This window comes from Centroberyx affinis, unplaced genomic scaffold (genome assembly GCF_046629955.1).
Source record: "Centroberyx affinis isolate AG114_WGS23_722 - 3 ecotype Tasmania unplaced genomic scaffold, CSIRO-AGI_Caff_v1 ptg000857l_1, whole genome shotgun sequence".
NCBI classification, from domain to species: Eukaryota; Metazoa; Chordata; class Actinopteri; order Beryciformes; family Berycidae; genus Centroberyx; species Centroberyx affinis.
Genome location: NW_027279451.1, coordinates 405,827 through 477,915, shown reverse-complemented (window position 1 = coordinate 477,915; position 72,089 = coordinate 405,827). Strand labels below are relative to the sequence as shown.

General features: G+C 44.0%; 2 protein-coding genes across 2 annotated transcripts; both read left to right on the top strand.

Annotated features, from left to right (window-relative positions):
* The first annotated feature begins 6,309 nt into the window (after positions 1–6,309).
* LOC139645392 (transcription factor Sox-1a) lies at positions 6,310–8,092 on the top strand. The gene has a single exon (XM_071521082.1). It carries the CDS (start codon positions 6,488–6,490, stop codon positions 7,520–7,522), a length of 1,035 nt encoding a protein of 344 aa, XP_071377183.1. The 5' UTR covers positions 6,310–6,487; the 3' UTR covers positions 7,523–8,092.
* A 23,535-nt stretch (positions 8,093–31,627) lies between these two features.
* On the top strand, positions 31,628–57,342 carry LOC139645391 (phospholipid-transporting ATPase IH-like). The gene is given in 30 exon segments (XM_071521081.1): positions 31,628–31,666; positions 40,689–40,811; positions 41,131–41,220; positions 42,141–42,221; positions 42,873–42,980; positions 44,960–45,088; positions 46,019–46,122; positions 46,257–46,307; positions 46,450–46,514; positions 46,630–46,711; positions 46,823–46,973; positions 47,128–47,325; positions 47,445–47,618; positions 48,239–48,405; positions 48,793–48,864; positions 50,149–50,222; positions 50,338–50,441; positions 51,037–51,218; positions 51,673–51,906; positions 52,080–52,102; positions 52,105–52,256; positions 52,372–52,474; positions 52,587–52,732; positions 53,141–53,200; positions 53,363–53,490; positions 53,671–53,806; positions 55,451–55,516; positions 55,838–55,941; positions 56,345–56,510; positions 57,265–57,342. Coding segments are annotated over 30 exon segments (3,390 nt in total).
* The last annotated feature ends 14,747 nt before the right edge of the window (positions 57,343–72,089 follow it).

The following is a 72,089-nucleotide window of genomic DNA, read 5'->3' as shown; positions in this document are numbered from 1 at the left end:
TGTTGCGTGTGTGTGTGTGTGGTTTCCTCCTCCTGTTTTTGAAGTCTTTTTTTTTTTTGAGGGTCGGCTTATGGAGATTTGTGTTTGTCTCAGATAGACCATATGAACAGAGCCAAGACCCTCTATGCTTTCAGCAGATTGGCTCACTCTTCCCTCGATGCTTTTAGGCCTGACCCTGACCCGATCTCTCTCTCTCTCTGCCTCTCTCTTTCTTGATTTCTTTCCCAATAGTTTCAACTTTCCTTTTACCATAGTTTACCACTTCCTGTCAATGTCCCGGTTTATGTGTATGTCCACTCTGCGTTATTCAAATTTTGACTTCTTCAAAACTTAGGCAACCGCCGACTTGATCCAGTATCAACATTTCACAAAGTGACAAAGGATATACTCAGAACTTGCAAATCAGTGAAGATGACACAACTCATGAGATGTTTTGATCTGCAGAGAGGCAGTATTTTCCTGGGTAGCAAGTAAATGAAAGGGCATAAAGGTTGTCTAAACACCCTGGCCTAATGAATCAGAAAAGAAATACCATTGAGGAGTATCATGACATTGCATGCAGGGGGCAAATTACGGTGAGTTGATGGAGCGATGACATCCCCCTTATTAGGGCACATTAATGAAATGTATCCCCCTCATAAAACTAGAGATTTTAGGGGAAATATGGGAGGGGGACAACGCAATGCTTGCCCACTGTCTGTCTTGTTAAACTCACCTAGTCATTATACAGCAATGACATTATACACACAGACAAGGAGAACTGTCATTTTTTTTGCAGTGAAGCAACACTGCACCCCAAAGATAATGACAGATTGTATATCTTTGTCCTGTTACTCCTACCAATTGTGTGATCCAAAACTATACCAATCCCTGTTGCCATATAATAGGAGACCAAGCTATTACTTTTATTTGTACTGGCAAACAGATTAATGCCTTTAACAGACACCTGCCAGCTACAGCAGCCACAAGTCACAGCGCCTGTCTCTGGAAACCCTGTGGCCAGGACAGGCTGTGGCTAGCCGGGAGACTGTAATAGGCGAGGAGGGAATCAACATTCAGGGCTTCAGCCAGCCGCTGAATGATTCATTTATAGTATAGGAACTGTTCAACCCTGTTAGGAAAACAAATGAGAGGAGTGAGGGTTAGAGAGAGAAATTAATCTCTGTAACACAGGTGAATCCATCTGAGTTTTGGTGATCAATGGAGGGGAGCAGGGACTCAGTGGATCTGAGTCAGGGGGTTAATTCTATCTGAAACAGACAGTGACACTGCTGTGTCTCTCTGACCTCTTATTCAAACTTAACCTGTGTGTATGTGTATGTGTGTGTATGTGAGTGAGAGAGAGAGAGAGGGGGGGGGGGGGGGCAAAGTGTTTCTCCCACAGAGGAAACCAATATATTAATGAGCTTAGCGTAGTCTTTTGTATACTGTGCTGTATGTGTGTGTGTGTGCGTGCGCTCGTGTGTGTGTGTGCATGCCTGTGTGTGTGTGTGTTTGTGTGTGGGTGCACATGTGTTTGTCCATCCTGAAGCTGTCAGAACCATATGCTGGCAAGCTGTGCAGGTTCATATAGCCTAAACTAAACCTGACTGGACTCTGTGATACTGCGGGCTTTACAGTAAATAATAGTGCAACGTTTGATGGTTTGACTGTAGGCAAACCTGTGAGGCATTATGGGAAACAGAGTATGTCCAGAGTAAAGCAGCCTCCAAAGTCAACCTCCCCCCCCCCCTTTCCCCTCTCTTTCCGTATTCTTCTGTTCCAGGATCAGTAATGGGAGTCAGTATCCAGGAGGGGGGAGGAGAGAGGGGGTTGTGTGGGGGGGGGGGGGGATGTTGGACGCGGACGGGGCTCCTCGCCAAGTCCCCGCCCCTCCTCCCCGAATGCGGCACAGCTGCCTTTCAGAGCCCCGCCGCTCCAGCCCATTCATCCTGGAGAGCCAACAAAAAAGTGGCTATTTATTAGAATACTTGTTTTGTATTGTTCCGTGCCACACAAAAGACGCTTCATTATGTTAGAAGCAAACCCCTTTCGCCGAGAGAAACAATAACTTGGAATTGTCTTTTTAGAGTGTATAATAAATGTCATTTCTTCTTGTCTCTCCCCCTCAGTGTGTGTTGAGTGGTGGGTTTGGGCACCGGGCATGGATGGCCTTGGCACTCAAGCGGCCAGATTTTAGTGGGAGTAGCGGTCTTACATGAAGCTTTGGAGGGTTTAGGACGGCTTTAGGAGTATGGAGGGAGAAATCTTCCCACATGGTCTGCAGTAGAGGGAGCGAGGGGAACATGCGTAAGTTTGCACAACTGAGCCGACACTTCTGTACGCAAAAAGGACCTTTTGATAAATCTTTATCTTATATGCACCGCCGGTTAGCCAATCTGTTGTGCGTAAAATCCTTATTTTTTCGTGTAAAATCTGAAGTGAAATTGCGGATGAAATGAGTAGTAAATGAAACTTGAGTGCATATGATATCTATGCGCAATGGCTGCGTACTGAAATAAATCAGTCGCTAAGGGCTTTATAATTGGCAACCTTTATTTCGGAATGTCTGTGCTCTGTTGTGTATAATTCAGTGCAGATAATATGTGTTTATAGCTTCAGGCTGTCGTTTTATTTTGGGAGAAGTGAGCTCCCTTGGGTTTGGCTGCACAGCGCGCACAGTGATAGCCTCACAGTGCTACCAGTTGCTCTCTACCCGACGCAGTTTGTTTCTCTGACAGAGAAAGTGGCTGATGGATATTTATACTGATCTAGTTGGGAGTGAACGGCCGTCATCTCTGTAAACTACCTCTCTCATCCCTTTTTGCCGAATTCTCGAGAAACATGCAATACAATTATTTTGTTTAAAATTTTGTTTGAATCATCCAGATGTTTATTTATTAAAACCTTAATTGTTTTTAAGCATGTTAGTGGCTGTCAATAGTAAGGTGACACGATTCTCTCGCGGTGAGTGCATGGTTTTCACTTCGCGGTGGGGAAAGGTGTGTGTGTGTGTGTGTGTGTGTGTGTGTGTGTGTGTGTGTGTGTGTGTGTGTGTGTGTGTCTCGCGGGGCGCGGGGGGGGGGGGTTACTGATCAACAGATCTCTGTGTACGTTGGAGCTCGTTGGATCTCTGAAACAGGTGTTTTTCTCGATAGCAGGGTCAAATAGGCCTATAATTAACCCATGTGACCTTTTATACCGCAGTCTTATACTATGTGTAGGTGATCAGACCTCTCTTCCCCTACACCCCCCCCCCCCTTTCCTCGTACGCGCACGCACTCACGCACGCACACAAACACGTGGTGGAAATTGTGCATGAGCTAGGCTATTTTAGGAGAAAAGATTAGAGCGTCTTGGTGTCATAGAGTAAGATACAATTGGCTAACTTCTGTATTTGGGGGCGGAGAGGGGATGATGGTTAGGTATTTAGCTTTGTGAAGGATGGAGTTTGCAAATTCATGATTAGAAACGGCTTATGTTGAAACAGGTAGCAGCCTAACCATTGAGCGTCACTTAAATTCACCATCACCGCAGCTCGAACTAAAACCTGCGAGTGCGGATGAAACGCAGCCGCTGGCCGCTCGCTGTATCACTCGGGAGGCTCGCAGTTGAGTTTATTCATAACCTTTCCCTTGTTAGCCAACCTTTGATTTGAACAACACGCACATAAAGTACCCATTGCTCTTGTTTTCTTTTGGGGGCTGAATAACCGCCGTGACCCCTGGCCCCCGCCGTGCACCGCTGCAGCAGCGCGCACGGCCCATTGCAGAGGGCGCACAAAGAAACGAGGAGGATTGTAAAAAGAGACGCGGCTGATGGGGAATGACAGCGAGAGTAAATACGGGCCACCAGGGTCCCAATGTCACTCTAAAGGCTAATCCCTTCTGTAGCGTGCAACACTAAGGCCACTCAGAGTTTTGGCTCAACAATGACAAGAATAACACCTAATAATAATAATGATAATAATGCTAACAATAATGATAATAATATTAACAATAATAATAACAATAATACATTGTTAGTGTAGAGCATTATTAATATTATTATTATTATTATTATTATTTATATCATATATATTATATTATGAGGTTTTATTATTTGCTGTTCTTATTCGGGTCCAGTCTTCAGGCTGCACCATGATTGATGTGTTATTGTTTTTTTTTTTTAATGGGCTAGATATTCGACGTGCTCAGGTTGTTTGAGGCTAATAACACCTGGTGTACGCAGCTGTCTTCGTGCACGATGCATTGTGATATCAGTTAAAATTAGCTTGTAGTTTGGTTGAAATTAGAAATAGGATATTTGTCCTAATCTGTGTCTGAAAACTGTGTCAGTTTACATTTGTTAGTATCATTTTGGGTTACCAGTACATCCAGTTTGGTCAATCAAAATCTTAATTGCTGCCTTTTAATTGTTAAAAAATAAAACGTTTGATTTTTAAATCTTTATCTTGATTAGACTAACGTGTATTATTATTATTATTATTATTATATTAGTATTATTAGTATTATTATTATTATCATTATTATTATTATCATTATAATTATTAGGCCTATAGTGTTACTATCCTGTTATTATAAGACTATACGGTGACAAGCTCAGGATATTGTTACGGCAGTATTGCGGCTTAATGGATTGTGTTGCATTCTTATTGGGTAAACTTTTTGTCGTTTTTGTCGTTGCCGTTTTTTTGTCGTATTGGACAAAAAAGTTAAAAGGCTCAATTTCTTGGGATGTGTGATATCCCGCCTCGGAATATTTTCACATGGCACACACCGCCCAGCTCGCTGGGTGTCATCATCATAATGTGATCTTTCTCGGGCCATAAGCCACATGGCCTGGATCACTGGAAATGTTTATTGACCATTGTGAGATCCAGTTAACCCTATTACCAAACGGGCACGGATCCGTCTGAATGATCCCGCTCCCGCAGGCCCTAAACTGAGCGCTATATCAGGCTAAGCTCTAATTAAAAACAGCAAAGTATGATAGAATGATTAAATCGTTAGTCTCGCCGCAGGGAAGGGGTATTTTGTTTTCCCTTTCAATTAGAGGTTGATTGGGCTTTTCAGGGGAGGTCAGCTGTGAAATTTGGATTATGTATGTGCGGACCCGAAGATACACGGACCCTTCCCTCTCCTGATTTAGGAATATTTGACTGGATATTAACTACATAAAATGTATTAACCATATACAATGTCTACAAAAAAATTACAACGCCAAACAGATGCAAACACACAGTTGCTGAAGTTGCTGCAGAAGCTGAATTGATTCACCATCACCAGTAGACGGCGATAACGGCGCTTTGCCCCGGCAATTTCACCTAGGCGTATAGGTTATCCGAATGGGCTTCTTTATTAGACCAACAGTTTGCCAAATCTCTTTCACATCATGTTGTGCGTCGAGTGTGCAGGCTTGCTTTCTCTGACAGCTGATAAAGCAGAGAGCAGAGAGGGAAAGAGACAGAGAGAGAGAGAGAGAGAGAGAGAGAGAGAGAGAGAGAGAGAGAGAGATGCTCTGCAAAATGGCATTTAAGGTGGGATGTGCATCAAGATGTTTGGATTTGAATTGGGCCTAAGTGGCGGGAAAGTACAAATAAAAATAGAATTGGGCCCCGGTGAAATTTTGAAATTAAATTCCAATAACAGACGAGTGCATTTTCTTATGTCTGTAAAAGATACAAGATTGCAAGCATAATTTGCTGACTTACAAACAAGTATGCAGTGGAGGGTAAGCACCTAAATCAGTTCACCCACCTTTTTATTAGAGGAATAATTCACCCACCTTTTTAGCCTGTGATTTACATATAGCCTATATATCATATTAAGTAGTCTCAAAGTTTTATGAGGATGGTGTATTTTAAGGGGAATAGTAAAAATGTATGATTTTCCGAAAACATAATTTTGTTTATGTTTGTATGGTGGATGTTTGACTTATGATCATCACCGATTGGACCCACCTTCTTATCGTCACATCATTGCTTCCAAGTCTTTGTTAGTTACTTTTTTTTTTTTAGTTTAAGTCTTTAAGAGTGTGTGTTTGGAGATTTCATATGCCTCGTGCTATTTGTGGGGGTGACCCTCCTTTCAACCCCCCTCCTCCTCCAGTGTGTTCTTCCTCTACGGTCTGAGAGTCACCTGACCAAGCGCCATGCAAATCATCCTGCTGCTAGAGCCTCATTGGCCGCTTGTGGCTCATTTAACCGCTGTCAGTGCGCATCATATGGCCGCCGCTTTAACTAACTTCTCAACTCCGACAGGGAAAGTGGCTCAAATGCGCATTCTATCACAGTGGATGTGAACCAACCCCAGCGAAGAGAGGGTAAAATACTGACGCTGGAGAACATTTATATTCCTTTTTCGGATTATTTGTCATCTCGCATTTGATTCATTTGGGGGTAGAATAGTAGCTTTGTAACCTAGTCATCCTGTGCGCGCACCTGCCCTATCGTACCTTCAAATAGACTTTTTTTCTCTGTTGGTGGCGAAGTTTGAAAACCAGGTGAATGTATAGCATGATGATGGAAACTGACCTCCATTCCCCTGGTCCCCAAACGAACACGACCACGGGGCAAACGGGGCCGAACGGCGGGTCTAAAGCGAATCAGGACCGGGTGAAGAGACCGATGAACGCGTTCATGGTGTGGTCCCGCGGGCAGCGGAGAAAGATGGCACAGGAGAACCCTAAAATGCACAACTCTGAGATCAGCAAGCGACTGGGCGCCGAGTGGAAGGTGATGTCCGAGGCTGAGAAGCGCCCTTTCATCGACGAGGCGAAACGGTTGCGAGCCATGCACATGAAGGAGCATCCGGATTACAAGTACCGGCCAAGACGGAAGACCAAGACGCTGCTGAAAAAGGACAAGTATTCCCTGGCTGGTGGACTGCTTTCTGGGGCCGGTGGGGGCGGTGGAGTTGGTTTAGGGGTCGGCATGAGTTCATCCGGGGTCGGGCAGAGGTTAGAGAGCCCCGGAGGTCACGGGGGCTCCGCCGGCTCCGGCTACGCGCACATGAACGGCTGGGCGAACGGTGCGTACTCGGGGCAGGTGGCTGCAGCCGCGGCGGCCGCAGCGATGATGCAGGAGGCTCAGTTAGCCTACAGCCAGCACCCGGGAAGCGGGGCGCACCACCACCACCACTCACACCACCACCATTCACACAACCCCCAGCCCATGCACCGCTACGACATGACAACCCTGCAGTACAGCCCCATCTCGAACTCTCAGAGCTACATGAGCGCCTCTCCATCCGGTTACGCCGGGATCACCTACACACAGCACCAGGGCTCCGGCGTCTCCTCCTCAGCTGCCATGGGGACGTTAGGGTCGCTGGTGAAGTCGGAGCCGAGTGTAAGCCCTCCCGTCAGCAGCACACACTCACGGGGTCCTTGCCCCGGAGACTTGAGAGAGATGATAAGCATGTATTTACCGACCGGAGAGCCGGGGGACCCGTCAGTGCAAAGTAGACTCCACGCCTTGCCGCAGCATTACCAGAGCGCCACGGCTGGAGTGAACGGGACGGTCCCTCTAACACACATTTAGAGCTCACAGAATAATTGAAAACTGCAAACCAACACATAACCAAATATTTACCTCTTTTCTAAATTATCCCGGTCCCAGAACTACCTGCATTTTGTACAGAATGTTTATGATATTGTAAATGAAGGGTAAATAGCATATTCATCTCGGCTTTTTTCAATAGCCAACAGTGGAATTATATAACGAAAATGATGTTGAATTATTGGTTATTGTGCTATCATTTTTTGTCCATTACTTAACACAGTCTTAGTTCAGGGCTACGCCAAGTTCACAAGGATATTTGGTTAAATTGTCTCATAATTTTGGGGTTCTTGTAAGTTATTGAAAATGAGATAAGATGTGTCATAATCATAAAAAAAAGTGCTTTAAAATATATATGGAAAAAATCGCATTCCTTAAACATTTGTGTTCATTTGCAGAAGCCTGTGTCTTAATTCTCGAAATCATCTCTTTTTATTGTAATAACCTAATTATTGTAAATTGTGAATAATTTTAATATTTCAAAGACTGACGGGCAACTGCTGTTGTAATTTAAGTGCTTTTCTGCAAGTGAAAAGCCCTGATATTGCATTGAAGAAGAATTGAATAAATTTCACATATGTTGCTTTGATTCTTAAAAGAGCGGTCTTAGATTGATTATTTTCACTATTCTATGTCAACAAGAGTGTTTCATGTTTGAGCCTATGAGAATATCATCAAGCAGAGTCTCGGGCCATATCCACCTATTTAAATTGTCAGTTTGTTGCCAGCCATAGATCACACAAGCTCTTAAATAGCCTAATTGTTTGTGCGTAATTGTGCATAAAAGCTACGGTCTCTAGGCCTACGTAAACCGATTTCTTGGTAGGATTAAATTGTTTGGGCTGTTTATAAAGCTAAACTTTTATGAGGGGTCATTAGGATTAACACATAAACTAAATGGCTTCATTCTGTTTCTATGGGCGTGTAGGCCAAACAATATTATAGAACAATTTTCAATATTTTACATCTCCTTTCATGCTATATCAGTATGATTCCTCACATCATGCTTTCTTGTGAATTATTTGAACATTCTGATCATATTGATTGAAGAGGAATTTTGTGCGCAACATGCGTAGGCCTATGACAAACCACCTGTTATTAGGATATTATTAAGGCAACATCCTCATTTCTTACGCCGTATAGAAGGTATGACTTTAATTATTCTACTAGAAAAAATGACTTGTTTCTTCTAGATGCTTATATTTGCAGAGAAATTACTTTGTTCTTCGAGCCTGCTGAACGGCAGCAAGAATTCCCCATCATATTTTGCTTTTCATCTTATCATTTTAGTCATTCTCAGCTAACTTAATGATCAATCACTGTATTGGCCTGTAAAAAAGTTTTATTTTGCTAACAATTGAGAGTCGTGTCAAACGACATAGCTGCCATATGCAATTCAAATTCCTGATCAAATCACACAAGGATTATAAATTGCAATATGCTTTACTACAAAAACAAAAACAACACAACATAAGCTGGGCTCCTTGGTTGTGATGCGCTTTTGACTTTTCAAATAATGTTTTAAATTCATCACGTGCAGAGCTGATCTAACATACATAACATCAACTTGTACACAATGCACATATAGCTTCATAATAGGTTGAAATCTTTTTGATACACTCAGAGAGATTTTGTGAACTTCACTGTTACTAATACTGCAGGGTCTCTGCCTTGAGCCCCTGATAAAACCTAAAGGAAACAGTAAAGAACAACAATACATAATACAACAATACACTGATGAGAGGAACATTTATTTTAATTAATGGAGAGAGTCGATTTTCAATCAACTTTCACTTGAACTGCAACCCCGTTGCATTGCAAATCCACTGGCCCTCAGGACATCGAGTGTTAGATCATCCACTATATAGGATTTTACCATTCAGTATTCAGGAGAATAGATTTAGGCTATATGAACTGAGAGATAATCAGGTTAATTCATATATTTATATATGATAACCACGCCTACAGCAGACCTAGGTAAATATATGATTTAGTCTCAAATATTTGAACTTCTTTAGGTGCGTTTAATTTATCTTGCCAGACACATGAACAGTGTCGTGAGTGGAAGCTTCAAGTGGAAGATAACCTAAATCAAGTGTTCAACACCGGATTTAAAATATTATTGATATATTCAACGATTATTTTGCCCAGGTCTGCTCAGACCCTTATTGGTCATGCTCTGACACAGTGGGATATTTGATATTTTCTGTTCTTTTAAACATGACACTTGATAGATACAGGGAGGGGAACTGGGAAAAGTGAAAGAGAGTTTTGTTTGGGTGAGGAAGGAGTGAGTTGCATTAAGCAAAATGAGGATTTGAGCAGTAAATTCAAGTCGATTGGTCACCGATACAGCCGCTGGAATCGAGCTCTTTAGGAAATAATTCATCTAAGGCTCATTCTGAAGGAAGAAAAAACTTAATGCCACTTTTTAAAGATATAAGACACAGCAGTGCACTCTGGAAACAGACTAGGCCTCCACTTTACACACAGCAGTGCATGGAGTCATTTTGGATGTACCAAAGCCAAAACTGTTGCACACTGGGATAGGCACAAACGGGACTGAAGCTTCCCATGGGCCGATTAAGCCGAGCCCAATCATGACTGTGCGTTTTTATGTGGGGTTATTGATGACTCATCAGAATCTCATAGTTCCAAAGCTGCATCATCTCCAGATGTGTAATTTTAGATGACGGGGAGTTTTGGGACCTTTGGCAAAGTCACCTTCATAATTAGCTTGGACTGAATGTTTAACAGAAAGGCTCGTGCACTCTGTCATGCAGACTAATAATCATTTTCAAATAATGAAAAAAAAAACACATGCTGGTTGTGACATCTTTTGACAGGTCATAGCTAGTTTTGACATTTAGGTTAATTTTGTATTGTCTTTAGGCCTCATATTTAGATATAGGCTAATAGCCATACACATGCAAATGAAGGAAATTTATGTCTACTTAGGCATTTTAAAAGAATCAATTAATCTCAAATACATAGTTAAAGGGCCTATTTCACACTGATGAAGACTTGCATGGCATGTCAATTAAACCTGTTAGGCCTCATAGTGAGCGTGTAACGTATGGCTGTGCCTTAATCTATTCAATAAAACAAAATCTGGAGAACAATGTCTGGAAATGAGTTTGAATTCCAAAACCCATCTGAAACGGCATCTATGCAGACATCTCCCCACTACACCGCGCAGCGTATGGGATGGGATGGCCCCCTCTGTGTTTTGCACCTATTTCTATCTTATCTGCTGATGTAAAGAGACGCGGATTAACGCTGAAAGCCCAGAGAGGCGGAGCACGTCACGGCACATCGCCAGGCTAAAAGAGGAGCGTTCTGGCAAATTTAACCAGAATAAATTACACCTTGAGGTGGAAGAGGGGTGAGTGGAGGGCGCGACGTGGGCTATAGGTGTGGTGGCGGCGATGGATGCTGCTGTCTCTGTGTGTGTGTGTGTGTGTGTGTGTGTGTGTGTGTGTGTGTGTGCGCGCGCGCGCGCGCGCGTGTTTGTGTGTGTGTGTGTGTGTGTGTGTGTGTGTGCGTGTGTGTGTGTTTAGGGGGTGCTGACCGACCAATAAATCTCTCCACCATGCGATACTCTTATCTTGTAGCCACCGATATATTCCGCACTAGGAGGCCATCAGCTCCAGCGCACACTCGGTTGCTCGTAAAGCCCCGATCCCTTGCACTCCCTGTCCTAAATGGGGATAATTAGCGTCACTTTATCACGCTTCTGCATATTTTCTCCGTTCTCCCCCCCCTAAAAAAAATTACCAAGCAGCCTGCTCTCGTCGCCCGCTCTGTCACAGAAGATTATGGAGACAGATTGCACAGAACGAATGTGCCGGGCGAGATTAGCGCGGAATAGAGAAAGCAACTGGGCCAATGAATTCCTCGGAAGGGCCTTATCGTGCAATTACACGTTGACATGTTTAACAATCTTGCTGCCTCTTAATCCTGCAGTGCTGCTCTATCTACCCACAGCTACCCCGCTATATGCCGGCACACAGACCTAATGCACCGAAACGCAGCTCAAATGCACTGAAAGTTAGGAAAAAAATGCTTTATTTTCAAACTTTGTCCGGCATACACAATAGTTATTTTTTAATTTTCAGATTTCTCCATAGTCCTTGTATAGTCAAATAGCCTAGCCTCCTTTCCACTGGAACGTTTAGATGAGCCAATTTACAAAAGTTAAGCAATATTTTGAGATTCAAACATTATCATTAATATCTGGCCTGCTGTTACCCTACATCACCAATTCAAATCAAGAACCGAAGGAAAAGTGTCAAAAAAGTGTCACTTTGGGGATGTGGCCGCCATGTCCATCCCAGAGTGATGATATAAAACTGGCCGTGTTGTTTAGAGTTCATTTTAGACTTTCCCCATCTCTCCTTCTCTTCTTTCTTCTGCCCTCCACTCCCCCCCCCCCCCCCCCCATCCCTTCTGCCTGGCGGTATAGCGGGGCCTGTGTGGGAGTGATTGTGGAGCGCCACTGTAGGAATTTGGCAGCGGCCGTGGTTTGGAGAGCCGCCCCACGCTGAGCCCCATTCAGCGGCCAGCGCGCTGTGAGGTTGGGAAGTTTCAGTCAGCCGTACAACTCAATGGCCCCCACAAAGGCGATTACAAGCCCCAGCGCATTCCTGAAGGGACCTGGGAGCGACGCAGGTGCGAGGGGGACCGGGGTAACCCGTCAGAGGAGTGATAAAAACGGGACAGTGCTGGGACCACACAAAACCAGGCGCTCCACAGGAACCGGGGATTTTTGAGGGAGAAGGAGAAAGGAAAGAATGAGTTTGAAGAAGATGGAAGCTTTGGGGGTGTTTTACCCCGTGGCCTCCCTGTCCATCAGTGAATGAAAGGACGAGACGCCTTCCAATATGGACGGAAAAAGTGTCCTAATTGAAAATATAGCTGCTGCAAATTTAGAGCAGACGTTTACAGCCTCATCTTTGTCTGTGTCAGGTTAAATCAGGCTACTCTGTTCAGCGGATTTAAAACATGGATTTTGTCTTCTTGTGCACAAGAAAAAAAACTCTTCTAATTCCTACTCAACTGAAATAACTGGTTCACAGGGTTAACCGCTTTGCTTAAATCGAAAATACCCCTCATTGCACCAAAGCGTGCTTTTTGCCGGCCATAGGTCTCTATCATGGAGACAGACGGTATATTTGATTAGAGCTGCGCCTAACTATCAATTACCGGGGAAAAACAGAGGGTCCCCGAGGACTAGTAATCAGTGCGCCAGCAGCAAGCGGACCTCTCATTTCCCACCAGTGTATCATAATGAAGGCGCGACGGATCGCATGAGAATGAGCCCCACTCATAAACGTAGCTGTTCCACTGTGAGTAGAGGCACAAGCAGAGATGTGCTGGAGGGTAAACCCACCTAAACTCGGCTTACCTGCCTTTCTATTTGCAGAAAAGGGTTCACCCAACTTTTTAGGATGACATCTTTATGCCATAATCATAGGCTACTAATATCAAACTCATACAAGTTGCATACAGGGTCTTTTAAGGGGGAAATGATAAAGTATGGGCTATTGCTTTTGAAAGTATGATTCATTTTTATATATTTGGAGGTTGTGTTGCCTCATGATGATCACCGATTAGAGGTCATAGTTTTACCCATCGTTTTTATTTTTTATTTTTTTTTTTTTTACCACTACAACACCGTTATACCGGTATACCAGTAAAGAAACAAAACGAGGAATATGGAGGCCACTCTCCTTTATTTCACTCCTGGGAGCCAGGAGTGAAATAACACGCACCAAAATTCATCCATGCAGCAGGCCCATAACTGGAGTGAAACCAGTCATTTGGAAAAGGACTAAGCTTATAAATCAGAAGAACAACCACAGGAGCCTGGACCTGTCAAGGTTAAGCAGTGGCTGTCCTGTTTGCTCTGGGTGTCCATGTGCCTCTTTCAGAATAAGCAAACAGTTTCCAAATGAATGTCCCAATCATCTGAAGCAAAAACCAAGAGGGGCAAAGAAGAGTCAAATGATCAGTTTGAAGACACTTCACAATTCTACTATTTTGCTAACTTCCAGAAAAGATTATTGTTACTTTGCTGTCTTCCAGGAAGGGTTATTGGCCCCAGTGTTCCTTGTTTGTTTCTTAAAAAAAAAAAAAAATTTTCAACATAAGTGGCTACGCAAAAGCTTTCATACTTTATATAGGCTTGGAGAAACAAACCCAGCCCTCTTGGGAGCTGTGTGGAGGCCGAGGTGGGACACTGAAAGATGCTCTGGGAGCAGGAACATACACTGAAAATATAATGTTAGGGACAAGGTGAATGGTGAGTTATTTCTTTTTCTCACTGGACTGGGCTGTAGGGATGTAGGGATAGAGAGAGTCTCATTGATGTTGTCATAATCTGAATTATTATCAAGGTTATGGTAGGGAATAATCATATTTTATATTATGATATTGATATTGTGGAAAAATCATTAGTCATTCCAGCTAGAATCAACTAGTCATAAATTCGTTTTGAAAGCAATTAGGCCACACTCTGCAGGTTCAGACATGGTTATGCTGGGGAATATTGGATTTACTAAAACATTTTCTGTATTTTATCAACATCCTCTGAAGTTTTCTCTTTACATACACTTCTGTCTCATGGGCTGTTTAAAATTCTAATCTTAAAAAATCGACTAGATTTGTTTTACTGAATTAGAGCATAGTACTACTGCGTATACTGCCGATAGTAGTGTATTACAGCAATTGGTGCAGAGACTAGGCTTTAAGTTAAAAAAACGAATATGATACTGGAGTGAAGGTTTGCCCCTTCCCATTCACATTTGTTCCAAAGTCAGTCGTGGAAGGTGAAGACCTTGAATGAGACATGAATCTAAAATTTTAAAAAACAGATATCAGACATGAGATTCTTTCACCTATTCAATTTTTTTTCAAACTCATTCAACTTTGCATTGTTTCATTAGTAACTTTCAGTTCAAAATCTAAAATGCATTTATCATTTTGAGGTGACTTTTACTTTAATTTTCAAGAAGATATAAGATATGCATCTTTGTCCCTCACTCACGAGGCCACAAAATTCACAGCTGCTGTCCAGGTCCGAAATTATGTTAAATGATGTTGACTCATGCAACTCTGCTTTTATTTGTGTACGTAAGTGCTTGAGCCCTAAAATTGTACAGAAAAAAGAAAAATGGCACATTCACATTTAAGCAATAATCACTAAATCAGTAACCATTCAACAGAAGTTTTTCAGTTCTATTTTTAACCAACAATGAAGTGCATTCATCAGGTCCAACTTTTGATTCAGACATAAACAAACGTGTAGCAAAAGAAGCATGGGGTTTGATACATTTTTCCCTCTAAAATCAATTGATACAGTTGGTAATACAGGGTTAGGGAGAGCTACTATAGGCTATTCCACAACTGTATGTGACTTTGAAATGTAGAGTTATCCTTCGCTTTTTGAATGTTATTGGACTAAAAGGAAAAAAAAAAAAGATTGATGCATATGGATCGCACATTAATTGTGCTTGGTCGTTTGTTGCTGTTGTGGGGAACCGGCCAATTGTAAGTAGATAGGGGGGCCTGTGTGTGTGGGTGGGGGTGGAGGATGGTTAATGACAGTGGGCGCACGTAACGGTGTGCCCGCCGCCCTGATGGGTGGGAGTGGAGCTGGAATAGTTTGGAAGTAATGATGCCTCCTGCAGAGTATTATTACTTAAAGATGACAAGGCCTCGAAATAGGAGGAATGCTTCTTTCTTTCTTTCTTTCTTTCTTTTTTTTCTTTCTTTCTTTTTTTTTCTCTCTTATTTTTCACTCCATCATTCACTCATTCAGCAGGTTGAATGCTTTATTTCAGTGAAGAAAGAAGTTCTTGTCTTGAACAGCAGTACTAGGCACACTGCTGCTTGCTACCAGAGCAGCTAATCTCTTTAGCACATTGCTTGAAAATCTTTGGACATAGTCTCCCTGTCTCTCTCTGTCTCTCTCTGTCTCTCTGTTTCTCTGTCTCTCTCTCTCTCTCTCTCTCTCTCTCTCTCTCTCTCTCACTCTCTCTCACTGTTTCTCTCTCAGTGCCCCTTGCTTCTCTTTTTTTTCTCCTCCTATCTCTGCTGTGTACCTGCTAGCTTGCTAACTGACAGTCACTCGCTCTGTCACTCACTCGCTCATTCACTCAATAAAGTGTGGTGTGTACAACACACCCAGGTCTCTATCGCCGGCCCACACACATACAAACCCACCAGATGCTGTAAAGGATTTCTATACCTCTGTGGCAGGTGATAATTTTCAAAGTGGCAGAGATGGGGTTAATGGGGGGTCAAAGAGTTCAGATAAGAAACAGCAGTTTTATGGTGCCTGCTGCAACCCTGCAGCGCACTGATAGCTGTTTGTACTGGCTGACCTTTGACCTCTGCAGGGTCAAGTGATCAAAACCAGGTCACTTAGATAGGTCAGATTGGAACATGTGAAGGATGTGTATTTTGCAGCAATCTGTCCAAGAGGTACAGATAAATAACAGATAAATTGCCCTTAATTATTATGATAACACTACTCAATTTGTTTCCAGAGCCATTAGATTGTTGTCAACTATCAGACAGTTTAGCAAAGCAAGGAGCTATGGGATAAATTTGATCCATTTGTAATTGAACTGATAACCTATACTGGCTATTAAGCAAATTCAACTGATTGGGCCATGTGGACAATTGATAGTGTGTGTGTGTGTGTGTGTGTGTGTGTGTGTCTGCTTGTGTGTGTGCATGCCGTGTACAGTATGAATTTATAGTGATTAAAGTGGCCTTCCTCTTAAATTATGAACATGAATGTGAAACTTTACGGTTTGCTTGCAATCTGCAATCTGAGTCTAATATAAATTCTGTTCAACTGTATCTATCTTCACTGACTGTTAGCATTTTGATATCCCACTAAATCTCCCTCTTTCTTTCTCTCTCTCTCTCTCTCTCTCTCTCCTGCCAGGGTGTCCATCATGGCCACTGCTAGTGAAGGCTGGCCATGGATCACTGTGGGGACCTGTGATTGACAGATAACACCTTGTCTGATCTGCTGGCAAGCCATCATTATGGCGAGCGCTAGAAGATAGGCTGTATGGGCGAGAAGACCTTCTGGAAAATGTCAATGACAGTCAGAGCCCCAAATTTCCTCCATTCACTCTTCCCCCCCTAGTATGCAATTCTATTCTCCAGCCTTTCATCGCAACCCCCTTTCTCCCACTGGCCTAATGTTTTCTATCTAAGTGGAGTGTCTCATTTCAGAGCATCGCTTTAGTGGATGTTTCAGTTTTTCTTGTCTGCCTCACCCAAAGATCAAACACTACATAACCCATTTAACAATCCAGCAATCCACCCAACCCTGGCCCTAAATTTCACCCATCTCAGCAAAAACAACAAACAAAACCCAGCCGTGTGTACAACAGCTCCCCTCCCTCATTCCCTTTCACTTGAGCCAGCCCCACTGTCTTAATACTCTTAGTCCCTCAATTGGCATGTATTCCCAGAACCCTCTGCATATTCAGATTTGTAAAATCCGTCAAAATGCCTGTAATGAATATTTTGACAGCCTTGAGTGTATTTAACATGCAGTTTGACCAGCCAATTAGGAAATATGTACAGATCTGGCACTAGGACCAGAGTGTCAGTAGAATATTTATTGTCCCTCCCTATTTGGACAGAGGTGACGATCACTCAGTGTGAGACAGGCTAGTTGACATTATATACCTTTCAGATATGATGAAGAACCAATATGATCACTTACCTCTGACAGACTGTCGTTGTTCAAGAGGACCACGGTGGAAATAATTTAGCCACTTTTCTGTGTTTTTAGCATCATTAATTATTCATATGTTCTGTGGTTCTAATTAACTAACATCTTGCTTGTGCATGGATCTACATGTATATTTCTATTTTTAAATGTAAAATTTCAAAGAAACAACTACTATTATTGCTACAGTTATCTACATGGTTTAACTATTGTCTTGTGAGACAGCTCTTTGTTGTGCAGTAGGCACATTTTACAGTCTGTGTTTCTGTTGTCTTGGATTTGCTGAAAAAATGGGGATACATGCTTAATAAACTCAGTCAAGGTGATGTGATTTTGTCTCTCATTGCATGCTAGGGAGAAAGTGTACCATGTTGCAAATCCAATTTGGCAGGTAAATTAACTGTACAAAGTGAAAAGTTTAGGAAAAGTTTTTGTATTTAAGCTATCTATTAATTTCAAGGCCTGAATGTGCCCTCAATTATTATTATCATCGCCCCCAAGTAATTGATTTCAAAATAGAGAAAGGGAGGGTGGGGAAGGTGATATGTGGTGTCGTGTGAAAGCAAAAACAGCAACAAATGAAAAAAAGAGGCAGTTACAAATCCAATCCAATGTCTCAATTGTGATTCCACATAAATTACTTAATAGCATAAGTGCATTGTAGCCTTGCTTTATTGATTTTTGTGTCAAGGTATTTGGCTAAAACCAAAGTTGGGCCTGTAATATTCTTCCCTCTGCTGTCCTTTCTGTGACAATTTGGATTTTGTTCACTCACTCAAACACACAAGGACACACACTCAAATACATAAAGACACACTCTTGTGAAGTCCAGCAGTGTGGTGCGGAGTGAACTGAGGTGTCTCAGCGAAGACACACACACATGAAGTGCACAGGGACGGGATAATGAGCATCTCAGGTGACTACATGCAGTGATTACCAGGTTGCTGGTGTTATAGGAACTATATCACATAAACATACACTCCCACTCTGTGCACACACACACACACACACACACACACACACACACACACACACACACACACACACACACACACACTCCTGAGAGATGCCTGGTTATCACACCCCTCCAGATTGTTCTGAACTACTTATGGAAAACACACACACATCTCAAGATGTGGCCACTCTTGCCAATATGAGCCCAGTGTTAAGAACAGTTGTTGTCGTTGTCGTCGTTGTGTGTTTTTTTTTAGCATCTCTAAATTCCTAGCGTTGCTAAGGTGCTTTGGGAGGGGATTAACTGCGGCTGGCGCCGATGAGCAAGCCTTGCAGATTTCCAACCAGCAGGAAAAAGACAAAGAAAGAGGGGAAAGGAGGAGGAAAAACAGCAGAGGGTTAGACAACAGGGAAATGGCAGTAACAGCTTGTGTAAACATGATGACTTGAGAGAGGTAAAGAGGTAGAAACGAAGGAGGGCTAAGCAAGGGAAAGTGAGAGACAGCAAGCAGCGGCGGCAGGTAAATCTAAACAATAATTATCCTACAGAGGAGGCCTCAACTTTCACACTGACAAGAGAGAGGGGACTCTCTCTCTCTCTCTGTCTCTCTCTCTCACTGTTTCTCTCTCAGTGCCCCTTGCTTCTCTTTTTTTTCTCCTATCTCTGCTGTGTATATCTCCATCTCCTCTCTTTTCACTTTCCCTCTCTCTCTCGCACTCTCATCTCGTCTTTTTCCTTCCTCTCTTTATTCCTCCCGAGGGCAACAGTTTCAGATCCAGACACTTTTGTCTCTGTCTCTCTCTCTCTGTCACGACTTCAAACAGCGGTGGTGTTCAGGTCATACTGATGTGCCCGGAGCATCAGTGACTCTGCCGTCTCAGGTGTACGTCTCCCAGCGTGTCCTTGATGACACTCTCTCCCTTTCTCCTGTCTCGCTGCTTTTAATTAGCGTAGCGAGCGGTGGAGGCAGCAAAGACAGCTGAGCCACGTTTACCAATTATCGACCTGCTCAGAGGTACCTCTGGGACAGCTGCAGTGCTTTTAGTACTTTTGTAACTAAAAAACCAATTACACATGAAGTGACTCACAAGAATGGAGTACGTCTTGATTTTCACCAAATCCCCGGAGAGATGTTTCGGGTCTGATGTGGCAGAGAGGAAATCAGAATCTGTTTTCTTAGTATGAAATATATTTCAATCAGCCCAGGTAGGCGCACCGGAGGGAGGGAGGTCCACATGCTTTTCTTTGAATCCCCTCCTCGGGCTCGGCGTCTCAGGTAGAGTGTAACTGGATGCGGCCTGTTTGTGGAATACAAGGCACTTGACCGAGGGCCAGCGCTGCCCCTCCCTCCCCTCCCATCTCCTCCCACCCCTATCCTTCCCCTACCTGGGTCAGGTTACCCCTCCGCCCTCCCTCTCTCCCCTCCTTGAGTAGTGGCAGGCAGCTAAGAACAGTGCGTGCCCCTGCTGTGTCGGTGTCTATGCGTGTCTTTCTGAGTGCATGTGCAAAAAGCACGAGTCTCTGCGTGTACGTATGCGCTCTACCCAGACAGGTGTTTGTGACTCTGTTTGGGCTAGGCAGCTGGGCTCTTGTAACTGTGCCTGTCTTGGCCGTGCTGGCTAATGTGACTGGGTTGGCTGAGGTGTGGAGGCGGCTGTCTTTCAACCACCGATCCCTCAGAACTACTCATCTGATCAGCCTGGATGTGCGCTTCACGGCTGCCGGGGTCACACAACCCGAACCCCGGGGTCACCCAGATAATTACAGACCCCTGTATCCTCCCTCTCTGTCACCACCGGGGCTAAGGGGACAGCAGCGAGGACAGGGGAGGAGGTTGGGAGAAAGACAGAGAGAATATTCAGTTAGACGTCAAAAGGTCAACAGTGGCTATAGCCAAGGTGTGCATTTTGTTTCCTTTGCTTCTGTGGGCAGGAAAGTAGGAGTGGGCATAAGTAAGGGATGAAAAGAGGAAGAGTGTGCGGCTCTGGTTTCCAGAGTCCTGGTCACACCCTATCCAGCCCGCAGGCAGGGATATAAGTTTAGACCCATGGGACCAGCGCTCTGTCAGCGGATGTGGATTTATGTGTCAGCCTCCCACCAACATTATCCATCCATAGTAGGACCGCGCCAGTTTCTGTGTCTGCATCCACGTCTTTGTCTCTGAGATTTACAGTAGTGGTGGAAGCCAATAGTATATTGTCCCTGCCTCTCAAGATGCAGAGAGTCCAAGTTTTGAGTTGACATTTCCTCCAGGCTGACCTTTGCTGCGGCCATTGACTGAGTTGGGATTTGAAGGATGCTGCATACTGTGACATACAGTCCCAGAGAGAAGCAAATATTGTGTGTGCTTTGAAGATGGCGCGCGCACACACACTCTATGTACCAAAATACGTTACACTGCATGTTCATTAATCATAGATGCAAGGGCTTCACAGCCTGTAACGAAGGCGAACTTTGTTACCAATCCTTTGCACTATTTGCACATTTATATTGTACACTTGATTTATTGAATGGTCACAGCGTAATTTGCACAGCATTAATAATTGCACACAGTCATGATTTAAAGTATTTTATTGAATATATATTTTACTAAACATTTTAAGTTTGGTTGGGAGTTATTTTATCTTGTCCTGCTGGATCAGCTACTCAGCATGGGCAACAATAAGCTCCACCTGTAGAAACAAACAATGTTCAGTACTTAACCTCACATGAAATAGGTTTTCACTGTTTGGTTGAAACCTATGATTTGGTGCAATATAACTTAAGTGCAACATATACTTCTAAATGCAATACTACATTGGTGCAATGTAAGGGTTTTAATTGTTGGTTCACACAGTCACTTACCTGTGTTGTCTTGTCTGTGATCTAGGGTGTTCGGGCAAAAGAATTCCCTGGGGTGTCTGAGCACCTATATATAGTTCCGGGAGGGACCATGTGATGGGACAGCAGAGGGGGTTGTTGTGTGTGTGGGTTTGAACTAAAATGTATATTGTTTATGTTGCAATATTTATTGTTTGAGAGCAACATCTGTTAAACTGTACAGTATGTTATTCAATACGTAGAATGGTATTTTAAAGGGAAAGTGTAGAATATTGTTGAAGGTCATTAAGTACACCCCTATAGTTGGTAGCATCCAGGTTAATTACCTGAGGCAGAGTATAAAAAGCTGCCAGTGTTTATCTGACTCTGCTGTTGGTAGGACCCTGCTCATAGCCGTGCCTCTCATTTTTGTCAACCCGTTTCTTGCTGTCTTGTTATGTCATTTTTGTGGGTGAATAAACACCTTTGCTTGCACCGTACCACCGCCTTTTGCTGTGAATCCAGCCACTAATCTGGTCAAGCCTAATACAGCCAACATAGCATATTAATCAAAAATAGGCGACATTAATCACATGCATGAAATGGCAGTAGTTAACACCTGTGACAATGCCATCTGATTGAAACATGTTACTCCAGACTGTGTTAATGATGCCACCCAGGGCCAGGCAAATCAACCTCTCTGCTTTCACTGAAACAATAATGCGCTAAGCATGAAGCTATTTTCTTACATGTAGTCAAGGGGCGTGTTTTTCTGCTTTCCTGAAGGGTGTTACGTGGGGGTCAGTGGGTGTTGCAGCAATTAACACCTACAGCTTTTTCTTCACAGCTTGACCACTGGATTTTCAGTGTGACTGCATGTTGAAATTGCATTAGCCATAGTTGATTTTTTTTCAGCCGACCCCCCCTTACATACACCTCATCATCTGTTTTAAACAAAATGCTGTTGATGCCGGTAGGGTAGATTTACAATTTACATGTGGCGGATACAAATAGTAACATTATTCATGTGTGAGATAGAGACTGAAACAGGGGGAAGCGTCATGCAAACCCTGCATGTGTGGTTACACTGCCCTCTTTTGAATGCACTGCAGTGTGTCCCAGTCACATGCTGCAGCAATGGAAAAAGTAGAAATAGTAAAATTTAGATTTCGAAATATCACACCACTGATATTCATTTTTAGACGAGACTGTTTAATTCAGACAGAATCAATTACATTAATTACCCAAATCACCATTTGATGGCAAATGCTGTACAACACAATACATGCGGAATTCAATATGAATGACATTCATACTTAAATGCACTGCAATGTGTGCTCATATAAAAATACAATCTATAAATAGACACTCCTGCTTATGCACACACTGTGCTACTTGTTACCTTTATGGGTTCCTCTGTTTGGCTCTGCAGAGGAGAACCCTTATACAAGCAACAGTCTTTTTTTTAGTCTTTTTTTGTGATTCCACCCAAAACTCTCTGTGTAAAAGCAGAAAAGCACTTCAGAAGTAAGAAATCCATTTTGCCAGATGCAACTAATGACATCAAATGAAGTTGACTGATGTTCAGTGCTGACAGCCCAGGAGCTTGGAGCAATCACTATGGTACCAGTCATTGGTCTTGTACATGATGGTTTGCAATGGTGACAGACTATGCTATGAATCACTAACTCTGGTTTGAATTAGCTGAAAACAGCTCATATTCATGCAGGGAAATTGTTGATACTATTTTATACTATTACAAAAATTGAAATCACTTTAAGACCCAATTCTTAACTCAAACAGTATTGCAATAAAAGGGTGGCCCTGTCACATTGAGACAAAACAGGGAATTTAAGATACTGTGTCATTGTAATATTATGTGAAAGCCAATTCAGAATTTTGAAACTTTTTTGAAGCTCTAAAAAGGTTGTATGTAAAATATTGGTGTTAAGTAAACCTATATCTTGAGTTACCATTTGTTGTGAGAAACAATAAAAGCAAATCTTCCCAAAAGACATCTTTTCAGGGATCTATTTATATATAAATACATCTACATCTGAGACATCTGAGATCTGAGAATAAAACATACTAAAGTAAATAAAACAGAGAGAGAGGCTGGGTCAAACGATCAGATTCTCATCTTTTACTCACACTATCTTTCTGAAAATAGGGTTGGAAAAAAAACATTTTACTGTAGACTCACACAGAGCCCTTTTTTGAAAGACCAATTCTTCAGACACAAAACATTCTCAGCAGAACAATATCACCTACCTATGAACACCTGTGGAACCTTATTTTTTAGTGTCATGCCCAACTAGGCATGAGGTTAACTATGAGGCTAACTAAGTGTTGAAATTATAGTGGGCCTAATGGTACTGGTATAATAGTACAGTAGAAGTAATGACAAAACAATTACATACAGTTGAAACACACAACAGTGCCTGTAATAGTGGTGAGTGGTCCCTTAATGAACTCTTGTCTTCTGCTGAGCCTTTTATCAGCGTCTCTGAGCTGGAAACCCAAACGCCTGCGGCTCAGATAGCATCTCTTTTAGTTCTGATCCGTTGGCCAGTTACCTTCTCTCTAAGCCGAGTTTGTGCTCTGGCTCAGGCTGCAGCCTGGTTATTGGCCCAACACCGTTCCCTGACCTCTACAGCCTGACAGACAGCTCTGATAAACTCATATCACACATGACAGGGAAACTGTAGACCTGGCCTAATTAGCAGGCGGGACGAGACAGAGATGGAGAGAAGGAGAGAGAGGAGGGAAAGAAGATTGAAAATCAAAACGAGGAAGACTTTAATAACAGAGCTGGTGACCCTTGGTTATTTATTCATGGGATTACTAAAGAGGACTTTGGAACAGAATGCCCTGCCAAATTCTTAACAACCATGTTGTGCCTGTTTGCTGTTTTGTTCCTGATAGGTTGCTAAGCATCACATACTATCCTCTCTCTCTCTCTCTCTCTCTCTCTCTCTCTCTCCCCCCCCCCCCCTCCTCTCTCACACACACGCACACACACACACACATGCATACACGCACACAAAAACACACACACACACACACGCAAACACAAACACACGCATGCACTTGACACCTTCCTCCGTAGACTTACCTGTCCAGGTATTCCAGTAATCCAGGCCAAGCCCTGTCAGGTGGAAGAAAGTCTATCCCAGGGCAGGACAGGGAGGAGGGAGGAGGGAGGAGGGGGGAAGGAGGAGGAGAGGGGGGGCAGTAAGTCTAGCCGGTGGTGGGGCAGGGGAGGGAGGGAGAGGGCCAGAGACAGGGGGCAGGTAAGGGGGATCGTATTCAGGCTCCTGGGGACAGGAGGCTTGGCGTGGCACCATACTGCCCACCCAACATCAACACTCTCAGGTTCCCTGGCTCAGATGGGCCAGATAATCACCCTCTCTCCACAGGGACCATCTGGAGGCAGGGAGGAAGGGAGGAGGGGTGATATTTTATTTCCATAAAACATAAATTCACTCATCCACTGGCGACACGAAAAAACACAAACTCCCCTTTCTCTACCTGACAGCAGGTTAACATTCACACAAAACATCCATACATGTGCACAACAGATACTATCCAACTGAAGAAAACATTACACATGTGTTCACATGCACACACACACACACACACACACACACACACAGGTACAGCAGTGTTCCCTCTCATCTCCGAGAATCTCCAGTTTGATTGACACTCCTATCCCAGTGGAGATCAGAGGACAGCCACTGTGATTATCATCTCGCCATGGTAACTGAGACACCCCTAATCCCATAATAATCCTTTGCAGTCAGTCAACACAGGAGTATCCTGACCTCCTACAAGGAAAACACATATGTGCACACACACGCAGGCATGCACACACACACACACACTTGTACTCAAACACACCGGTTTTCGCAGGTACCATTACACATGCATTCAGATGAAGGGAGACAGGTGCACTTTCATTCGGATGACAAATGAATTCTCAATGAAAGTCTTGCTTAACAGTCTTCATTACAGACGCACAGAAGTGATGCGTTTTATGTTTCCGGCAGCAGCGACAGCGGTTTGTTTGGAACAAATAGAAGAACTGGGTAGTAGCATGAGCAGCGATAGCCACCATGGCAGATAAAGAAAAAAGACTAGGCCAGTAAAGGACTGGTAACAAAACCTCAAACTTCATCAACAGCAAATCCACAGTACTGGACACAAAGTTTGATTGGCAGGTGATCTCTGGGAAGTGCAGTGCAAAAACACCAAAGACACGAACACTTAGCACCAAAGATGATGACAAAATTTTTAGCAAATGAAAATCTTGCATATTACCATCTTAACATCATTGGGATAAAATGATTGAATGCTGAAATTCAGTGATCAATTTCAAATTAAGTAAGTTTGACAATGTTTATACTTGCCAGCAGGCCAAGCGTCTGTATCTAAATCCTTCTAGATTTTCTTAAGTAACTAAGTGACTGTAGGATTTTAATTAGGTCCTTGGTCTTTATTGAGACAAACAAGTAGGAGAGCCATAGTGGGTTTCAATTATAGGGACAGGTGGGTCCAGAAACAAGGATCTTAACCACTAATCCATCACGGGGCCTACTGTTCTTTCTTTTCTCTTTCTGTTGTCCCACTATTCTCTTCCTCTTTTAATGACATGCATTGTCCTGACCTGTGCACACAGTGCACATCCACCACTCCTACATTCATACACTCGGTGCATGCTCAGCGAGGCAGTTTGAGCCTGTCATTGTCTCTTGTTCAGCAGCTATGTGCCCTGCAGTAACCACAGCCTTTTCTGAAGAAGTGGAGTGATGGTTGGTTCCCTCCTCTGAATCCCTAAACTGCAGTGAGACGTGCCCAGCAGGGGGTCCGGGAGTCAATGGATGTCACTGTGTAACAAGCTGTTTCAGCACAGTTCTATAGACAAGAAAAACTACAGACTACAGGGAGAACAAAGAAAGGCCCCTGCAACTGTGTGTATATGTGTGTGTGTGTGTGTGTGTGTGTGTGTGTGTGTGTGTGTGTGTGTGTGTGGATATGGTAATGACACATGACTATGGTTAGCAAGTTGAGGGGGCCCACATGTCAGCCTATGGGGGGTCCAAATTGGGTCGTCACTTCACCTCCAAAGAAGAAATTGGTTGCTTTGCTTTAAATTTCTTCTTTTTTGAATGCCATGCACTGCCCTATAAAAGTGGAATAAAGTAATGGTTCTGTGCTGCAGTGGCACTTAAGGTGAGAGGAACGTTTGTAAGATCTCTAATACCAAGAACCACTATTAATATCCAATGTAAAATCACCTTGCAATTATTTTTGACAGATGGGATTTGGCAATGATATGCACAAATTTCCATTCTCTAAAATTATTATTTTTTTCTTTCTTTTTTTCGGCATATTTACACTCATAGTATTATATCACTTTAGATATAATTTGTAGGTTTTTATTTTATTACCGATGTACAAAAAACAGTAGCAAGACATGTTCTTCATCATTCTGGTTTAACCACATACTCTTTTTGCATTGTATCAGATGACATACTGTACGCGCCATTTAATTTGGCTATGTACACAGTTCAATGACCTGGCCTGAAAACCACAACATATTTGTTCCACAGCTGTTCTGAGCCAAGACTACAGTTGTCCACTTGGTATACACTGTATAATTACACTGTCTTAGCTATATCAGCACACAGTATCAGCAGCTCAGCACTACCATGCTCTCTCTTCTGCCCCTCCCTTATCTCTCTCTTCTCTCTCTCTCTCTCTTCTCTCTCTCTCTCTGTGTCTCAGGTACACACACAAATATACACACTAAGAGTGCACAAGCTCTTCGCTAATACCACAGGATATCGCACATTTACGAATGGTTTCAGTGGCGTAACTACACCACACATCCATCTCTGTGGCATTAGCGTGATAGATGTATTTTTCATGCTGCCATTAGGGCTGGAGCAGTATGCTGTGCAGGGCCTGTGTATGCTAATGTGCCCTCTCACACCTGCAGTTTCCAATTACCCCTGAGGAATGGAGCCAAGGCTCAGTCTGCAGCCACCAGCAATAATATGAGTAATGGCAAAATTGCACAAGTGCTTTGTAGAATATTGAAGAAAAAAAAAAAGGAGAAATCTATCAAGAGAGGGTGCAGAGGGCATGGAAAGAGAGGAAAGAAAGACTGGGTGGAAAAGAAAGAGAGAGAAGGGGGCAGGGAAAGAAAAGCAGAAGTGTGAAAAACAAAGATGCAGGAGTTCCACCGTTTTGTCTTGAAATTTTTCTCGACATATTTTCACCGCATATTGATTTTCTCTCAGGAATACTTTTTTTTCTGTCAATATTGTGTGGGGGTGAAATCACAACATTCCAACATAGAAAAATGACAACTTCCCTTCTCAGTGAAATGTAGTGTTTTTTTTGCTTTCCTGAAAAGAGGGTTTCAGTTCAGCATTCAACATAGTCTTACATAAACAGGCAGGTGTGAGAGGAAATAGAAATGTCCAGAAGATATCCACATCCATTGAGATAGAATCATCTTGCTTTTTGTTTGGAACTCAGAAACATCTCAGCCCCCAATCATCTCACAACTGTTTCATTTTCCCTTTCTTCCACTCTGTCTGTTCCATTTAGACCAACACCACTATGCTGTGTGTGTGTGTGTGTGTGTGTGTGTGTGTGTGTGTGTGTGTGTGTGTGTGTGTGTGTGTGTGTGTGTGTGTGTGTGTGTGTGTGTGTGAGAGAGAGAGAGAGAGAGAGACAGAGAGAGACTGGGAATGGTATTAGGGGACATTGTGGCTGCTGGCCTTGATAACAGGAGGCGGAAAATCAATCACCTCCATTGACAGCCATGTGAGTGGCACCACCCTTTTATTCCCCTTTATTACTCCTCCCTCCTCTTGTCATTCTGTGTCTGTCACTTGGAGAATGATCATACACAAACGTTCACGCAGGCGACCGAGCACATGCGTGCACAGGCACGCACATATACAGGCACGCACACACACACACATGGGCAGGCGGGAGGCACCTGGTAAAGACCTGGCAGGATTAGTGTGTTGTATGAGATGGTTACCGTGAGGAACACATGTTCAGGTCACCGTCTCTCTGACTGCACTATGTCACTGCTCCAAAACACTGTTCTTCTTATTATACTCCCTCTCTGTCTTTCTTTTCTCTCCCTTCCCAGCCGCAATCCCCCCCCCCCCCCCTTTCTCTCCCTCTCTGCGTTTGTGTGTGTGTGTGTGTGTGTGAACTGAATATGTTTGAGGGGTGAGGGGGGGCACCAAAATCCGTAGAGAGGACTTGGCAGTGGCTCCTCTCCCTCTCGCTTCATCGCTTCGGTCCTCCCCAAATCCTATTTCACGGTGCCAAGCATCCGCTCCCTGGGATCTCCACAGCTCCCATCTCCAGACGCAGGTTTAAGCCCCTCTCTTGGCACCCGGAGTGGGCATGGAGAGAGGAGGCATGTGATGCGCAGCAGCGCAGCCAGAGACGCAGACAAACACACCTATTATCTTTGCTCGGAGAGAGATTGGCGTCCTGCAGTGTGTGCAATGTCTCAAACTCAGCAGGTGTACTTATAGGCCACATTCAGTGACCTCTGACCTCTGACATAATTCGAGTGGTCGCTTGTAAACTTGTAAGCTTGTTCACTCACGTTTCGCCCACTCATCGACTCAGTCAGCCACTCAATCACTCACTCACACACCAACACACTCAAAAGCTCATTCACTCAAGTAATAGTGAATCAATCAATAGCTGTTACACTATTTAAGCTTCTAAATGTGTTTATTATGGAACTGTAGACTAAACACTATAATTATCACCTTCTGTTAATTTGTTGTTCCACGATACAGGGTAAAACTCATACTTTAACGGTCCTTCTATTACAGCTAATCATCGCAATTAATTAGTAGCTACACAGCTGTATCTAAATCTACACCAACAGAGCCATATACTGTATAGGTGTGAGCATGGCTTATTCAAGAAGCAACTAATGTATTTTCACATTAAGACCACTAGATGGCACCATATACCTGTGTTTGGTGCCTGTTCATATTTTAACATACAGTATGACTGCTTTTCTGTCAGTGGCACTTCTCCATACATATCCTATAGTCTCAATATGTTATACATGAGCTGTCATCAGGCATTGATCACACATGTGATACTCATATCGTTATCAGATGTTTGATTAAAGATTATAGTGGCCCACACTGTTCCTCACCACATAAACATGCCTCATAACTGCACTAGTCCATCATCTGCAATCATGGTTATGACTGTTCTCTCTGTCCCTGTGGAGAATGACAGCAGCATATTTGCAAAGAAATTTGACAGTGGATCTTGAAATTCCGGTGCCAGCATAGCTCCTGTGGCCTCAAAAAGACCTCATTATTATCTCATACGATTATGGAAAGCACTGAAAACACCATCAGAAGGTGTAAATCAGAAGGTCTACACAGAGAGGTCTAAAAATGACAACACTGACTGCGATGAAAGTAACCCACTGCCCCATTTGTGGCTCTCCCTCGCCCACACAATAAGACAGAGGGAGGAATTAACAATGACCCATTTCCTCCAGTCAGCTGGAGCACTGATGGTCAGTCAGCTATGAGATAACCAACACAGAGAACATCAACCCTGGCTGCTCATTGGGCAATGAGGTCCTGTCTGCTGGCAGCCAAGGCCTGCTGCTCAGACAGGAAACACTAACTCCCAACACTCACAATCAGATGTGTTGATCAGTATCTGATCATATTTGTTTCCAATAAAGATGATACAATTGAATTAAAGCATTCAGAAATAATTATGGGATTGAGGAATTAATTTCCTATATATTATTCCCATTCTGGGGGTGGCATTACTTTAAGTTCATCATTCAATATCTCCAAAATCCATTGTTCCCAGCCTGTAAAAGTGTAAGTCATTATATCAGCCAAGGACTTAAGTTGACCACTATCCTGCAAAGGGTACCACAACCTGCTTATAGAGTGTTTAAAGTGGCCTTGGTATAGCTTACTTTATGGTGTGTTTTTATCTCATGTGGTATCGCTGTAATATTCTATTCCTATGAAGGGCTTTGCTGAGCATAGTATCCTTCTAAAACTTCTCATAGGATTACTATTATTCTTTTACACAACTGGGATAAATCAGTCGGTTAAAAGGAGATGACAGGCATGTAGTCAAACACACCATGACGACACATTGTAATAATACATCACATGCATAGAGAACAGTTATAACGGTTACAGTCTACTACAAACAAAAAAGCATGTTGCAGTGTGTCCATTGAGGCCAACTCATCATTAAACATTAACTGCTTTGGGGGCTAGGGGGAGGTAAACAGCGACATCCTGCATTATACGTCAGAGCTGAAAGTGCTGGATCCCTATGCATTATTAATAGCGTCTGCGCTAATTGAAAGTCATAACTCCGCAAATGAAATGTCTGGGGCAGACATCACGCCCTGCATCCGGCTGCCAGAGGATCCCCCTGATGGAGACGGCGCTAATTTTAGACTTTCTCTCCAATTGCTCATAAATACAGTTGAGGTTTGGTGATGATAGAGTAAAAACAGGCCCGAGCATTATGCATAAACAGCATTTCTGCTTTTCCTAGGCTACTTAAATAAGTCTGTGGTGTGTGTGTGTGTGTGTGCCGCGCGCGCGCGCGCACTTACACGTGCCAGGTGGGTGTCATATTTAGCATGTTATGGAAACAAGCGGCTGTGGCACACATGAAATGTCTCCACCTAAAAATACTCTAAGGTTACAGACTGTGAGGCAAAATAATCATATCAAACAAAGAAGTCTGCACTTAACTGGCCATACTCCCACATGCCCAAATGAGTTCACAAATCATGTTGCAAAAAGTCTCATTACAGATTACCTTATGCAAAATCACTATGATATTCCTTTAATATTCCTATAGGGGCTTATAGTCGTGCTATGCGATCTGCAGTATCCTTCCAAACTGTATTACAGGATCACTGTAGTTCTTTTTCTCACAGACAGAGCACACTGGGACTTCTTCATGTAGAGGTTATCAGAGCCATTTCCTTCTTTCTTTTATTATAGTGCAGTATTCAGATGTATTCCCGGGGGAGCGAGAAAGTCGCAGCACGCATGCGCAGCGTAGTCATCTGACGTGTGAATGCAATGAACGTTTCGCATTGCCCTGCTACATCGAGGGCCACCTCTGTAAGGCAGAGCGGGACACGGACAGACTACATGAAAGAATATTTTTGCAAGAATAAAACAGTAAAATATACAGTGCGTAACGTACAAGGCGGTCTAGCGGTTCGGTGAGTTGCATGTGGTGAAATTTCTCTGGAAATGTAGCCGCTGGCGGGAGTGTAGCTTGTTAGATTCGCTCAGCTGCTGCATGGCTCTTCCCAAGGATGCCATGAAAATCAAAACAGCCGACTGAGAGACCGCTGCTTCTCACGATCATAGATGGAGACACGGCGGTCGTGAGCGATGGATACTGGTGAAAAGATACACATTAGGTAGCGTTTACGAGGATCCGAGGAGAGCTGCACGTCTCTACTGCACAGTTTAGTCGCCGCCGGGCTGTCAAGAGGATGGATTTCAGCCTGCTCCGGAATCTCATCAGTAGATACGTAAGGGGCCCCGTCTGTCAATATTGTTACAGTTGTAGATCAGTGTCTGCAAGTGCAACTCATGCATGTCACATATGTCATCTTCCTGCTTCTGCCTTTCACTTATTTGTGTTTTGGTGATTTGATAACCTATGATTGACTTGTTGAAAAGGTTTAGCGTGGACGCTCAGGCCGATAAATATTGTGCTCATCTGTAATGATAAACATTTGATCCGAGCTGTTTCACCGGCCATTGACTGTGGGCTTTACACATTGTTTCTGTGGGACTGAATGGGGAATGTGCTAGCGGATCCAGATGCAGTGACGGCTGGTGGGTGTGTAGAATAGAAATGAACTTGGCTGGCCCAGTTAAGTTGCTTTAGTGAGGTACAACATGCATGCACACTAAGGCTGAAACTGTCTTTGGCTTTGAGTTGCAGAGGAAATAACCCCCCAGCTCTGAACCCCCTCATGAGTGGCCTTGTAGGGAGACACTCCACAGCAGCAGTTTGAATTTTACAAGACAGAGTGACTTATACTCACTTCCAGCCTTTTCTCTTGCTGAGACAGTGAGAAGGGCTACGGGTTACACTGAAGGAGGGGGCATGTTGTCACATTCAATAAAACACACTCATACCCCCATAGAGAAGTAGAATTCAGCAAGGCCTAATCAGCTTCTCTAATCAATGATCTAGCCTGTCTGCAAGCAGGAAATGTCCTCATAATGACAGAGTTGATAATGGGGCGTTGTGGCCATATTACCGGTTTGTGTGATGGTTAAAAAAGGCCAGTGCCATCAGCAGCCTCTGATTATCTGCCAGGACAGGAAGCAGCTGGTCGGTGGGTGGCTGAATTAGAGGAAAAGGGGTCTAGTAGGAACCAGGACTGACTCTGACAGGACTTGTGATAGGCATCAGACTGGACACCTCTGGAGTATCAACACATCAGCTATATATATACTCTGTGATGCCTTGACCTGACCTTAAAACTGGCTCAGGTGCTGCAAAGATAATCACGTATGTGTGTTCACACGCACGTGTTCATGCGTGCGTGTTTCTGCGTGTTAAAGGTGGGTGAAGCTTGTACAAGTGAGTGTGTGTGTGTGTGTGTGTGTGTGTGTGTGTGTGTGTGTGTGCGTGCATGCGGGAGGCGGGTGATGGTGTGCAGGGGGCATGACGGATGCTCCACCAGGGCTAATGTCGGGGGAAATCAAATCCGCTAGTGAGGTGGAGAGGAGGAGGGATGGGGTCATTGAACACTCCCCTCATCTCTCACCCTGCTGTCCAGCCGCTCTCCTTTACATCTCGCCATCGTCACTTCGCCATGGTAACGTGAGGAAGGAGGCAGGGAGACAGGGGAACGTTAATTCAATTATCCAGATATTGATGTGGAATTGGAGGGATGGTGAGATGTATGTTGGACCTCTATTATTTATGTATCACCTCGTATTAACCCTGCTCTCTTCTCAACAGCTGCTCCCTTAATGAGGGTACATAGATGAACAAATATTGTACAATACAAGGTTATTAACATGTGATTAGCAGGGCTGTGTGGTCGCCTTATGTAACTTTTTTTCTGGTAGTGCTAGTAAACTTTGTATGCACCAAGGTCACTGACAAAGTGTAGCAATGTAGCAATACTTTCTTTCCTGATTATGCCATTGAAAAGAAATGATTGAATTGTATTATTTTCTTCAGGCACGAAAGGATGTATTTCTGATTCCACTTCTCCAAAATCCATTTCTGAATTTGGAATGTCAGAGTGGAGTGTTCAAGTTTATGAGCCGTTCACTCCATATCTTGTTTCCTTACTATCACCCTGTCACTGACCTGTGACTTGTCCTTGGTGTATTTTTGTGTAAGCTGTGTGAGAGGTTCACTTCTGCCACATTGGTCAGGCAAAAGTTTTCTTCGCTAGCACCTTTGATTTCAAACAAGAATATTGTTTCATGATTTGAGATCATTCTGTGATTTGGCTTCTTCCTAAATCCTCCACCTTGACTAATGGGAAACCAGCTTTCATTATCAAGGGAATGTGAACTGAGTTGCCTAATACACTTCTTTACTAACTGTAGCAAATTATTCATGCATCTATGTATGTGTCTGTACTACCTATAAACCTGTTGTCTGACATCAGAAAAAATAATGCTGGGTCAAACCCGCATAATACAGTAAGTGTGTTTTGCAGAGAAAAATATGGAGTCATGGCCTTTTGTAGTGCATTAAATGGGACAGTGTGTTGTGCAATAACCTAAATCTGTTATACTTCGTTCACTCTGCAACAAGATAGAAATATATCACAGGTGTGTGTGTGTGTGTGTGCGTATGTGTGTGTGTGTGTGTGTGTGCGTGTGTGTGTGTGCGTGTGTGTGTGTGCACTTCTGCTAGCTCAACAATCTATGGGAGCAGGAGGACAGGAAGAGAATTTATTTATAATGAGATTTATCTGTAAAACAACCTCCTGTGATTTGACCAGATCCTGTGTGTGTGTGTGTGTGTGTGTGTGTCTGTGTGTGTGTGTGTGTGTGTGTGTGTGTGTGTGTGTGTATTGGTCAGTCGGTGGGTCAGTGTTCGCGTGTGTGTCCACTGACTCCACTCCCTCCTGTTGGGTGCCCTTTTCTCGCCTGGTAATAATAGCGGTTGTGTGATGCCTCAGAGTGGCGCTAAGCAAGAGATCCCAGAAAACTGCATGAGGTCATCTGGATAGGAAGGATGGTGTGTATGGGCGGTGGTCATATTAAAAATGCCTGATGCCTTGTAAGGGCGTAAATGTGGCCTCTTATCTTTAAAGCTTTGCTACTTCTTAAACAGTAATAACAACATTTAGATTTATATCTGCATCGTAGCCTTTGCTTTCATGTTTTCTTCCTCTCCTCTCCTCTACAGTTTTCTTTACACTTGTTCCCTCTCTCCTTACTCCTCGCCCGGCCTCTTCCTCTAAGTCTGCGTGTATAACTGTGTTTCTGGTGTAAACCTCTCACACCTCCACGCAGATAAGAGCAAGGCCAGCAGGTCTGATCATTCCCTCTGATCTGAGTGGGTGCCGGGTGCTGGGTGGGTCCCAGGGTGCTGAAGGGCTTTAGAGAGGTTTGTAGCAAGTTTACAGCTCTATGAATCCGCTGGCTAGTGTTGAAAGGGAGAGCTCAGCTTTGTAGATTGCTTTTAGCCACATTAGCTGTTGCCGCTACAAACGGCTAAGGGCAGTCTATTCCTGTCCGCTGCACCCCTCAGAGACAGGGCCCTGGCGGAGAGAGAGCGAGAGAGGCTGTAGGTGACAAACACACAGCGGCTTTGTGTTTGGCTCGGGCCAAGCTGTGCCCACTGGCCTGCGTGTCTGTCAGGGAGAACAGCCGCGCATTTGTGTGTTGGCTTATAAGAATGGTTTTGTTTGCCACAGCCAGCCTGCCCCCGGGGACAGAAGTTTCATGAGGTTTCATTACAAGTTAACGTTTCAAGGCTACACATTAGGATGCTGTCAGTTTTTAAACGCAGGCGAAATGAGAAAGGGGGGTTTTTAGGAAGCGGATTAGGGTGGTGGGAGAGAAGGAGAGGAGAGGGAGGGGAGAGGAGCGAAGTAGCACAGCTGGATTATAGACTTATGTAACAGTTAGATCACATCAAGGCAAGTAGCGGAGAAAGCACGGGGAATAAAAGAATACACATTTTGTCATTTTGGAGTAGTCTGCTTACTTACCTCATTTGTCCTTCCATGTTGTAGCAGGTATTTTGTTTATTTACATCATCACAGCTCTAGTAAAAATATTGGTGGCCTATGTCAACTTCAGTGGTTGAGACAGTATAAACCACCACATGTTTGAAATCACCTTTTTTCAGATTGCACAGCAAAAATAGTAGTACATATGTATTTTGCTGTCTATCTCTGCTTCTATCTGAATATTCATATTGCCTACCATTCAATAAAGCTTAGAAAACATTACATTTCAGAGAATTGAGCCAATTGTGGAATACACTGTACTATCATGTACTGAGAGAAAAAAAGAATTTGTGTAGGATTTTCACCCAAATATCATTGTCTAATAAATTGTTATAACAACCATCGGTGCTCCATTCCCCTGTGAGCTACTTTGCATCTCCATATTTCATTATTTCCTTCCTCACTGCTGCTTTTGATGTATGACTTGGCATGCTGTTTTCTTCTGGAAAAGTTCTCCCACAGGGAATAGAATCCAAGAACTCCCAGTTGGACCAAATGAAAGCACAAAGCAGATCATTGAGGCTACTGTTTGTAGCAGTAATGCGTTACAACTATAATCTGCTAGAATCTGTTGTTAAATCCAATTTCACAGCATTACATTAATGAGAAAATCCCACACATGGCATGTTAAGTGCGTGCATACTGTAGAATCTGTCTATTCCTATTTATATACATTATGAGCATGTAGACATAGCCTCTGTCTCTGGCTCCATACTGTGTTGCTATGGTGATTAATGGCAGATGTGACGCAGCGCGGTGAGTGTGTGCTGAACAGGTAGGCTCCTTCCTTCGTAGTTGATCAAGGCTCCTTTTATCTTTACTCAAATGCTGCATGACAAAATCACCAGCTTCTATGAATGACAGTTATTTCATTTCTTTGTCTATTATTTCCTTTAATTTACCCAGAGAGGATTTCTGAGCACCTATGCTCTTTTCCAGAAACACCCTGCTTCACATTCATTGAATTACAAACATTCATTGTGCCGGGAGCTTTTCAGTATAGCCACTGTCTTCTGCTACTGGCCAGTGAGTAGCTCCTGGAGCAGTGGGGGTTTGGGTGCCTTGCTCAATGGCACCTCATCAGTAGTTTTTAAGGGAGGGGACCTCATGCTTCAATCACTCCCCACCCTGCCCTCATTTTCCTAGCTGGGAGTTATGTGGGTTTGCATGCACTAATTAGTGGTTAAAATCACTAGAGGGCTCTTGATAACAGTATTACCATACATGGGTCACAATATGATAATGATGAGGTCTTCACGGTTTGTGATTCACTAAGTACTGCTATTCAGCAGTGCGATGTATTGCGATTTAGTATTCATGCTTTCTTTCATTTAAATGTAGTGAAAAGATGAAACAGTGTCCCTTAGGGCAATAAAGGTTACAATGAGTCATACCAGTGAGTGAAAAACAATGAATCAAGTAGCCCGTAGATGAAATATCAGGCTTGTCACACTTTCAAAAACCTGCTCAATTTTTACTCATTCACATTTTATTTTCAAGAGCATTATTCAGGTTTACATAACTTTAATTCACTTTAATTTAAAAATTACAATACTCAGCAACAGCATATCTATATGTTCTCATGTGGGAAAATGTCCAAACCCCTAGGGTTAACCTGTCACTGCCTGCATATGTGTGTTGTGTAAGCATGTATGTATGTTTCTTCATCCCCTGTGCAGTTAACATGAGTAGTTCATTAAGACAGAGCTCAGTCAGGGGAATTTAATATGTGGGTTAATGAGGGATACCTGCTTAACATGGTCTGTGCTGCTGCGGGGCAGCGAGGGATAGTGGAGGAGGGATGAGACAGGACCATTTAATCAGGCCAGTTAATGGTGGATACCTTTATTATCCCTCTTTGGTAGTAAGGGGCTAGACGCCATGGGAAGGTGGAGACGGTTAGATGCATTGTTTTGAGGTGGAGGCACGTGGCCCAGTGTAGCTCAGTGGGTAAAGCATGGCAGTGCCAGGGTGAAGGATTCCATTCCCACTGGGGCCACCCTCTTAAAAATATACTGTATACATCCATGTTACTGTGAAGTGCTTTGGATCCAATCGTCCATCAACTGGTATGGTACATATTAGGTTGGCTAGACCATCAGCTTCAACTTGTAGGGAGAGGTCATAGTGGTGAGATGTTGGCTCTAACTAAATCCCATCATTGTCCTGTTCCCACTAGCTGACCTTCTCGATGTATCTCCAGTGATGATGATAATGATGATGCAACAGCAGCCTCTTCACTTGGAGACCATTTCAGTTTTATTAATAAAGACAAAGCCTCCGTGTCCCACACTTAACCAGCCAGCCACTCTGTCTGATGGAGCAGCAGAGTGGAGAGGGAACAGTGGGCCGGGGGTTGATACAGATCAGAGGGGATTAATGATCAGATAGCTGCAAACCACAAAGCTCTCCCTCTGTCTCCTTCTCCATCCTTCTCCCACAGTCACACTGTCAGAGCGTGACACGCTCTGCCATGTGGTGGAGGGAAGGAAAGGAAGAAAGAAAGAAGTGTGGATAGAAATATAAGAGGGAATGAAGGATGGAGTCAAGGAAATGTAGTCTTTTAGTCTGTCATGTTTGTTAATGCACTCTCTCTGAAACTTACCTCCTCTCATTAATGCAACAATGGATTTAGCATGAACTGGTGGCAGCATGCACCGCTCTTTCTGTCTTATACTTTCAACGGGAAGATGCCTGTTGACATTCTCTCTCTCTCTCTCTCTCTCCGTCTCGCTCTCTCTTGTTCCTGGAGGTAGATCAGAGTGTTATTTTTGACTTTCTTGTCACACCGGCCTGGACTGACCAACTGACCAACACACAGAAATACACACAATCTGGGCTAGGAGTCGGTCTAGAGTGTCATTTTGGCTTTGGTTTCTCATATCCCCTTAACTCAAAACTCATCATGAGACATAGATCATCCTGTCAGCATGTCAGCTACTACGGTGTCTGTGCTCTGAACTTGGTCTCAGTCTTTTTTTGTTCCTCAATAGATTTTCCTCTTGACCTTTCCAGTGCTGGAACTTTGTAGGCAGCAAGTCCCTTTTGTCTCCTCCTCATTTCCAGCTTTAATTAACTTTATCTAATTTGAGCTGTTATCTGTCATTCCCTTTGCCTTGTGTCGTTCGTTGTTTCTTTATTTCTTGATGCCTTTCTTTCATTGTTTCTTTCGTTTGTTCTTTCTTTCATTCTTTGATTTCAATCTCTTTCCACCCTCGTCTCCTCCTCTCTTTCTCCTTTTCTGTCGTTCTCTCTCTCACATTCTCTTGCGGTCTCTCCCTCGTTTCCCCTCTATTTCATGGTGACTCTCTGGGTCATGTTGTTCCCCTAATGTTTTGGAGGGGGCTCAAGTCGGCTGACTCTCTGTTGGCTTGATGTCTATTTTTACCCTGCTGCCAAATGCCTGTTGATCAGTGAGGATGAGTTTACTCTTGAGACTCTGAGCTCTCAGGCTGCAAATGCTTTCATTTTTAAACTAGGCTTGTGCAGTTCAACGCTGCAGGCTTAGCTAGGGGAACTTTGTTGACATTTGATTTTGTATCTAAACTGACCTGGAGATGTAGACCTAGTATTCTAATTTATGTGTAAGCTTCTGGTTTCAGAGCCTCAAGGTTACCGAGAAGTAACACGTTGCAAAATATCCATCATGTGGACTCTGCACACAAAGGCGTTAGTTAAAAGTTTTGATAATTGGCAATGTTCAGCTGCAAAGTCCCTGCCAAAATGTTGAGGACATTTTAAGCAGTGAAGCGTTGATTCCACTGAAGTGTTCGTTCCAGAACTTTCTGCTAATGGTCAACGCTTCTGCTTTGAGCTGTGTCAGGCAGGGTGCTTTGCCAAGGGCTATGCTCACACTGCTCACACTGCCCACTCAGGCCAAAACATTTGTAGCCATGCAGGAAGCCAAATGGAAACAAACAGCTGAATGTTGTGGTCTCCTGCCCGTTGTTTTTTTTCTTGGAGAGCTCTCTTCCACTCCCGCCCACCATGTTGTTTAGTGGACACACACAAAAATGTGCTGTGGTAACCTCATTGACAAACAGCGGATCTATGTAAAAGGTAATAGATGAAAGCTGATCTGAGATGGAATTTTGCATACACATGATCTAATATGTAATCACTGTTTTATATAAAACAATTAGACAGCTATAGAATAACCAGAAGGAATGTAGGATAAGAGTTGTTTTGGTACTATGCAGAATCGAGGGATGGTGCAGAGAGCTGCTGGGGGAGGAATCGAAAAGATACATGACAAATCCACACTCATATGACTCAGAGCAGAGTCCACCTACACACATCAACAAACACACACTCATACTTAAGTCAACCCTGTCTTGTCCATGAAGTTGTTTGTTGAAAGTAGTGACTGAAGTTGTCTAAAGCAGTCTTATGTAACATTCTGTTCCTTCAGCGCATTGTTTAATCCAGGATAGCTGGGCAAATTTCCATCTCAAGGCTCATCAAAATTAGGAACGGACTGGAATCAGTATAGTCTGTTACTCACCAAGTTTATTGCAGAGGAATTTGATTTGGTGTTGTTAGTGCTGAGAAACACATAAAGCTACAAACACAGTCAAATTGGACATACTAGACCCACTGTGCAAAAACGCCGGATAAACAATAAGTATGCATTTACACTAGGGATGGGATGATATGCTTATCTCTCACTATACAATTTGATATGCGATATGGGGTTCACGAGTCGATACAACCATGATATAATAATTGTAATCGATGTAATTAATAAAGGTTTGATGACCATTAACCATTAACTCGATAACTGTGCAAAATTATCTTTATTGTAGCAAGGGCATTGGCTTGCTAGAATGTAAACAACAATTTAAAAATGTCATTACAAAGTGCAAATAATATCATTTGGATGGAGAGCTTGTGAAATTGTGATGGGCAAGCCGTCTCATTTGTGATTACTACCGCAGAATAAAATGGAGCTAATATCACGATTCATTTGTCATATTGTCACATTTTTGTATTGCGATATATTGAATGTCTATATATCGTCCCATCCCTAATATACACTGTAGACTATACAAATATTTAGACTCCATACTGAATCACTCTGCATTTAATATTAGTATGGTTACACACAGGTGGCTGGCATGAGTGTAGGGAGTTGGCGAGGGAGAGTGATGAGATAGTGTTGTCGAGTGCGTCACTGTGGTAATGATATAATAATAGTAAGTAGGTTATGAGTTATAAGCGAACATTTATATTTACACTGTTGCAAGGTGTGATTTAACCCTAGTATCTCTCTCTCTTTCTCTCTTTCTACCTGCCTCTCTGTTTATCTCTCTATCTCTCTCTCTATCAGTGTGTGGGGGAGGAGAATTGGGTGGACAGTCGGACGGTATACATCGGGCATAAAGAGCCCCCTCCGGGAGCTGAGGCCTACATCCCTCAGCGTTACCCCGACAACCGCATTGTCTCCTCCAAGGTGAGCGAGCCACAGCCCCGCGTTAACTATGGCAACCGCATCAGCCGGCCTCAAAGACTGAGTCAACGCCATGACATTGTTTATCATAAATGCCATTCATTTGTGTCATAGTTGGACAACCATGTAATCTGTTTGATGACCATGTTGTAAGGGTGACACATTTCATAGAACCATATTCATTTCTCTTGTGTTTGACGAGCTGTGACACAACTGATTCTCTTGCATGTGACGAAGAATGGTCATGGCGTGCCATTGTTCCGCTTGGTTGTGTTTCCGCTTTTGTGTCTGACAGTAATTTTGCTGTTGCTCTCTCCAACAGTACACCTTCTGGAACTTCATTCCCAAGAACTTGTTTGAACAGTTCAGAAGAATCGCTAACTTCTACTTCTTGGTCATATTTCTGGTCCAGGTGAGATTGCCATGACAACACAGCAGTAATGCATCCTCCTTTCCTTGTCTGATCGGACAATACGGGACAGTAGCCCTCAGGAAATAGCCCTCCCAGCCATCCATTTGTTGTATTTAAAGCAAAAATACATCCTAAAACACTTTAGCACTTTAGCAGCCATTGGTGATGTATCTTACATTTTTGGGTCAGTTTTGTTGTGTGGTGGATTTTCTAAACACAAGATGTCAGTTTTGGTGTAGGCCCCTCAGAATCAAAGAGCAAGGGCTTCTTTCTAGAAAGACTTTCTTTCTAGAAAGTCAGAAATCAATAGACCAGAATGCAATGCAGCCACAGCTTGCATCTTTGTGTCTTTTGTCGGTACTGTGTGAAATATAACACCTTCTTAACAAGATCAACCAGGCACAGCACATGACAGTATTGTTCTTGCTCCACTCCACGTCATAAAATAACTCCTGGAATGCATTTAACATCACAAATTGATGATTTCTAAAATCTGTTTCATGCTCCTGGTGGAAACGGACAAGCCATAAAATGATGTAATTGTGGCCAGAATGACTAGGTGCATTGAAGTCGGACAGCACCTTTGTCCAGAATTGGCTGAACAGAGAGAAACTGGAACTACTGGCCAATTCCATTGGGGTTATAGCATTTTTTTTTTTGCTGGGGGATGTGGAGAGCCTAAGTCTAACAGTGTAAGAGTATCCTAGAATGGACTTTTCCTTTAAGTGTAGATGGAGGAAATTGGACAAGATTAGATGATTACCTTATGTAGCACAGTTTGTTAGATTGGCATTTGATTCCTCTTTTTGAAGCTTTTTGAGCTCCCCTCTGTACTTACTTACTCAGCATTGCATTACTTGGCATCCTCTCCCCCCCCCGCCCCCCCTCCATCTTCCTCCCTCTGTTCCTCTCGCTTGCAGCTTATCATCGACACCCCCACCAGCCCAGTCACCAGCGGACTGCCCCTCTTCTTTGTTATCACTGTCACCGCCATAAAACAGGTAGGACACACATAAACATGCACGCACTTCCAGGAAATATTGCCCACAACAACCCCCGCTTATACAAACTCCCAGCCCCGAATACCCACACACACACATTATACCAATCTACTCTCGCTCTCTTATTCCTACATACACATTCCTCTGTCAGCGAAAGGACACGCCATTGAATATGTCTGGTGATGTGAGAAATATGATAATGAATGGTCTCCTCTGTTAATCGCTCTAGCTGAGTATCCCGTGCCCTCGGGGGAGGCATTCTCTCCACTGCGTCCCGGTGCTGAGGGATGGGATACTATCAGTGATAGATGGAGCTCTTCTGGCTAAGGAAGCCTGGACTTTATTGGGACATAAATCTAAAACATGACGTGTTGGCTAGAGATCCAGGAAACAGGTCACCAAGCTCAGTGAACACAATGCTAATTAATTACAGTGCATGACTTTCACCCCTCTTTCTCTCTATCTCGCGCTATGCTTTGCCCCCATTTCTCTCTGCACAATAATCTATATTCTCTGTTTTCCCCCTCACCGCCACATTCCTTTTGGCTTCCCCCCCCCATCTCTCTCCCTCTCTCTCTCTCCCTCTCTCTCTCTCTCTCTCTCTCTCTCTCTCTCTCTCTCTTTGCATCCCTCTCGCTCCATCTCTCTCAGGGCTATGAGGACTGGCTCAGACACAAGGCTGACTGCTCTATAAACGAGTGTCCGGTGGACGTGGTGCAGCAGGGGAAGGTGGTGAGGACGCAGAGTCACAAGCTACGGGTAAGAATGGCCTCATTAGAGCGGCACAGCACCTGAGGCCACAAAGCAGCACTACTCTATTGCTGCGTAGCTCACTTTCTTCGTACGTGTGTGTGTCTCTCTCTCTCACACACTCCCTCTCTTTCTCTCTACAGCTCTCTCTCACTTTGTTTCTCTCTCTCTCTCTCTCTCTCTCTCTCTCTCTCTCTCTCTCTCTCTCTCTCGCTCTCTCTCCCAGTAATAAACTGTCCTGAGACTGTAGCAGAGGAACAATCAAAGTGCCCCCTGGTGCACCATGCAAGAGTCCTTTGGAGAGTGAACAGGACTGATGTATTCCATTAGTTAGGATAATAGATATGCATATTTGTGTACTGAGAACAGCGCTTAGCAACCCCACAGCCCATAAAGAGAACTGGTGCTGAGGCAGCTGCAGTTATGTCATCTTTGATCATTAATCCATCAAACCACTTTTGAACAGGAGAGGCTGTTAAGCTTTTCCGCACAGGGAACAGACCCAACAGGTGCTTCTGCCGACTATTATAATACCTTATAAACTATTTTTGTGCATGTGCGCATGTGTCTGCATATTTGTGTGTTGGAGGAATAGGACAGGAATGTGAGGTGGTAAAACTTACTTTTGGACCGGTGACCGAGATTCCATAGCATCCCGGTAAAGCTAAGCATTATAGTATTCACCCCCCCAGTGTCCTCCTCCATATAATGATGGCTTTGTTGACAAGGATTTGTCTCTCCACGGTGGGAGATTAGATATCGGCGTGAAGGATGTACAGCCTGCCGTCATCCCTTTATGTTCTCTTATGTCATTCTGATGCAACAGCAGATGAGTGTTGATTTCAGGGGACAGATTGCAGGGAGATCATACAGGCAGAGTGCTCAGCACAATACAGCAGCAAGAATGGGAGAGTAGGAAAATGAAACGGCACTCGCAAGACACATTTTTTTTTTTTTACCTAACAGTAGTCCTGTTAGCGGTAGTAGATTCAAGGGTAAATGTCAGGATTTCTGTGGAATAGCATATAGCTCAGTGGAAAAAACATGAATACATCAGCAAAGTATTTCTCATTTCAGCCTAGAATGAATGAAAGCAGGGTTACCAGACTGCATAATGTGAGTGTCGACCTCAACACCTAGCATATATGATATATTTGAATCTTGATTCCCCACTGTGAGGGCAGGTGTAATAGGTCCCCATGCATCTAATTTATTCGGTGTCTCCTGCTCCTGTCGAGTGCATAGGGACTGTGTGGGATGCTGAGGGTCAGCTTAGAATGAGGCTTCAACACTGCTGGCCAGCCTTAAAGGTTACAGAGCATTGCAGTTTGTGTTACCATAGCGATACTTTTCACTGGATTTCATTGGTCGGGAAATGTGTCCTATGAAAGACTTTCAACATCCGCGTGCACGCACACAGACACGCACGCATGCACTCTCTTTCTGTCTCTGTCTTTGTCTGCCTCTCTGTCGCTCTCCCTCTCACTCACTCTCTCTCTATCCCTCTCTGCTGCTCTCTCTCTCTCTCTCTCTCTCCCTCTCTCTCTCTCCCTCTCTCTCTCTCCCTCTCTCTCATTCCCTCTCTCTCCCCCTCTCTTCCGGCATGTTCTGTACCAAGGTTTCTCACCACCTCAGATCAAACAGAAGGGATTAGAGTGAGAATTGGGAGCAGGAATAATGATGAATATATTAATCATGAAAAATCAGAGAGCGCGTGTCGTGTGTATGGTCACCGTGGAGATGGGATTTATCAGCGGTTAAGCTGCTCCGCTCGCATAATCCGTTATGCAACTACTCAATCCCTTGGAAAAAAAAAAAAAAAAAGGAATGTTAAATAGTTGAGCAGTTGTATAGCCGCAGGTCTATCTGTTTGTCTTTTGGTCTCTACTGTTTACCGTTACATCCAGTCAAAATCCTTTTCATTTATTATTGATGTGAAAGCCATTACAGAGTGTGATGTGGCTGTCCTGTCGGCTCTGCTCTGCCAGGTGGGGGACGTTGTCGTGGTGAGGGAGGACGAGACTTTCCCCTGTGACCTCATCCTGCTCTCCTCCAGCCGCCATGATGGGACCTGCTACGTCACCACCGCCAGCCTGGACGGGGAGTCGAGTCACAAGGTACTGGGACTATAAGTATGCACATACACATGCACACACACATATTGCATGACAATTATAGTGGAGACATCTTCCCTAACCTTTCCTGTAAAGCTAAAATGCATGATGCACACCATATTTGACCCCCAAAAAAGGAATGCTCAGGGTATCTGTGGGTCCTTAAAGTGTCTCATTTAAGGCCTTAAAAGTATTAAAATGTCTTAATAAAGTTATTAAAGGTCTTATTCTTTCACCATGCAATAACAGGTTTCTTTGCCCTACGTGTCCACACAGAGCAGGGCTAGGGGTTTTAATCTTCCATCGTATCTGTTACAATACTAAACACAAATGGACTGCATGTCTCTTTATTTTCCTAGTGTCCATTTTAGTTTCAGAACTTTCATTAGCTATGTTCAACTGGAAATAGGCTTTTTTTGCCAGTTTTGACTTTATTTTTAATTATTTAATTCCAGGTAGTAATAAAAAATATGGCTTTCTGAACCCTGCAAATACCCTGATGCTATGCAATCTCATCCACTCACTCACACTCTCTCTCACACACACACACACACACACGCAAATACATAAACATGCAGGTGACACACAATCATGCACCGCATTTCACATTTTCACTTCTACAATGATGTTCATTGCTGTCACTCACATGAACATACGCACGGAAGAGCACACGTGCGTGCCATCCACCCACCTCCCCATGCATACCCCAGGGACTCTCCCCCCTGATGCGCTCACGTCCCAGCATGCTGTCTACTGTTGACCCAAGGAGCGCTGCAATGACTCACCTCCCTGTCTACCGACTACTACCAGTTGTTTAGAAAGCCTGCTGGAAGCCGAGCCGAAGAGCCGAACGAACGCGGCTCTAATTAGTAACTGTGGGTGACATTTTCCTCTGTTGTCTTCTTCTTCCCCTCCTCCACCGTTCTCTCTCAGACCTATTATGCTGTACCAGATACCATGGCCTTTAGAACGGAGCAGGAGGTGGATTCTCTACATGCCACTATTGAATGTGAACAACCGCAGCCTGACCTCTACAAGTGAGTGTGACACGCTCTCACGGATGCATGTTTTGTACTCGCGTGCACACACCTACACACACTCCTGTAAATAGACGTCCCTCTGGCGAGGTACTTGAATGATCTGATTATGCTTGTTTTTTATCTGTGTCCAGATTTGTGGGACGCATCAACATTTACAAGGACAGAGAAGAGCCTGTGGCTAGGTGGGCTTGTCTTTACTGTCCTCCCTGATGTCCGTCTTTGTACTTTTCAGTCACAATGCTAACTCTCGGATGAATCAAATGTCTTACATGGAGGTTTTTAGAAAAACAAATGCAATAAAGGTTTCTTTTTTTGTTCCGGCAGACCACTTGGGGCTGAGAACTTGCTGCTCAGAGGAGCCACACTGAAGAACACACAACATATTTATGGTAATACCATGTGGATTCACTCTGCTTATTGTCTCTTGAATGTTGACATGTAGATTGCAGAGGGAAGGCTGATGTCAGTATTGTCATGGTAACCCCAGGTTATCTCTCCCCTCAGCTGTTGCAATCTACACTGGCATGGAGACCAAGATGGCGCTTAACTACCAGTCCAAGTCTCAGAAGCGCTCCGCTGTAGAAAAGTACGATTACCCCCCCCACTTCCCCACTACTGGTCTTAACTGGTCTGTTCTTTGACTGGTACATTTCCTGATCTCTCCTGCTGACCCTCTTTCCTCTCTGTCTCTCTGTAGGTCGATGAATGCCTTTCTGATCGTGTATCTGTGCATCTTGATCAGCAAAGCAGTGATCAACACGGTTCTGAAGTACGCCTGGCAGTGGTCTCCGGACCGAGACGAGCCCTGGTACAACCACAGGACTGAGAACGAGCGCCAGCGCCATGTGGTCAGTTCTCCAAACACTGCCCAGATACAAGAATAAAAACAATACAGTCTGACACACAGACCTCAAACCTCAATTCAGAATGGTGTTGTAAGCATGACTGTTCTCTGTTTGTTTCTTTTTGACTCTACCTCGCCCTCTCTCTCCCTCCCTTCAGGTGATAAGAGCCTTCACAGACTTCCTGGCCTTCATGGTCTTGTTTAATTACATCATCCCAGTGTCAATGTACGTGACGGTGGAGATGCAGAAGTTCCTGGGCTCCTACTTCATCACCTGGGACGAGGAGATGTTTGACGAGGAGCTGGGAGAGGGAGCGCAGGTCAACACCTCCGACCTAAATGAAGAGCTGGGACAGGTACATGAGCACAACACACACACATATACATAAACACATGCATACAGTATCTGCATGTAAACGGCTTGCAGACATGCCCTTACTGTGCCCTTGCTCCCCCCCCCCCCCCCCCCCCCCAGGTGGAGTATGTGTTTACTGATAAGACGGGCACTCTGACGGAGAACAACATGGAGTTTATCGAGTGCTGTGTGGATGGGAACGTCTACATTCCTCACGCCATCTGCAATGGCCAGATCCTCAGCGCCGCCTCCAGCATAGACATGATCGATTCCTCACCTGGAGGATACAGGAGGGTAAGTGTGTGTGGCAGACAAAGTGTGAGTCTGACCATAGACACAGACTGTCAAAGGCAGACTTGGCTGTGCTCACTCTGCTCCCAAATAGAGGTGGAGACAAAGCATCACTGCCTTGCATAGTAACTATGAATAAGTCAGAGAAACTTAGAAACTATAATATATTCCAAGAAACAAAAGGGAGTGTGTCACACTTGCAGCAAAATATGTATTAACCTGCTGTCCCAATTTTAGACAGGCGGGAAATTAAAGTAATAATTTGTGCCATTTTCATATAAATTAATGTACGTTTTTGTTATTCTCAATTGGAGATTGATATAACACATTAGTGATTCAAACTATACCCAGTTCATGTAAGCCTTTACATTTTCTATTCTAAACAAGGATTACCAACTCAATTATTACCAACTCAGTTACCAATTATCAACTCAAGGATTACCACTTTAAAATGGGGAAACAAATGGGAATGCATATTTTATGTTCCTAGATAAATTCAGTACTTTTGTATTTCATGCCAGTAACACACCTTTGAATTGAATTGAATTGTTGCGGTTATGAAATATGTGCTGGTGATTATATGATGAATGGCTGCGTGTGTGCGTGTTCCTCTGCGGCTGTAGGAGCATGAGGACCTGTTCTTCCGGGCGCTGTGTCTGTGCCACACGGTGCAGGTGAAGGAGGAGGAGACAGTGGATGGCATCAAGAGGGGCATCCACCAGGGCCGGCCCACCTCCTTCTACATCTCCTCCTCGCCTGACGAGGTGGCGCTGGTGGAGGGCATGAAGAGGTAACACACGCCAAAAAACAAGATTTGGAAAGTTACATTACAAAAAAACACTCCCCGTGACTAATGCTAACATATGTAAAGCACCATGTCTGTTTTAGGTTATGCTCACGTTATTTTAAAAGCCACTCCAAGGAGCTTTTCATAGTAATACTGCTCACTGCATATGGATACCTTCTGTCAAAAATTGATAAATCCTTTCTCACACACTCACACCCTCTCTCTCTCTCCCTCTCCCTCTCCCTCTCCCTCTCCCTCACTCTCTCTCTCTCTCTCTCTCTCTCTCTCTCTCTCTCTCTCTCTCTCTATCACTCTCTCTCTCTCTCTCTCTCTCTCTCTCTCTCTCTCTCTCTCACTCCCTCTCTCTTTCTCATTCACTTTCTCTGCCAGGTTGGGTTACACCTATCTGAGACTGAAAGACAGCTACATGGAGATTCTCAACAAAGATGATGAGATCGAGAGGTGGGTCTGATCAGTGCCAAGAGATAAAATAAATGTAATTCAGTTGTTGGAGTTGTGGCCATTCATAAATTGTCTAGAGGAAGACAGCTTCCATATGGATCACACTCAAACCGTTAAAAACTGTAACCACAATGAAGAGTAGCCAGGGTTGTTTTTTTTTAGAAATTGCTCAGTTAGATCAAAATGTTCCAAACGATCAGTGGGAAATGGATGGCAGCAGATTCTGTGAGATTGCGGTTTTGTTGAAGTATATAATGTTTCGATCCATAGGAAGTGCTCATGTAACCACCGTCTCTACATCACTCTCTGCAGTGGCCTGTCAATAGAGAGCTATTTTAAGGAAGCAGGAGAGGTGGAGAGGGAAGGGGAGGGAGGGGGAGGGGTTGACAGCTAGCATGAGACACTTTGGAGGAAATGGTAAGGTAAAGCACTCTGAGGTGTTTTCACACTTGGTCTGTTCAGCTATTCAAGGTAATGTATTGATACTGAAATTAGTCATTTTTGGCACACAATCTACCAGACCAGGCTGGAATGAACCAAACTCAGACCTAGTGTTGAAATTTTGAGTCTGCATTGTGGTTCACTTCGTTTACATTGCAATTTGCCTGTTAATAAAGAATTTCAAGGGACATCAATACAGTTGTGAAAATTAGAAAAGGAGAAGGGGATCATTTCTGTAGAAGCTGATGATATGATGGCAGTGCAAGTGACATTAGTGGTAACTGACTTGCTGTAAAATTACAGCATGTAAACATCCATCCATAAAAACACTGTAATTTTCAAACATTACTGTACTGGAGATGAATAGGCTCTAATAGGCGCTGTTAGTTTAGCTTATGGGATAGTGTTTGAAAACACCATCATTAGCCAATCAGGCTCAGTCCTTGAATAGCCTGATCAAATTCAAGAATATATGTTTTGCTGCAGAATTTTGATATTGCCTCCTATTCACGTCAAGACATACAAATTGCAGCCCATAATAGTCACAGGAGCAGACTTCAAATGACAGATGGTGAATGGAAATCTGAATGGGAGCGTATCAGAAATGAAGTGAACTGAAAAAAATGCCTTAGTCCTCTTTCAAAAGAAAGGACTGTGTGAATGCAGGCTGAACTGAGAAGACATCTTTTTTCTTGCTCTTCTTTTTTGTCTTCTTCAAGAGAACTGATTTCAGTTCATTTACAAACGACAACCCACCAAAGAAAATTAATGGAGAGGTGAACCCCTTGTGAAAGTACTGATGGAGGTTTCATATTCATGCCAACATGTCTGTTTTTCCTTCAGGTTTGAGCTGCTACATGTGCTGAACTTTGACTCTGTCAGGAGGAGAATGAGCGTCATAGTCAAGTCAGGCTCAGGTAAGACAAACACACACCTTCAGTTCAATATATATCAGTTTCATGCTATTACACAGACCAATTTGTTTCTAATTTTGTGGGTTTATGTTTGTGTATGTGTGCATGTGTTTGTCAGGAGAATACCTGCTGTTCTGTAAGGGGGCAGACTCGTCCATCTTCCCACGGGTGGTGTCTGGAAAGGTGGAGCAGGTGAAAGCCCGGGTGGAGCAGAATGCTGTGGTGAGTGCACAGACAAGGGTTAGACCAATATATTGGCTTTTTTATTAAATACTGGATATCGGCCAGTCAGTGTTGTCCACTGCCGATATGATAGAGGCTCCTCCCTGACCACAGCTCATAAAAACTATCTGTAAAACCTGTGATTAAGTTTCTTTTCACATTTTATTTATTCGTTTAATTGTTTTTTTTATTGTTTTTTATAAATTCATTCTTCACTTAACAGCACTAATGTGTCCCAGAGTTTCCCTGCCTTAACGAGCTGCTAACCCACACAAAAGAATTTCATTAATATGGGTTTTAGTGAACAGTTTTAATGTCCCATGGTCTAAAGGCTTTTCCACCCTGCCAAGAATAAAATTCCTGGGGAAACACAGAATACACTGAAAAATGGCCCAATTTGAAAGGTAATGAACATCAGCACAAAATATTGCTATCGGCAACTTGAGTCTAAAAATATCGATATCGTCCTTCAAAAACCCATATCGGTCGAACCTTAGTAAAGTCGCACTCTGTCACAGAACATCCATAATGGCCGTATATGAAATCCCAAATCCATTCTTCTCCCTCCATCTCTCCCTCTCTCTCTGTCACACAGGAGGGGCTGCGGACTCTGTGCGTCGCCTATCGAAGGCTGTCACCGCCAGAATACGAGGAGGCGTGTCATCACCTGAACGAAGCCAAGCTGGCCCTGCAGGACAGGGAACAGAGGCTGGCACAGGCCTATGACATCATCGAGAGGGACTTTGTGCTTCTGGGGGCTACGGCGGTGGAAGACAGGTTGGTTCGTCAAGGAGAAAGAGAGACGGCAAGATTTAAAAACGGTGCAGCAGGGCGACAGAAGGGAGAGACTTAATGAGTCATGAAACCGTAACTGAAGCATTGTCACGACTCATGAGGGGAATAAGATTCATCCCGAGCTCAGATACGTGACTTAATGGTTCCTCTCTGACATTCTTTTTTCTTTTCTGCCATTTTTTCTGCTTGTTTTGTGTTCTGAAGAGACCGACTGCAATACTGACTTGTTGAGTTATTGAGATTTCTCTAACTGATCAGTCAGCTAGCTGACAGCTCGTTTTCCTAACAGATGAACTGGTGATTTCATAGAACAGACAGGGGTGGTTATGTATGGATTAGTTATCACCAGTTGATAATTGATTGATTGAAGGATTGATGTTTGTTTTAACCCACCGACTGGAGGGTAATTGAGAGTTATTGATGTATTGGCGTGCAGGCTCCAGGAGAAAGCTGCGGACACCATCGAGTCGCTCCACAAGGCTGGGATGAAGGTGTGGGTCCTGACGGGGGACAAGATGGAGACGGCAGCGGCTACCTGCTACGCCAGCAAGCTGTTCCGCCGCAGCACCCAGATTCTGGAGCTGACCAAGAAGCGCACAGAGGAGCAGAGTCTGCATGACGTCCTGTTCGAGCTTAGCAGGACCGTTCTCAGACAACGCTCCATTTCTGGGTATGGGGCAACACATGCGCATACACACCTACAGCATGTAAACACAGTCGAATCATATATCACATAACCACAAATGATATATACACCGTGTGTCTGGTCTGGATTTTCAAGACAGCAGAGAGATAGCCCTAGATATGGCTTGGTGATCGGTCTGTGGTCTGTGTGTGTTTCAGGTTGTCAGTAGACTGCCTGGACTTTGTCTGATCATCGATGGGGCCACTCTGTCTGCAATACTGAAGCCCAACCAGGAAGGCGCCGGCCCGGGCAACTACCGAGAGATCTTCCTAGAGATCTGTCGCAACTGTAGCGCTGTGCTCTGCTGTCGCATGGCACCGCTGCAGAAAGCACAGGTAGGACCACTGCACCTCCTGTTTGCAAACATACCCCAGGCACATTATGAAAAGACTTGTACACCAAAAACAGTGGGATTTGGACTAGCTTGAAGTGGGGTTTTTGTTTCTCTAGATTGTGAAGCTAATCAAAGCTTCTAAAGAGCACCCCATAACCCTGGCCATCGGCGATGGAGCCAATGATGTCAGCATGATCCTGGAAGCGCATGTGGGCATAGGTGAGCTCATTTCTACAGCCTAATTAGTGCGATGCTCAAGTGCCTGTGTCTGCACTTGAAATGTTTCATTTCTGATTAGATTATATGTAACAGAACTCCTTTGTTCCCCCAGGCATCATGGGTAAAGAAGGCCGGCAGGCAGCGAGAAACAGCGACTACGCCATCCCAAAGTTCAAACACCTGAAGAAGATGCTGCTCGTTCACGGCCATTACTACTACATTCGAATTGCTGAGCTTGTCCAGTACTTCTTCTACAAGGTGCTTGAAGAATGACTTGTCTATTCCACTGGCACGCACATTTTAATCACTTTATCGTAATTCCCAGTGAAACCCTGAATTACAAAGGACCAGATTTTGGAGCTACTCTGACAGATTACTGGATTCATGAATCCCTGGTGCAACATTCTCCCCTGGAATCATGGCTACGATGATCAGTGTGGGCGGCATCCATAGCGAGCAGCGCCCTGCCAACTGATTCATATTTTCTTTTGGCAGGCCAGCTCTCCGCTCCGCAGCCCACTCACTCAGCTTATAGCACACAATCTCTGCATAAACAGAAATTTGTAGATAGTAGCATTTTTAGATTCCCCAAATCTCTTCACGTGTACTCGTCACAAGCTTATCACTCTCTCTTTTTGTCTTTTTATTCCATCTTTATCTCTCCAGAATGTGTGCTTCATCTTCCCTCAGTTCCTATATCAGTTCTTCTGTGGGTTCTCCCAGCAGGTAACTACATGCTACTGCAGTAGGGTTACAGTCTGCAGGTACATAGCACAGTACACATATTCTCATAATGCATCCAGCCAGCTTTGTGCAGTAATTCAGGTACGTTTACTTCTAAATATTAAGATGTCTGATTCTGTCTTTTTTGTGTTTGTCCCTTGGCAGCCTCTGTACGACACGGCGTATTTGACGTTGTACAACATCAGCTTCACCTCACTCCCCATCCTCCTCTACAGCCTGGTCGAGCAGCATGTCACCATGGAGACGCTCAAGAGGGATCCCTCCTTGTACAGGTGAGCTACAAGGAAGTGTATAAGTGACCACCCTGTGGATGACAGATTGATATAACAGGGAATTGGTAACCAAGGACAGCTCTATTAACAAAAACCTTTATTTGTTTTTTTTACATGATTGTTATGATCTAACCTTTGTCTTTTTACTCCGCTGTCCGTCTTCCCACCTGTCTCTCTCAGGGACATAGCGAAGAACTCCCTCCTCCGCTGGCCCGTCTTCCTGTACTGGACGTGCCTGGGTGTGTTTGATGCTGTTGTCTTCTTCTTCGGTGCCTACTTCTTGTTCGACAACACCACCTTCACCAGCAACGGCCAGGTGAGCCTCTGTCTCTGCGCCAACAGAGGCAGTGAGTTCTGTCATTTGTGAAAGTGGTGGAAATAGATCAGTCATGTGGTTGGTACTTTGTGGGGTATTTGAGGTATCCTTTAGGGACATTATAGGAGGATAATGGACACAAACTAAGTGCTGTCTTTAAGAACACTCATCCATCTCCATTGGATTCTCTCATGAGGGAGAAGTGCAATGGGACCACAATGTGGTCACATTTTGTTAATTATGGATCTGTAACGGTAAGGTTTCCGTCTCGAGGGCCCTCTGTCGGTCAACAACATTGGATTTCCATTCATATCGACAACGCAATAGCATCTTTCTCTGTATTGTTAATTTGTATCATGTCAACTGTTTTTGATTGCCTTTGGTCCTGTTTTTTAAGTTGAAACATCCTGAAATTCATTTTACCCTTTGTCCTGATTCTTTTCTCTCTTCTTCCTCTTCCTCTTCTTTTTTTTCTCCTCTCTGCTTCCTCTCTCTTTATTTTGCTTCTCTTCTTGTTCCTCAGCTTATGACCACCAACACACAGATGGTAAGCCTGTCTCCCTCCCTCTCAGCTCTCTCTGTCTTTCACGCTCTTTTAGTTCCTGTCGTACCGTTTAAGCTTTCAGTTTGACCGTTTCATCCAGTTTCATCCATTCTCACTTCAAATCACCCATGCACTCTCATTTGAATGTGTAGTTTTCTAGTGTTCCATTATTCCCTAATCTCTGTAAAGCCCTGAATCCTGCACAGTACCTGATCTTACCAACTCCACTAACATGGTAGTTACCTTAGAAGCTCCCCCACATTATCCTTGTGTTTTTGTTGTGGTAGTATAAATAGTGTAACCTGTAGATTAAGATTCAACATCTGTTTGTTTTTATGTGCACTGTGTGTTTGTGCGTGGTGTGTGTGTGTGTGTGTGTGTGTGTGTGTGTGAGGTGTGTGTGTATGTGTGTGTGTGTGTGTGTGTTTATCTGTCCATGTATTTGTGGTATCAGAACTTGGGTTTGGTTGGTTGTAATTTCACTGCTCCAATATTCATGGGTGGCTGAGCCGTTTTCATCTTGCACTGTAAAATGTAAAATGGAATCCTCACTGTTTTTCTCATGTAAATGTTAAAAAAAAGGAGTAGATGAATGTAGCAAAGTGTAGCAAAGATACGAGCACGGGCACCAACAACCATTACGGCTGTTACATAAATTCCCTAGTTTCTCCATCTTGTTCTCTCTTCCTCCACCCTCCTCTCTCTTTCATTCTCCCCCTCCCTACTCCCATTCCATCTGTTCGCTCCTGATGTCTGCTTTAAGAACACAAAACCCTTCCTAGTATGTCAGCAGATAGAAAGATGTGGATAAGGAAAAAAGCACTCTGCTAAGAGGCACAGGGAAAATATTCACAGTTGATTGGTGCCACACTTTCAAAGAAAGTCAAAGGAGAACGCTATTTTCCAGTGGATTACCTCTCACCACAGTAGAGGTGATGCAAGGCTGCCCACTCCTCTTTGTGTTCATAGAGGCTGCATTGTAGAACCATGGGACATTCACTATCCTGGGACGCAGGATGATGGTGTGGGGGGGGTGTATGAGCGCTACTGATGGGGATGTGTAATGGCTACTGACCGTCTCTTCATCTCTTCCCGTGCAGATGTTTGGGAACTGGACCTTCGGGACTCTTGTCTTCACTGTGCTGGTGTTCACCGTCACGCTCAAGGTGTGTGTGTGTGTGTGTGTGTGTGTGTGTGTGTGTGTGCGTGTGTGTGAGTGTGTTTTGCCTTTTTGAGGCTTACAGAGAGAAAAACGTTGGCATAATCCCCCCATTTGAGTGAGTTCATTGGCAGCGTGAGTGTGTCCAACTGTATGCGTGGACAGGCTTGCAGGCACGTGTTAACTAGTATGTGACATAATTGATTGACTGCACTGGCTGCTCAGTTTGTGCAGTAAGAGTAACAGTAACAGCAGAGCCTGTAGGCATAGTCATTGACTTCATTGACTGGGGTGAGTGTTTACTATGTATGTATTCTGTTTGTTACAGCTTGCCTTGGACACACACCACTGGACCTGGATCAATCACTTTGTCATCTGGGGGTCGCTACTTTTCTACGTCATTTTCTCCCTGCTGTGGGGAGGCATCATTTGGTATAATGTCCTTTGGTTTTTCCACCATCTATGGCTTTTACTTTGATGAATAAATTAATGGGTTGAGTGGCAGGAATGAGAAGGCATGTAGTGCGCCAGAGTAGGGCTAAACGATATTGACAAAAAAATCAAATATTTCTAATTATCTGACCGAATATTGCAATTGCGATTTAAACTGCGATTCACATCATAACAAGTTTTTCTTGTCATGATTTTTTTAGAACTTTACAATTGTTTGAAGAAAAGTAATTTCATTTAAAAAAAAAAAAAATAGGAGCATTAAAACAAGTTCATATTGTGATTTTTTTTTTCTAATTAATTGTTCAGCTCTACTCCAGAGAGAATCTTTTGTAAAAGACTGTAGCAGACTGACCCTCTCCTTTCTTTTGCTGTTGCTGCCCAGGCCCTTCCTCAACTACCAGAGGATGTACTACGTGTTCATGCAGATGCTGTCCAGCGGTCCGGCCTGGCTCAGCATCATCCTGCTTATTACGGTCAGCTTGTTGCCGGACGTCATCAAGAAGGTCCTCTGCAGGGCCATCTGTCCCACAGCCACCGAACGTGCACAGGTAGGCCCTTGATGCCGACTCAGCAGTGAAACTGAAGCGTTACTGAGACGTTAAAGACATTTCTATTTTGTCCCGAGTCCGAGTTAGCTTTTGCCCTGTGTTGACTTCTGACGGTGTTAACTAAATGCTTTGCTGTAGCCATTAACCAAAGACTTTACTAATAGACACTTTTCCCATTTTTTAATCGTCAGCTGGTATTTTACTTCATTTAAGATAATTTCATGAACTGAAATTACCGCATTGAAGTAGAATTCTCTCAAAAGTCCGCTGCTACTTTCTCTTCTCCTGATGTTTATAATGTATTTTACCGTATGACTAAGCCCAGTATTTATTCCACACTATTACTCAGCCAGGAACACCATTAGGCTTTATAGTAGGTATGAGCAACAGCATGATCTAGTATGACCTCCTGTTCCCTTTGGCTTAGCCTCACCTGCTTCCTGTGAAGCAAGCTGCACCATGAGTGGGAAAATGAAAGGTCTGACAGATTTCTTCCTGCTGTTCTCTTCCTCTCTTTCTTTTCCCCTTCTCGCTGCACCGTAATGGACCACCTTAATCAAAATTCACACCGTCCTCCATCGCTCCCTTCCCTTTCACACCCCCTTTTATGCCTCTCCTCACTACTGTCATTCTTCTTCTCTCTTCCTCCCTCTTCCTCACTGTCCCCACTCTTCCTCTTCTCTCTCTCCTCCACTGCTCCTCCTGTGTGCCTGTAACACCGCCTTCTGCGCTCGCTCTTCGGGGGTTACGGCAGTCCAATCGCCCGTGCCTTACCGTGGAGCCGTCCACCATCTTCATGCTTTCTCAGTCCTCCAGCAGAATGAGTTTCTGATTGGCCCAGAGAGACGGGAGAGGAGGAGGAGGAGGTGACTCTCTCTTTTAAGCCCTCGTGTCTGTATGCATGGTGGCATGTCCCAATGTAAATCACTGTCTCAGCACACACCAACACCTCTCATAACTAACTAACTACTAGGCTACTGTTGATGATGCCACAGTGGCTGGCTAGCAGGCCAGGTTAGACCTATACTAGCCTTTTCCTCCGTTAACCTTTTCCTACCATCTTTGTATTGTACCCTTTGTATTGTGCATTTTATGTGTCGTTTAACAAATGTATAGACTGCATGCATATGTTTGTTAATGTCATTCACATTTTCACCTTGTCATTTCTATTCTGAAATGTTTATGGTTTATATAGGATGAGACTTTTCCTAAAATGGGCTGGTTTCACAGACATGGATTAGGCATAGTGATGGATTTGCAGGATTTTTCCATCTGAAAAGCCAGCCAAAGGTTTCTTATATTTGTGATGCTGTAAGCTGTAACTGAGAACTTAAAAGCAGGCATAAAAAACATTGTCATTACCGAACCATTCCAGACCAGACATTAGTCAAAATAAGTGGTGTGGATTAAAAGATTAGCTACCTGATTAACTATCAGATTAGCTAAATCTCATTTCTAGAAAAGGTTTGAGATGGTGTATCCCAAACCTTGTTGTTTACCAAGGGTCCATCATTACTTCCTTTCCTTTACCGTCATCCACAGAAGGTAAGGACGCCGGGGGCCCTGGAGGAGTGTGTGGCTCCTGGCCCCGGCCCCGGCCCCGGCCCCGGCCCTGGCCCTGGTGGTGGAGGGGGAGGCAATGAGAGGGACCCACTCAACCCTGCTAGGACCTGTGAGGGGGACAGTGGAGAAAAAGCTGCTAGGACCTATGACTCCATGATGTCACACAGCCACAGCACCCTGCTCAGCAAACCCTAGAATACACCCCCAAGGTGGGCTAGGGTTACCATGGTAACAGCACACAGAGGGCTTTGTAATTGGGGGTATGAGTATTAATGCCGCTGCCATGATGTTTCCTGCTGCTCCGCACTGCATGGGGCATGCTGGCGTGCTACAAGTCTAGCTGAGGGGCTTGGCCTTGGTTTGCTTCATCTGCGTGTCACTGCGCTACAGATTTTCTTCCCACAAATATAATTTCAGGGATCAAAATTTAAGACTGATGTGCTGGTCTCAAGGCATGCTGTGCTTCTCACTGCATGTGGGATGGGAATTAACATGATCTGAGTAGCAGTGTTCTTAAACTTTGTCAGCCTGGCACCCAGATGAGAAATTCAGTCTCTCATCATTAGACCCAGGCTCCTTAAAATCCAGTAGCACTTTTCATGTGGGCACCAACCAGCAGTAGGCTTGTGACTCATTTTGGGTCCAGAACCATAGTTTAAGAGAGACATGATAAAAAGGATGAAGGGCTAACAGTGAGGGTTCTGGTTTAGAGGAGGTTTGGTTCTACAGCATGAGATGGTTGTTGGTTTTTAGAAGTTCTCGATGTTAGTTGGTTGGCCAAGACTTGAACTGCTGTTCATGCGTGCTTTTTATACATTGTTTTAATGTAATAGCTTTGCTTGTGATTGAATTTGTTTATTTTTGTGCATGAGTGTTGATTAATAATGTACAGTATTGGGGGCATGCTTTCCTTCCACCCATAGAGTAATCGCAGATCACTAGTAGGTTGTCCACTCCAACAGAGATGTCACAGACAAAACTAATTTGGAAAAATGGCAGATCACTGACTTAAAGAGCTGCACAGGCAACATAGACTTCACCTTTTGTGTTTCACCTAATCTTGTGTATTGTAAAGGTGTCATTTTGTACTAGGTACACTGATGACATCTGGTGTTCGAAGATGGAAGAGCAAGTGTAAATCTTGTTTCCTTCTTTCATGAGCATGGCTAATCTTACATGACCACTAACTACAATGAGCATGTTCAGAGGGTTTTATCATTGACCAGTAAATACTGTCTGGTGTCAGTCCACAGATTTTTGTCCAGTTTCACAGACTGATTAAATGTGATCCAAGAGTAATTTTATTTTTCAGTTCATAATTGAAAAACCTGTAGTCTAGTGGGTAGATGCCATCTTCGTCTCATTATTTATTAAAATTGAACATCTGGATACCCCAAATAAACTTGTTAAACCCTCTGAACACGCCCCAGCTGTGCAACCCTGTGCATCAAACCTTGTCACATCTATTCTCATTCATACGCTCTGAGATTTGATCTTCTTGGTGCTATTCTATTATGATTTGCTTTCCTTCTTCTCTGATGCCGATTTTCTCACCATCGCTCGTCCTCTATTTTTCTGTAGGACTATGAGAAGCTGGCGCAGGGTGGCGTGGCAGAGTTCACTCCACTGTCCTCTCGCCGATCCTCCAAAGGTAGGAGCGCTGACTCCTCCCACCTCCACCTTGGCGTTGCGGAGACCCTCTCGCTCCGTAGGTCTGATCCCCTTCCCCAGAAACTACTGGCCCACTTGGCTGAAGCGGGCGGGGCAGACTTCTGCCCTCTCAGCCCCTACGTGCTCCGTCTCTCGGGTGCGGGATTCGCCTACTACGCTCCAGGGCCAGAGACCTCCGTGTGAACACAAACACACACTCTGACACTATGCGAATTGTGTGAGCATATCCCAAGATGTGTGACCAAGATCTGCGTCTCCAAGGATTTCTGAAACATAAAACAATACTGAATACACACCAACCTGTTGACACACAAAAGCAAAAGCATGGAACCTCCACGCTGAGTTCACCATGTGCATTTTCTGGGCCACGCCTGTCTGGACATCCCTTTAGATATTATCGACCTGACCTCTCATCCTCATACTTTGGTAACGTCTTTGTTTTGTTTCAGTCTTGGTCTCGTCAAAGTTCCTACCCCGACTCTCTGTGTGAAATTACTTGAAAAAGTCTGCTGTCTAAGACTCTTACTTAACACAAGGGGAACCATATATGAATGTGCGTTGTTTCATGCACTATGGAACTGTCCTATTTCAACATGTCAGTGGTTCGGGCCTTTTTGTATTCTTTTTCCTCCTTTTCATTGTCACTTTCTTGCCTGTTCCTCCAATCATCTTCTTTTGCTTCTGTGCAAATGTTCTTTGTTGAAAACATTTATGTATGTGGTCTGGCCAAGTAAGGGCAGCCTTCAAGCTACGCCCTATAGGTGTGTGTGTGTGTGTGTGTGTGTGCCTGCGTGCATGCATGTGTGTGTGTGTGTGTGGGTGCTTGCGTGCATGCATATACTGTATGTGTTGTTGTGACACACCTTTGCCTTACAGTTACCACACAGCAGCAGGCTAGGAGCCAAAGGAGAAAGGTGTAAAAGCAGAACTAACACTAGTGGTGTATTATAAGCCTTACACACACCCATCAGCTGAAAGAGGGATAGGGAGAAGGTCCGAAGAGGGATGTACAGTATTCTAGCCACCCTGCCTTAATTCATAGATTCCCATTTTCAGTGGATTAGGTTTCTAGGTCAGTTTAAACATGTTTTTAAGTGTATGTGGATGATTATGTGTGATGTTCTGAGGGTATATATGTTCGGTACAGTGTGTTCATTTTTTTCCTTCCTCCTTTCTTTTGCCATCTCTGTTGTGTCCATCTCTGTTTCCCTCCTTATCAGCCAGCGAAGCATGTAGGATCTCAGTGCTGCATGCTGATCTATTCTTCTCTCCGTTGTTCCTCGGCCTCCTTCTCCCAGACATCGTTCATCATGAACCATATCATGACACCTTTTCTTTCCCTGAACAATGAGCACACTGTACCTGCTCCCGCCACCGTGTGGCCGTGCATGGTAACAGCAGCAGTGTTAATAATCAGGGGCAGACGCTGAGGTAAAGCTCTTGGAAGTGCATTGCTCAGCAGTCCCAAGCTGAAAGGGTCTTTATTTATGGATGTCCTAAATGACTCGCTATTACTCACTGTTGCATTGTGCTTACTTTGTTTAATGACTGTGTATGCTTGCTGCCATGCTCTGTGTTATGCAAAAGTTTATGTCGGGTCTCTTAAGAATGCTAATGTCCCATCCTCACATTATGAGGATTTTTGTCTGTATTGCATTACTCCATGAGTTTTTTCTACGTTGTTAAAGTTACTGATGGCAGTCACTGATGATGTATGGATGTAACTTATACTTTTGGTATGTATTATATTGGGGGGGCGGGGTGTTAAAGTCTATTGGAAGTAGGTGGGAGACTCGGCGATGTCACAATCAAATCAATAGAATGTTGAACTGATTTGTCCATCTTGTCCTCCAGCGAAAGATTGTAGCTCATTATGGATGAACCTCTTTTCTACATTTCTGACATCTGAAGTCCTTTGTCCAAAGCTCATCCGTCGCGTTACGCAGCAAGTGACCCGGGAAGTCTTGAATGTCAGATTCTAAAGCATCTTTGTATGTTTATACAGTGTTTCTTCAAACACATTGCCAACTGCAAACATGTATATAGATTTCATATCCGGTGTTGAGTTTTTTACCGGGGCACAAATGCTTTATTGCTTCAGTTGGAATTGGTTAGAGGTCAGGATTTTGTTTTTGTTTGGTTTTCACTCACAGCCAACAGGCATAAAGGATCAGTGTTTTGATATGGGGGCACAACGTCTGACCTCAGAGGTGTAATGGAAGGGCATTGGTGCTTGTTATGCAGTGTCCAGCCTCACTGTGCTGTCGCCATATTGTATGTCCAGAGCTATTCTTAATGTCATGTACCAAGCCCTTCACAATAACATAGTAAGGTCTATTTTATTACCATGGAGTGATGGGGAATTCATTGTAGTCAAAGAGTGTATATTTTCTTGCCATTGTTCAGACACTTTGTTAGGCGAGGGGAAACCATCGATCAGTCACATTCTTCTTGTCTTATTTGTGTTGTCCATTGGTATTGATTTTTTTGTGAATCTTTCTTTTGCTACTTTTGTATCCCGGAGAGAAGAATATATTTTAACTCTATTAGAATGTGTGTTCAAGTTTGTAACCAAAATGAGAACAAAATACATATTATGAAGACATTAGAAAATAACCAATAACTCTACACACTGCACTTTGTTCTACAACAGATTAGTTTATCCCCTAAAAAAAAGGTCTATTGTCCATCTACTGAGGTTTATAAGTGTTTACTTTTCCTCACAAGTTATTTTTCTAAGAAGATTGTAGTGGACAAAAAAAAAAGTGTGACCAAATAACTTGACTAGGAATGAACTGTCTAATGAACTGTCTCTAGCTGTCAGTCGCTGTCTCAAATGGGTTTATCGCACCAGCCTTCTACTGCTGATCAGAATGTCAAACTGCTTTTATAAGTCCATCAGCACAACAGCAGGTGCTCATCTTGTCACTCCTGAGCTTGGCAAAGGTCTGAAACGTCTACTACTGTGCGCTCAAAAGGCAGTGAACAGCACGCTTCATCCCATACCTTCGGTACAGCACTGTTTGTATTACTAAACAGGTTTTGAGAATGTTTTTTGTTTTTTTTTGTATGAAGATTTTAAAAGATGTTCACCTGTTGACTTTTTGCCAGCCTATCTGTAGCGAATGAGGGCAAAGCACTGTATTGTCATTCTGCTTGTAATAAAGAAACAATAAAAACACTCATCGTCGTCTGTTTTAGTGTTCATGTCATCAGGATACTCGCTTGAATATAGAAAATCTCCCTGTTAGTCATGCTAACTACCAGTTCTTCTTCTGTTGCTGCTGCCAGAAATATAAAACACATCACTTCCTGTGTGGCAGAGGATTTTTCCCTTGAAAGACCTACCAGACACCAGGTGTTTAGAACAGCAAAAGTAAAAGCTTCATGAACTGGCTATAGGTTGAATCAGTATTGTGTCAGTAACAGAGAGCAGCAAAACAGATATTTATTTTTATGAAAATGATTATTACCTTAACATAGGCAGATTTATTACAGCTCAGCATGTACTTATGAGAGTCCAACCACATCTCCTACTAGGTCTACTGTATGTCATTGCATTGTTGAACCTGTCCTGCCATACAGACTCATGTTTCTTCTTACTGCTCACTACTGCCAATAAAAAAAAATCTACACCACACAGTTAAAAAATTATAGGCCTCCCCACTCTAAACACAGACCTACAAGACCTCCATAAAACTGCAGTCAAAAGAAAGGTCACCACCTTGCTCTCTGACCCGTCCCTAAGATTTTAAGCTACTGCCATTCAGTTGTGTGTCCCATGTAAGCACACCAAGTTCAAAAAAATGTTTTGTTCCATATGCTATCGCCACCCTTAGCAGCACCTCAGACTCATAACCCATTTTTTCTTTTTTTCCCTATAACTAAATTTCTTCTTGTTATGCCTGCATTCCCTCTGTCATGGTGTGTCGCTCTATGTCAAGTCGTGTGTCTGAGTAATAATGGTCTTGTATGGATGGACTAAACTAATTTCCTTCTTGGGTGTAAATGAAGCTCTAATAATGAATGTTATACCCATAAGAGCATCAAAAATGTCTTTCTCATTTTGAAAGACACATAATTGAAATCAACTGGAATTTACTCATACAAGAATGACCCCAACCCTGCTTGTCATAATCAAGTGTTGCCACATGGTGGCAATGCAGCATAATCAATGGTGCATAGCATCAACTAGGAGCAAGCTTTAGTTCTCTGTAGATGAAAACCTTTCATGACACGGCTGTCATGCCTTTCCTCCACACTGGAGGTCACTGTTGGACCAGCTGTTTGTGTGAAACTGAAAAGCCGACAAGGCTCTCCTTCATTTCCCCTCCCCCTCTTTCTGTCTACCAGGTCTGCACAGGTTTGCACCATCATGTGTGCTGAGGCTGGAATGTGCATGTGTCAATGAGGTTGTCTCCTCCTCCCGCCTCCTCCTCCTCCTCCTCCACCTCCACTCCTCCTCCTTCTCCATCGCCAGCGTCCTCTGCTCTGCATCCCTCTGTGGAGGATCGTCACTGCAGCTGGGGCTGTCACAGCCATAGCAGCCTCAGCATCCTCCCCTCACAGCATCCCCGTCTACGCAGCATCCTCTCTCTTCTCGAAAGCATCCATCTCTCACAAGCATCCCAGCATTGCCCAGGCACACCCCCTTCTCATTTCTCTTCCCTTCAGCACCCATCTGTCACAAGAGACAGCAGCCAGGCAGTCAAGCACCTCCTCTCCCTCATCATCGCATCCCATCCCGGGCTAGATCAACCTGCTGCCTGCCCCTCTTCCCCTCTTCTCTGCCGGGCTCGTGACAGTCCCCCTCTCCTGTCCTCATCATCTACTCTCTGGAGCACCGTTCAGGCAAGCAGGCAAGCTGTCTCTTCTCCCTGCTAAAGTGTCTGTTAGCTGGGCAGCTGGGCTTCCACTGTCCCTTTGGAGGATGATCTTGTGGATGAAGACAGAAGAGATGGCCCTGGGGGAGCTGCTGGAGAGACTGAGGACAGTCACCCAAAGCATAGGTGGGTGACAACAGCACACGCAACATAAAGCATAGCTACAGTCATTTTATTCTTGATAACACAGGATTATAATGGATTATATTGTCTGAAACATGGATAGTCAGAGAGTTTAAAAAAAAAAAAACTCATACTAATCAGAATGCAGCCACAAAGAGAAAAATATAGTGACTCTAGCCAATCTTACACCCTGATTGCATGAAAGGCAAATCAAAACAATGCTATGTAGTGTGTGTGAACAAAAATACAGGACCATGGGGACCAGTTACAAGCATTGTTTCGGCAGGAAAACAAAACACCAGTTTTAATGGTGCTGCTCTGCATACTGTTTCCCCCTTAAGCTAGGGGTTTGACAGGCTGTGTTTCTGTTTCAAAACCTGAGTATATACAGTATGCGGAAATGTGATATTGACCTATATTATTTGATCCTGTAGGGGAAACAGTAGTGCATGGTGTTGTGACACTGGAATTGGCCTAACATTCAGATCTGTCAGAGGCAGTGATCGTCCTATTGTTAAATTGTATACGTAACACAGTCACGGAGTACAGTTATCACAGCCAAAAATGTTCCCTATTATAGTTTTACCAAACACTATAGATTGTCTACATGGATTGATTGCATAAAATGGGCAAGGCTATATAAATATATCCAAGTGATATCCATAAAGTATGCCACACAGGGCGTAGACAGGATGATTGGTATTGTGATACTTCACTGGCCTATTTAATTCATTACTCCACCTTAATCAGTTACAGTATTTGGGATGTTTGACCTGATGAGGTGTTGAGGGCAGAAATGGGAGACAGAGTGACCTAGATAGGGTCCGTCCACCTCTGTAACCCTGCACAGCTTACCTAACATGGATTTACCTCTCTTCCTCTCTTCCTTTCCTCTCTTCCTCCATCACTTCCTAGATTGTGTTGCCAGGTCTGTATTTTGGCCAAAGCTGCATGTTCATGTGGGTTCATTTACATGCAATTATCTGAACTGGTCTTTCATATTTGCTCTGAGCAGTCACTGGCAGCTGCAGTGAGAACATTTTAGGTACTTCCCTTATAATCTAAAATTCAGAGCCTTCTTTGTGGTCTGACCATATGGCGATGTAAGACCCCTGGCCGTACTGTGGATGTGATATCCTGGCACTGCAGCCTCAGGATTTATCATCGCAAATAGATGACCAGATTTGTATCCACTTTTCATCTAATCCCTCTAATATGATTTCTAATGTTTGCCTCTCCAGCCTTCTTCATCCTTTTATGGAGATCTCTCTTTATCCACTTACTGCCCGCACACAGCCGCTCTCACAAGCTTGTACACACACACACACACACACACACATACACTTTTGCACAGCATGCCTATTATGTTGTGTTTATTTCCAGCGTAACTCTGTTATGTTGATATTGTTTCAGTGGTCAGTGATGCTGACCTCATTTAGTGAGACCGCAGCTGCTCGTTTAATGAGAAATGTCATATTCTATTATTGTTTTTCCGGATATCATTCTTGGTTGCTGTATTTCTAGGAGCTGTGTGTGTACAGGTATGTGTGAGTAAGGGAGAGGAATGAGGATTGTATGCTGTTCGTGTGAAAACCCTCTATTCATTTTACCTGTACTTGACTTTCTAGGCTTATCCAGACTCCTGCTGCAGCAATTGTATGTGAGCTCTAGTCACATCCTCTCTTCCTCAAAACCAGAGATAGTGAAAGTATGGTGGTATGGGTGGATTGGGGGTGGGTGGGGGTGGGTGGGCAGAGTCACATGACTATACACCAGCTAGAGGAATGAGATTGCACAAAATGTAGAGCTGAATGGGAATTAAGAGCTGCATCAGACAGCCACAGACTTTGTTCAGGTGGCTAATTCTTTCTGTATTTTAATGACGATGCTGATAATGATGAAAAAAAGGTTATTCAAAGAAACTCTATCAAACATTTTTTTTTTACATGCACTGACATACAGTGTAAATCATCATGCTGAACATTTGCAGATAAATAATCCCATCCATGATTGATGGCACTGTGTTCATGAGAAGATGATCAGGTCTGTTATGTAGGACTAGATGTTAATATCCCTTGATTGCACACGTGAGACATGCTGCTTAGACTCTGCGGGATGGTCAAGTGAGTGATGGCATCTTCTGGGTTATCAAGTGAGCGCCCTCTTTCCTCAATGTTTCGCTGATAGGCCCACGACACCTCCAGAGGGTTCAGCAGTGAATCCCGGTGTCCCGGGCTCACCCCGTAGATGCTATCTACTCACTTGGGGGCCCAGGTGGAGTCCTTTCTCTTCATCCAGAGCCACTGACTACCCTTTTTGGCAGCTCTGGAGAGGTCTTTGACTGCTTGCCGGTGGGCCTTCCCTCGCAATCCCATCTCCCGGAGTAGCCTTGAGTAGTCGTGTTTTTTGAAGATGTGATAGTGATGTGTCGGGGAATGAGGATGGGAGCAGAGAAGAGAAAAAACTGTAACACTGATCACAGAAGACAGGAGAGGAAGGGAGAGTGAGGAAAAGAGAGACAGAGAGACAAAGCGAGCTGAGGGTGAAAAGGATTTAAGATTGTTTAATCTGGTGAGCTGCTCACTTCCTCAGAGCTGAAGCGGAAGTGTCATTTGATAAAATGCAGGAAAATGGGAACTGCTCCCCTCTCAGCTTTAGTGGTTAAAAGGAGAAATAGTCGGGAGTCGGGATGATCTATTTGTGTGACGTTCAAAATGCCACACGCATTGTGGCTGACAGTGTTTTCCTTTCTTGCTGGCCATCAGGGATCCTTTGAGGTTGAATGATGTATATCGATCGATTCATCCATCCATCCATCCATCCATCCATCCATCCATCCATCACCATCCATTCTTCCATCCATCCATCCATCCATCCATCCATCCATCCATGTATCAGCAGTGTAGTGATTCAATCAGCAGCGAGTGGGCAGAGCTGTTTGGCTGAGCCTCATCACAAACAGCCTCTCCTTAATTCCCTAACCAGGCAATTTGGCCTACTTCCAGTCGATTCAAAATGACACATCTAGATCGGGGAGTCACAGGGTGAGGCATTTTCAGCAGTAATGTGTTTGTCTGCAGTGGTTAGGCCATGATGCATGGGGGCGTGGGGGGGGGGGGATTTATGGTGCAATAATAGTGACATATTATTTGTGGCGTGTGGAGGATTTTGTGAGTCGTTTATTCGTGTGTGGAGGGTATATATATTCAAGCCTTTCTTTCTGTGTGTGTGTGTGTATGTGTCTGTGTGTGTGTCAGCATGGGGGCAGACTGCTGAGTTAAGGCCTGCTGTTGCTGCTGAGCCAGGGAGGAGCTGAGGTTTATGAAAGTGTCTGAGCTTTACTTCCCCCGGCCCTCAGGCAGCCCCAGCTGTCTCAGGAGTTCAGGGTTGCTGCTCGACCTGAAAAATTTGTCTCAGATCAGGGCTCTTGTCTTCTGCTCCTCTGTTGCTCTATTTTATTTTGGATGGAAAGCATATCGGGGATGGTTGTTTTTTTTTAGATTTGACTTTGTGCTCAACCCAAGTCCCAGGTTCCTTTTGTACTCAAGGCCTGGGGGCAGGAGTACATTCAACCTGAGCAGGTGAGCCCCTCCCCTACAGGCAGAGCAGGTGTATGGCCAGATGGATCCAGCAGGTCACTATTAGTCTCCAGCCAGTCAGCTATGGACAGAGTGCCGCATGTAGCCAGAAGGCTGCTTGTCTGCTGAGTGCTACTTTCATGTAGAATGCCTTTAATTTAATTTAGTGTCATTTCACTCAGTTAGTCACACATGGATACTAAAGGATGTCTGCACACAGTATGGTTCCAAATGAATTCCATTTTTCCTACATATTTCACCAAAAAATTGTATATTTCCACAGCAGAGCCATTTCAAACCAATATGTAAAGTGCTTCCAGTAATCTCCAACTGCAGAGTTTATGATCTGACTTTCCTGGTACTCCTAGCTCTAGAGAGTTAACTTCTACTCCTGTGTTTCCATAGAGGAACTGTAACAGTTGTGCTAGGCTGTTTCCAGGATATACTGCCTCAGGTTCGCTATCCTTTATACTGTATGTCATCACTGCATATTCTTAACACTGTACATCTTTCTCACCGCAGCTTTCCCCTTATCATTCTCTTTTAAATAATATGTAGTTTTTTGGGTTTGTAAAGTTCTAAACTGATCTTTTATGTTCATTCTTGGGTGGTGAGTTGTTTTTTTAGAGTGTTCATGGCAGTCCTGTGTGGCTCCCTGAAGGAGAGACTCTCTGGTTTTCAGCAGCTTCTGTCATAAATATGACTGAGACACCTGGGAGTCATCACTTTTACTTGTAGGAAGGTGAGAAAAGGGAGGGTGCATGCGTTTCTGTGCACATGTTTGTATATGTGTGTGTGTGTGTGTGTGTGTGCGCTGCCCACACATGCATGTATATGTATGTGAGTGTATGTGAAGTGAGCGTTGGAGCAAAGGATGATGAAGAGCTATAGATGATTCTGGCATTGAGGAGGTGGGTGATGCTGCGAAGGAGGGGTCACACATGAAGTGAGTGAGAGAGAGAGAGAGAGAGAGAGAGAGAGAGAAAGCAGTAAAGGGTAGAGAGTCATCGAATGCGAGGCTGATGTGGTGTCTCTCCTCCCCTGCAGTCCCCTCATCAGTATGTGGGAGAGTACAGTTCCTCTCTCTCATCTCTATTCCAAGCTTGTACCATACAAGTGGGAGCCTTTTGCTTGGCAGCTTTAAACACCCAACACACACACACTCACACACTCACACACACAAACACACAAACACACACATACACCTCCAGGCTGCCAGAAATCAACCTCCTGCTCTCTCCCACTGACTAGGATTCTCTATGTTTGCTCCTCCTCCTCAGTTACTGGCCACATTGAACAATCTCACACCCTGAACTGTCTAAACACACCACAAAAGTCATAGTGTTGTAGGTTTTGAACTTCAGCACTGGTTTTCTGCGTGATTCTCAAAATAATTTTCTGCATTCATTCCTTGTGCGCCCCGCTAAGTGAACGGAAGCATCCGGGGAGATAGAAAGAGGGAAAGAAAAGGCAGATTAGTTTAGCAGTGGCCGGTATAATTAGCCCGAGCACCAGAAGGGGATTTGTGCACCAACGGCTGCCCCCTCTTGCTACTCCTCCTCCTCCTTCCCTCTAACCTCCTCTCTCTCACTTGGGAGCCTGCGCTGCTCTGAGCTATCGACGGTGCAGTTGCGATGAGGTGTGTGTGTGGTTGCGAGTGTGAGTGTATGTGTGCGTGTTCGTGTGCAGAGCCGGGCCCGTCTCACCTCCAGTGTGAACAGTGTTGTGGCTGAGGTTGTGCAGACAGTGACTCAGCTCTGTTTGGTTCTGCTGGCTTGGGACTCTGCTGTACTCCTGTTTCCTCATGAGGTCTGAAGTGGATCTGCACCGGACACTGGGCTTGTCATGTGTAGCCTATGCAGACCGCTCCTCACAGCATGCGTGTGACAGTGTGTCGGCTTGATCCTGAGTGACCTGGCAGGTTGCCACAAAGAAGAATCCTCTCTCATGTTTTGTACCTCTGACTGGGTGCTGCACTTTGGAGTCTATTAGAGAGAGTGTGTGGCGGAGCGTTGCAGGTCCAGCGTGGGGGTTTTTCTGGATGACAGAGTTTGTTTGAGTGTGTGAGACCAGCAGCCGGCTCTCATGTCTCTGCATGAGTTTCTGCGGGACGGTGGTGAGGCGCCGTACCGGATCATGAACCGGCTCAGTCAGCTGATCCAGAATCTGGACCTCTCTGGGCTGGCCTCCCCTTTCCCCTTCAGCCCTGCCAGCCAGGAGGACTCCTGGAGAGACTGGGATGGTAAGACAGAAAGAGGAAGAGAGACACGCGCAGAGTTCCACTTTGTGTGTGTGTGTGTGTATGTGCATGTGAGCGTGTGCGGGTATGCTTGTGTGAAAGTGTTCATGTGACTCTATGCTAATGTACGTGTGTGTGCGTGTGTGTGTGTGTGTGTGTGTGTGTGTGTGTGTGTGGAGGGTTTGTGCGTGTGTGCATGTTCCAATTGAAGTTCTGACCGGAATTCTGTAGGGCAGTGCGCCCAGAGCATCACACACAGCGTTTCCTGTGGGCTTCCCCTGCTCCCCATTGGGGTGTTTGTGGGTCTCCGTGCAAGTGTGTGTGTGTGTGTGTGTGTGTGTGTGTGTGTGTGTGTGTGTGTGTGTGTGTGTGTGTGTGTAAGGCCAGATGCAACACACACTGAGGAAGGAGCAGAAACTGGGCAGCTTCATTGGTGGTTGCTTCAGTTTAGAGTAGTCAGCCTCCAACATAGGGATCTCAACAGCTGCATCAGTGTATTTCCAGGCAGATGCAGACATTGCAACACACTGTACCCGCAGACGAGCTGGTACAAAGGAAGGAGTAATGGAAACTGCTGATAAAAGCTGTTAACTTTTCAAGTTGGTGTCAAGTTAGCCAAAGCATTGGCACTTTGAGAGTATTTAGAAAAAGACGTCCGTGATCCGACCGCCACACAGGGAGAACAGCATGTTGAGAAGGGTCAGGAGGAATATTGCAAGACGGGATAGTGGGGCTGGGATGCCCATGGTGCCACTTAAGCCACGTGAGTCTGTGCATGCAGTACATCTGTGCATTTGTGTGTGTGCAAGCCATTTTCCTATATCTTGTATACAGAATGTATGAGATTAACCTTGCATGTGCTTTAAATGCCTGCAGCCTTGTTCTTGTCATGACTTGTTTATATGTGCCAGCCTCTTCCCTCACCAAGGCTGTTGGAGATTTATTATTGCTCTGGCCCTGGCTAAATGTCACTGCATATTCCAAGCTATCACTGTGCTGGAGGCTGGAGTGTGTGTGCATGTTTATGTGTGTGTGTATATTTGCTGTGCGCGCGCACAAATTTGTTTGCGAGCACAAATATGCATTTTGTGCATGTCTGCTGTGTCTGTGCCTTTAAAGCACTGTTGTCAGGGAGTGTAAAGGCTGTATGTTTCCCCTCTGCTTTCTTCCCAGCTCTGTTTAAGTCATTAGCCATGAGGTAAATTCATACAGGAGAAGAATCAGCCTGCTGCTGCTCTGACAGTTGGTTAGCTTGGCAGACTGAAGTTGCCTAGTATTGATCCTTTAGTTGGGAAATTAGGGATCCACTTCAACATGTTTAGTGTGTTTTTTAATTATTTGGCTGTGAGCTTGCATTTCACACTTTTTCACTAACAAGTGAAAAACACTATCAGTGGGGTGAGATAATTTCACCGAAGCAAACCAACTTGCTTCAATAATTTTCTTGAATCAAGTGTCATTTACTTGACACCAGTGTACCGAACTGTCTTATTCTGCCTTGTTTCAAGATTGCAACATTTGT

Coding starts and splice junctions, on each gene's coding strand:
- LOC139645392 (XM_071521082.1), top strand. CDS start 6,488: ATGTATAGCATGATGATGGAAACTGACCTCCATTCCCCTGGTCCCCAA.